At 41.0% G+C, this 72,089-nt stretch overlaps 2 protein-coding genes across 2 annotated transcripts; both read left to right on the top strand.

Annotated features, from left to right (window-relative positions):
• The first annotated feature begins 13,215 nt into the window (after positions 1-13,215).
• On the top strand, positions 13,216-20,149 carry LOC116251411 (mitochondrial import receptor subunit TOM20-like). The gene is made up of 6 exons (XM_031625668.2): positions 13,216-13,434; positions 14,508-14,586; positions 17,232-17,401; positions 18,142-18,189; positions 19,296-19,379; positions 19,753-20,149. The coding sequence occupies exons 1-6, from the start codon at positions 13,333-13,335 to the stop codon at positions 19,891-19,893; spliced, it is 624 nt and encodes a 207-aa protein (XP_031481528.1). The 5' UTR covers positions 13,216-13,332; the 3' UTR covers positions 19,894-20,149.
• Positions 20,150-23,489: 3,340 nt separating this feature from the next.
• Positions 23,490-54,606, top strand: LOC116249702 (mitochondrial import receptor subunit TOM20-like). The gene is made up of 6 exons (XM_031622914.2): positions 23,490-23,742; positions 25,476-25,554; positions 31,940-32,109; positions 33,047-33,094; positions 33,813-33,899; positions 54,206-54,606. The coding sequence occupies exons 1-6, from the start codon at positions 23,641-23,643 to the stop codon at positions 54,344-54,346; spliced, it is 627 nt and encodes a 208-aa protein (XP_031478774.1). The 5' UTR covers positions 23,490-23,640; the 3' UTR covers positions 54,347-54,606.
• The last annotated feature ends 17,483 nt before the right edge of the window (positions 54,607-72,089 follow it).

The following is a 72,089-nucleotide window of genomic DNA, read 5'->3' as shown; positions in this document are numbered from 1 at the left end:
CATGTGGTCTACAATTCGGATATGTGTTATGCTGTCCAGGCAGAAATGAATGTTTCTTGATGATTTTAAGTTTTTAACATTTGAATCATGACCTCTCTTTTGTGTTTTCTGTAGCACCTAAAATCACATAGTCTACTGCCTGGATTCCACCTAATGTGTTTGGCTGTATATAATTTTAACTGGAAGGCTTGTGATCTGTGACACAGTATCTAGTAGCCGTTTGTACACAATGGCCACCTCAGGCTTTACAGTTGCATCAATTTTGATTCATGTATCTGAATATGCATGTTGTTTACTGTGATTTGTATATGTGTTGGTTTCATCACATGCACATATTCCATGCAGTAGGATTTTTATTTATCCTTGCATTATTATAAATGATGTATCTGAATGGAACATCCATGGACGATGGCATGTGATTCTTTAAATCTGCATATTTTCAGGTGATTCATTCTTCTTTTCATTCTAGTTTCAATTTTATAGTTAATGGCCAATGATATTTGGTGTAGGACTATATTCTGAGAGACAAGGCATATGCTGCCAAGTTTGCTCCATTTTGGAATGAGATTGTGAAAACCTTGTGGGAGGAAGACTATATCACTTATTTGTCTGTATCTAGCTATTCTTTTGCTTATGCATATTATCTTCCCATTGTGTGTCAACATTTGGTTTAGGTTTAGGCTAACGATGTACTCCGGATAAGGAGATGGTTTTGTTATTTAATCAAAAGCCTTTTTCATTTAGTTATGTAAATCAAATTATAACGAATCCTTGAGAAGAAATTTGTTTAGAAACATAAGGGAGGAACCAGTTCTTGACTAATTGAGCGAGTGTTAACTTATAGTAAATGTGCAAGGACCGACATTATTTTTATGATTTCCATTATCCCGCGCCCAATTATGAATGGGGACTTGCCAGCATGAAGCTATAATCGCTGGTCAGCCATACAGCGGTGAATTCATTCCCGGGCCCTGTACACCATGTCACATGAGTGCGGGGTGCCGGTGCCGGTGTGGGTGCGGGTGTGGATGCGTGTGCCGGTGCGACGTATCCCAAAAAATTTGGGTGCGAGGGTGCGGCGAGGGTGTATATATATATAGATGTATGTATTCATAATATATATAATTGTAGCTTGTTTCTTAGCTTAATCCATACTTTCTTTTTACTTTTATTACTATACACAAAGAAAGAAAGGGACAGGGAGAAGAAAAAAAAGTGAAAAATATTTTGAACTTGCATAAAAAAGGATGTGGTTGTGGTGCGTGTCGGAGCTGCACCAGCACCAGCGTCGTGTCGACACGGGTGTGGCCCCTTTTTTGAAGAGTCTGTGTGACATAGCTTGTACACACCGCCCTTCACACTGGGAGCTGGCCATGCCTGAAGTCATTACCTTCACCGCATGGAGGGGGATGCCGAAGGCGGGGCTAGTGACTACTTGATACCCTCTTTTGACTATGTACATGGTTACTATTGTGTATAGGGACCAACATAATAGTGTAATATATATACACAGTCATAACCATGGTACGTAGTGCGTGTATACTGGCCTGTCCGAATATACTGGGAACATATACTATTAGATGCATATAACCTAGTAAACAGTTGGCCAGATTACACTATCATAATATATGTATATAGTAGAATAGATTACTCGTACATATAATCTACTCTACTATAATGTACATACTTATCAATACGGTTAGTGTGGTAATAGCCCAATGTATGAGGTAACCATTAGCCCATACATGTTCTATCATATTGTGCACATATACATAATATTATTCTTTATAGCCTATATTGTCCAGCTATATATATAATATATGGCTGTCATTGCCTATAACCATATACACTAGTTGATAATAAATATTGGGACAAGCATATAACCCCCACTATAATGTAAGCTACGTGCAGTACTGTAAGTGGCGTTATTTGCCACTTATAGGGTCTAACTCTACAAGTGGTTGTGTAGTTAATGTAACAAACAAAGAGTATATCACCTCTATAATGTTATTATATAGTTGACCGTATACTTTACAGCCATATATTAGCTGACAAATACATATATAGGTGTGATTACCCTAAACCAGGAAGGATTATATGTAGTACAATGTACAGTACTGCACACAGTACTATGATGTATAATATAGGGGCACATAGACCCCCCTGTTATGGCCAGTACCTCTGTATAAATATACACTATAATAGCTGTATGTGGGTATTGCATAGTGTTATTTGTATATATAACAAAGCATCATAGGTATATTATGTTATAATATAGTACTATATGTTATGGGCATACTCAATGCCTTAATAGTTATAGTATATGTTATAACAAACATATACTATAAGTATACAAGGGCAATGTAAATATTAGCCCGTCAGGTCCCATATAATGTACATGTTGTACATTATAGTTATCACATATATATCCTATAACGTACAACTTATCCTTACCATTTATACCAGATTAGTACTATAATACAAAGGTGAACTCATACATTGTAGTTCATAAATGAGGACCGTATGTTACTGGATTATAACATGCATGTTATAATATGTTATGCCTAGAAGTAGCTCATTGTGCACTAACATGGGTATATATAAAGGTTGTAATTACCTTACCATGCAGTGTACTATTATTATATTACCCTGTGTACATATGTTTTGGTAATAGTAATAACATATTATATACATATAATCTTATGCTTGTTCATACCATATAGTAGGTGTTTAGTAAATATATATAATGGTATATATTTACAGGCGTAGGTCTTAGGCATATACCCTTTGTATGGTGAAGTCCTTATCGTATTATAGTCATCGCTACTATTTATATATTATAATGTAGTACATCAATACTATATACGTGTATCACATGTATATTACATTAGTATGTATATATTGAAGTATGTTACCTTTATTATGCATGTATAATATATGTAACATGTAAATGTACATATATACATATATGTATGCACATGTTATATTATATACGTATATATATGATATATGCGTACTATATATATCTATATGTGTGTGTGTATGTATATTATTGTAGAAATATGTATGTACATTTATATGTACACATTATATAATACATATGTTATATAATGTATTTTTTAAATATTCTCTTACTATGTGTTGTATACATGTACATAATACTATACATGTTATAATGCGTATTACTATACATGTAATATATTATATGTATATAATATAATAATTAGTCTGGAAAAATAAACATTGCAAAGGGTGAAAGCTATAGTTTGTGATCTATCCCCAATGAGGTTGAGAGGTTATGATTAGAGGGTAGTGTAAGCTTATACTGTGTCTATATCCTCAGAGAACCTATTAGTGTAAAGATCATATGAACTATATACATACTATAAGATACTGCTTATTGTCAGTATCCTTGTTAATAATATGATAGAGTACATGTATAGTACGTTTTCTAGTCCATCGGTTACACTACTAAGTATATATATATGTAACCGGTTAGTTATTTATGGCACATACATTCATGAACATTATTGGTGCATATTGTATGGTAGGACCTAAATATAACCATATTATGTTACTGTATAGGGGTTATAAATATATACATATATTGTTTTGAGCAATGTTGTAAAAGGCCAGAAATCGACGCAAGGAGTTGAGCCTCTCATGAGACGAGGCGAGGCGTTAATTGAAGCATAAGCTTCACAGACAAATTTGTGAATTATATAATATTTATAAAATTACAATACTAAGCATATCAATAAAGAACAACACACAACGAATGCAAACCCTTAAATACCACCAATGCTTGGCGACATGTACAGGAAATGGGGCGACGCATACAGGAAAGATAGAGCTGGATTAAAGAAGAAGGAAATACACCCAAGATATGAAGATCGGTACTAATTTGCAAACCACACAAATTCAGATACCATTTTGCAACAAAGCCATAAGGCAGGGGCTGTTTGGTGGAAAACCCATTTTCTTTTCGTTGTAAATTTTCTTCACCGTTTGCACTCAGCAACATATGCCGACAGACGGCATCTCTAGCCGCTAGAGAGTTGAGGGAGCGAGAGGGTGGCCATGGTCAGCGCCAGCCATGGAGAGAAAGAGACTCAAAGAGGAACATATCATCCATGGAGAGAAAGAGATTCAAATAAACTTACAGTTGCAAAGGATTTCTGACGTTGGGCGATGGCACCAAACTTCCACCAGCCGTAGTTCCAGCCTCTAGCCTCTAGCCTCTAGCAATTTCACAGTGTGCAGCAACGATGGTTGAATTTCACAGGTGATTTGGATTGAAAATAGGGGATTTAGGGATACAAACGTGGTTAATTAGGGGCTATGTGTTAAGTTTGACTATATTTATTTAATTTTAATTTTTTTAATTAAAAAAACTAAACTGTCCATGACACATACGCTTCTACCAAATGAGGTGCACAGGGATGCGTGCACCTCAACCCTAAGGTTTCATAATTAAAATATATGTAACATATATTATATTAGTAGCAGTGTTATTAATGTATAGGGGCACTACTGGACCATTATAAATGGCCATATGCACTATACATGTAGTGCATAATAACTATTATATGTACGTATATAATAACAGTATTATATGTACGTCTAATATAACAGTATATCATACAATAATAGTTACCCACTTTAACTATACCTTACCATATGACCTTACCCATTATAAGAGGTTACCTATAACCCTTTGTATGACATGAGTGTTCATATTACCAGTAGTGCCCTTAGCACAAACAATATAGGTTACTACGGCATTTATGCAATATCATCAGCCATTGTTACTTGTATATCATGAGCTTATGGGAAAGTTGTACTATGATACCATAAAGATTAACATGGTACTATAGTGCACATATACATATATGTTTATATGGATTATGTACAGCCATATAATAGTGCTTATCTCTATTGGCATCAACCCAATAGAAATAGGCACCATAGACTATAATATATTACACTAGTTATACATGATATATTACATAGTGCAGGTTATATACGTTATTATGATAAGCTCATAATACAGTTAATGTTATACACTATATATATGGTAACAATAGTGGTATACCATACATATGAGATCATGCATAAGTTTGAAGATCAATTCTTATTCACTCACAGATGTTTCTAGTTTTGCAAAGGACAGGTATTAGGTAATACTTCTTTTTTCTAGTAAGATCTTCTAGGAGCGAAAGGTCAAGAAGGTCTCCAAATGATGAGACTTCGGGACAACATACTATGTCTATCTTGGTTTATAACATACACTCCCCAAGTAATCTCTTATCTTTTGGAGATGTAACTGTGTGAATTTGTGCTGCCAATTTTTCTGAAGTATGTGCAAGTTATTCCCATATATGCGTCATCTGCACACACTTTAAGAATGATGGTCTTAGATATTTACCGTTTCGTTTAATACAAATGTCACCATGCTTCTTCTTTAGTTGGGGTTATATATTTTTCTATTACATAAGAGCCTTTTCATTGTTACTCTTGGGTATTAGGGTTAATGTGTCTTGACTCTTTTGAAGCTTATTGCACTAGTAGTTGTTTGCTATTAAGCTCTATGCACTTGCTCAACTCCTAGACCATCATGCTATCAGCACAATTGTTAGGCTCAAAAGGTGATTGTTCCAATTCGTGCCCCTTTACCTTGTCTTCTTTTATATCCTCTGCTTAGTTCTAAACATAATAATATGGTCTGCAACCTAAGGTTCCGTTTTTCTTTTTCCTGTTCAAAATTTAAGCAAGTTATTTTTTGACATGTGATCTAACTGATTTAGTATTAAATAATAATTGATTTTCCTGTCAATATCTATCTACAATGTTATATTTCTTGTTTCTTCATGTCTGCCCATGTTGCATTTGGTGTCCAATCAAGTGATGGCCAAACAAATAGTAAAATGTCAACGAGTTATTGTTGTTGATAATGTGATATTACTTATTTACTACTCCTAAAAGGATTGCTTTCTGTGCCAATTTAGTTCTTCAATAGATAATACTGGCAGTGACTACAGTGTTCTATTTCTCATTTCTCAATGTCTACTTTTATTGTATGGATATCTAGTCAGATGCCTAATATGTTTTAGCTGAACTTGGGTATAAAATTTAGCCGAAATTGATTTTAAACAAACTAGGCTCAGTTGTGTGTCAAGCTTTTTCAAAAGCCTGAGTTTTATGAAGACATTTTTTGCTTTTGTTACTCACAAACTTCAGATGTCCACTACTTAATGAGCAGCCAAACAAAATCTTTTAATACATATTTTTTAATTTTTCATCTAAATATACATTTTTTGTTTTTTAACATGTTCATCTTTTACATATTTTGCTAAATTAAGTCAAAGTGGAAATGAAATGTATATATTGCGGATATTATTCTCGACCATGCAAACACACCCTCGGAATGTGCATTTACATTCTACAACCCATAGACTGAACCAACTCAGTACTGTTTTTAGTTTTTTTGGTTTCTTATTGCATGTTTTTGTGGTAGTTTTCAGATCTCTAAGCATGCCTTTCAAATTATGTGTGTGTTGTACGTTTTAATATTTTTGAAGTGTTATATAGTCTTCCTGCAGCATTTTCTTTTTTGTGGAGACATGCAGGAGCACATATAAGAGGGGGATGCTCATGAGAAAGTGCACGTCTATGTGCTTGCTATCTTTATGTGTGAGTTTTTTGTGTTGTTGTTTCTTTTTTAATCTGGAAGACTTCACTTTGATGTCGTTGCACCTACTGTTTTATGTTTATTTGTCCTCTGTTGAATCATGTAGTCATAAATTGTCAAATCTAAACTATGATAGCGATAACCATGCAGGAAGGGACTTCAAAATCCAAAGTCCGTTTTCTACAAGACCTACATCTTTGTTCTAATTGCATATGCAAGTGTCCAGCTGGCCTTTAGCCTACTCATGCGCATTCCAGCTTGTCATAGGCTGACAAAATGATGTGATCAATGGCTTGTTAGGAGATTTATCAAGTGGATGCATCAGGTTTGGTTTCTCCATTGTTCTTCCCGTTGTGTTTTCTTATTCATTTATTGTTGTTCCTAACAGCTGTTCTTTTCTGATTTAAGGAAAGACATTATGTTGGACGAGGAATGTATGAGCGAACAACTGACTTTATCAAGTAGTCTGTATTTTCCTGTGGAAATATCTTTGTATTGTGCTCAGACATGGAATATTGTTTTAGTTTGATTTTGTGTATATGAAGGATTTTCTATGTGTTTGGGTGTGCCCATGACTAGGGTGGTTCTCTTGGCGTGTCAGCCAGTACTTTTGAGTTTTGATATCTGAGCTTCTATTTCTAAACCAACATTTATAAACTCAGATTGCATTCTTTAGATGATTGTTTTGGATTCATCCAGGAAATTGCACTGGGATCCAGGGGTTATGGTTAGACTTTGTGAAGTAATGAATACTTATCTTAGGTTTGTATCAGACAGCCACACAGCCAAAAGAGAAAATTTTAGACTGAGGAGGAGAAAGACAAATAAGACACAGTTTGGTCCTCTTTTTGACCTTTTTTTTGTCCTTGGTGTTTCTTTCTTGTTTCTGTTGCATAAATGTTTGGGTTTTGAGAATGCTTCCATTTTGAATCTTGATAGTGATGGCATTTCATTCTTTTGAAGCCCAATTGTGTGCAATTGGAATGTACATTTTCCTTGTACTCTTTTGGTTGTTAGGCACATTGGACTGGATGAACCCTTTTGGCTGTTGTGAATTCTGACTCTTTACTGTGTGAACTGGCACACAGTCCCATGAACTGGGTGCTCATGTTTCATATTGATAAAATGCAATGGCATCTTAAATCTGAATTCAAATCTGAATATGCAAACATTTGATGTATCAAATATGGTTAGACCGAAAGGGGACATCCAATCCAAATCTGGCCCATGGACATCCCTGCTGTGTTTGCACTTCGGAGCCAGATCCGTTTGCATCCCCAGTCATTGGTTGGACCCCAAGAGTAAATGTAACTATTTTTTATTTATTTTTTGAACAGGGATAAAGTTTGGCATTAAAATTCTTGACTGAGTCGAACCACTATGGAAGTCAGATGCCTTTTTCTTTGCATCATTGTGCTGAGGTCGCAGTTGGGGAGAATGCCAACAATCTTTATAGTGCTTAGAAAAAGGGAAAAGATTGCTTGACAATAAAGTTTATGGCCATTTTTTAAAGTGCTTCTTCAAAGTTATCGCCATAAAAAACAAATGCTTTTGAGTTAAGCAAGAATAAACAAAATGTCTCGGTTTTGGCTCATATACATGTGCCAAACCGGTTCAAAGAAATGCCTCGAGATTAGACGCTAAACAAACCGAATCAAACAATAAAACGGTACAAAAGCAAATCAAATCATCCTAAGTGTTCAAATCCGGATTGGGCCAAAGGCCCCACCTCGCCCAGGTCCGCCTGAGCTTTGCCAACTCGATCTGTGAAGTGGGCTCAAGCCCACTGCTCTTGATCCGCACCCGGATCACGTGTGCTTCTCACCATAACGAGCCCACCATCCTCTAGGTCAAACGCGCCTAGGTCTTCCTTTTCCAGACTAGGTGAGTCTTTGCCTTCCTCATCTAGGCTAGGTGTGCCTAGGTCTTCATCACCTAGACTGGGTGGGTCTAGTTCTCCTAGGTCCAGATTCCCTAGTTCTTCTACGAACCTTGCTCCCTTAGCCTCCCTAAGACTTGCAACGCATTCCTCACTTTGCTTATATCCGCTCCATGCCTTATTTGAGGAATCAACCTCACAATGAAAAGATCTGTCATCTCTCAGAAACACCAAGGGGTAACTGGGGAAGTTAACCTCCCTAAGCATTTGACCCGCTTCCGGAGTCACTCCCACTTGTTTCCCGCAAAACTCAAAAGAATAAAAGTTAGCCTCACAATAAGAAAGGGCGCCTTCGGTGGAGGTGCTAACGTGGGAAGTACGAGTTCTAGGAAGGCTCGTATCACGTGGCTACTGCGGATGTATGATTGGGACAGATGGTGGCAATGGATGACGTCCATTCGAACGAGATGCCTTGGAGGGAGCGGGTTTTGCTAGATGGCTGCCGGCCAGGCAGCGCATGGCAATTGCAGGCCGAGGGACGTGTCAAGCAACAACTCTACAAGCACAGGTGGCTCAAGGGTTGAAAGGCCCGTGGCAACGGTTGCTGGACAGGTGGCCGATGGACGGTCGAGGTCCGTCGCCACATTTGAAACTCCGCGAGCTGGCCATGGCGCCTTGTCTTTGAATTCGAAAATAGGCAGGATAGTGTTGCTGCCTAGTGTTTAAAACTCGAATGCTCTGGCCTCGTATTTAAGCCAAGCCGAGCGGTGTACAATGTAGACTATGGTCTGTTTGCTTTGACTCTGTAAAGTGTTGCCTTTAAGAAAAAAGACTAAGTCCTCGAGTTGAGGCAAAGCCTTGTTTGTCCCTTTGTTCCTTGAGTCCTCATACGGGTGGTGATAGGCTGGTAAGTCTGAGGGGAAAGACTTATGCCGTACAAGTGAAAGAACTTTGAAGAATTGTGTCCTGTAACAGTTGGTATTAGAGCCAAAACGTAACCATGACTACTGGCACTGAGACCCGTGAGACGAGAATCTCTCGTCTGGAGGAGTTCGTTGGCTCACTGACGACTCGAGTGACATCTGCTTCGTCAGACTACCATCGGACTGTGGAGCATCTGGATCTGCTGGAGACTCAGATGCAGGAATTTGCCACTTGTTCGGATGAATTGTTTGATGGATTTCGCAACGAGCTTGGGGAAATCAGGGTGGAGTGGCAACAGAAGCTTGCGGTCGTGCATCGTGCCTTGGGTGCAACCACAAGGTAGACTCCACAGATCAAAGTCCCAGTGCCGAAAGCATTTCATGGCGCTTGGTGTTCAAAAGACTTGGAAAACTATCTTTGGGACATGGAACAGTATTTTAAAGCTGTCCATACCAAAGAGGAGGATAAGGTCACTGTTGCAGTGATGTATTTGCAAAGTGACGCCATGTTGTGGTGGCAGACCAAGTTGGAGGAGGATAGTCACGCTGGTAAGGCACCTATCTCCACTTGGGCAAAGATGAAGCAGGAACTTACACATCATTTCCTGTCATCGAACATTGCATGGATTGCGCGGGAGGGTCTGCGACGCCTCAAGCAGACCGGCTTGATTCGGGAGTATGTCAAGGCATTCTCGTCCTTGATGCTTGACATAAAGACCATGGTGGAAGAAGACAAGCTCTTCTATTATATGGGAGGTCTTCAACCGTGAGCTCAGACTGAGATCCGTCGTCAAGAGGTAAAGGACTTACCTTCTGCTTTGGCAATGGCTGATCATCTCTTAGATTTTCGTGCTCAGCCCAGTGGCGAAAATGCTAAGAATCGTCCATAGAAGTAGTACAAATCGTCCAAGCCGAAAGATGGTGGTAAGAAGAAGGAGGGCCACAGAGATGTACCTTCCAAATCTTCAAGTTACTCCGGGTGCTTCATTTGCAAAGGCCCTCGTCGTGCGCGCGATTGCCCACAGAGGAAGGAGATGAATGCTGTTGTTCAGGAACCAGATGAGGAGTCTTAGGCACTCACCATTGCGGCCTTGACACACATGAATCCCCTTCGGCAAGTGAGCACTCAGCGGCAGCCTCCTAAGGACATGACTCTGAGTCCTGGGTTGCTGTACGTTGGGGTCCGGCTGAATGAAGTTCCTACGCATACGCATGCCTTGGTGGATACAGGGGCAACCACAATTTTGTGGCTAGCTGCCTAATGGAGCACTTCGGCCATGTGGTGAAGCCGAATGCAAGCCATGTGAAAGCCATCAATGCAATCCCTTCGGCAACGGACAGTGAAGCGAAAGCTTTCAGGACAGAAGTTGGACCATGGTTGGGTAAGTGTAATTTTACAGTCTGCACACTCGATGATTTCGATGTGATGTTAGGTGTGGAATTCCTTATCCAAGCCCAGGCAACTGTCTGGCTACATCTGAAGTCTTTGGTGATTTCAGATGAAAATATGTCTTGCCTGGTTTCATTGGTAACAGGCAGGGCTGCTGCTAAAGCCATGTCATCCTTGCAACTCAAGGATGGATTGAGGCGAGGGGAGTCGACCTTTCTGGCTATGTTGAAAGAAGTCAGCCCAGACGTCGAACAAGGTAATGTCCCCCCTATTGTGCAGAAATTGCTCGGCAAGTTCTCTGATGTTATGCCCAAGGAGATGCCGAAGGAATTGCCACCGAGACGCGATGTGGACCACGAGATTGAGTTGGTGCCAGGCGTTCCGCCTCCTGCACAAGCCCCGTATCGAATGTCCCCATCAGAGTTGGCGGTGCTACATTGGCAACTTGATGAACTACTGGATGCAGGCTACATCCAGCCGTCCAAGGCCCCTTACGGATGGAAGAAGGACAGGTCGCTGCGGATGTGCATGGACTACAGAGCTTTAAACAAGGTCACGGTGAAGAACGAGTACCCTGTGCCTCGGGTTGAAGACTTGTTCGATCGGCTAGGTAATGCTCAGGTTTTTAGTAAGTTGGATTTGCGGTCTGGGTATTATCAGGTTAGGATAGCGAAGGGGGATGAGCTGAAAACGGCCTGTATTACCCATTATGGGTTATTTAAATACCTTGTAATGCCCTTTGGGCTCTGTAATGCGCCGGCCACATTTTGTAATCTAATGAATAATGTGTTCCGACCCTACATCGATGACTTTATAGTGGTGTATTTGGACGACATTGTCATCTACAGTCCGTCCATTGAGTCACATGTCAAGCACTTAAAGTTAGTGTTCTCTAAGTTGCATGAGAATAGGCTGTGTTTGAAGTCGGAAAAGTGTATGTTTGCCCAGCCAATGGTCCCCTTCTTAGGCCACTTCGTCAGCCATCAGAAGGTGGAGATGGATCCGCAGAAGGTTCAAACCATCCTCGACTGGCCAGCCCCATGCCATACACTTCCTGTAAGACCAATATCCTGGCCACAGGAGTGGTTCCAATTGGTATTTGTATCCAGAGTTTCAATTGTGAATATGGATTCAAATAAAAGAAGTAGGAATCACTGTCGGTGTGGGAAGAAAATGTCTATGAAATACCTATTGATTGAGTATAGCTTTCCCTTATCGGATTCACAAATCAACTAGAATGTATAGAAATATGTGGGATACCAATTGGAAAGGGACCTAGTTTTGAATAATAAACATAATAGTATACTCCAATTGTATGATATATGAAAACTAAGGGAACAACTTACTACAACAATCAGGCGTCACATATAAATGCATTTGCAGGTAAATTTTATATTATAGTCTTGTGAGTTTCAGTTTTGGCCTTTACAATCAAAGTATATGGCGGTAGATTCAAATGCTTAACGAAAACCAGATGCCCAAAGCAACCCTCTTATCTAATAGGAACTCATTTTTATGATCCAAACAAAAACGGTGTTTTAAAATGTGAAACCTGATTCTTATTTTGCCAACCAAACAGAAAAACCAGGTTTTCAAAACTAATTGAAAAACTAGATTTTCACAAAACCTGATTTTCAGAAAACCGATCTTTGTTAGAGCGTCATCCAAATGCTACCTAATATTGTTTACTTCCAACAAATTTTAAAAAGAAAAATTGATGCGCATAAAACAAAACAATAGCATATCCTACCCGTAGTTATCTAACTACGACAAAATATTAATCATGCTCGGAAAACTCCGATAAGCATAAGTAGGGGTGAACACAAGCTGAGTCGAGCTCAAGTTGAGTCAGCACGAGTTCAAGAATAGCTCGATGGAAGTTGGTCAAGCTCGACTCGGTAGTTACTTGTTGAGCTCGAGTTCGACTCGATTACGGCTCGACAAACTTTTTTGAATAAAATTGATATTCATCGTTACGTGTTGAATTTGAGCTCGACTCGATTAAGGCTTGACAAATTCATTTGAATAAAATTGATATTCATTGTTACTTGTTGAGCTCGAACTCGACTAGATTAAGGCTTGACAAACTCGTAAACTTGTTTGAATATATTGACTTGATCAAAGCTCGACAAACTTGATTAAGGCTATTTGAACAAGTCGACTCATGAACTTGAGTTGAAGTCATTAATTAAATGCCTTAGTTCGAACTCGTTGACAGTCAGACTTTGAGTGTAGTGTGAGATCCGCTATTTGTTCACCCCTATACTTCACAAGCGAGTGACCCTTTTTGCAAAAAAAAACAGCCTTCAAATATCTACCAAAAATGTCTGCGTGATATTTTCCCTGCGATAAAAGCCAGCTGCGTCGTCCTTTTTGAAGACCTCTCTCTCCCCCCTCCACTCAACCCATTCCGTCCTCTCTGCTCAGTGCCCTAGAGAGAGAGAGAGAGATGGACACAATTCCGGGCAACGACTTCGATCGCCTCCTCTTCTTCGAAGCCGCGAGGAAGACGGCGGAAGTGAACTATGCCAAGGATCCCCTCGACGCTGATGTAAGCCCCTTTCGTTGCTCCCCTTATTAGTTAATCATCCACCGTGCACAGAGATTTCCGTGAATTATTCTCGTTTTTCTTGACTCTTGCATTGATGGTTCTCAGCAAACTCTTAATATGATGGTTCTGTGGTCGTCTTTTTCCGCCATGTAGATTTTTGGAACTTCATATGCTTCCTTGGTGCTGCAGATATGTCATAGAGATTTATATTTCATTTGTATTGAGATCTGATCTACTGATCTTTCTCTAGTGGGAGCTACCAGGAAAGTGCTAAAGAGTGTTGGTTCGGTTATCAGGAGGCCTGATTGCTAAATAGTAAAGCATTCATTGTGTATCACGAAATTCGTCTTCTCTTGGAATTGACAGTTCTTTTGGATCTTAGTTAAACGAAGAACGTGATTTTGCATTGTGGTGAATTCAGTGGCAATCTGAAATTGGTTTATGATGTATTGTTTATATAGCTTTTACATTTTTGCAAAATCTTAGTGCTCTTAGTGACACCTTTTAGTATTTTCACAAATTGACTGAATTCCACAGAGCATGCTATATTTCAATTTGTGCGGTGGGAAGCGTATGAAGGCCACTTGTTTGTTTTTTTTCCTATTGGTCTCTCTTTCTATATATATTATGGGTTGGAGGTACCCTTTTGTTTTTGCAGGATTTTGCAAATGCTGTGAATATTTTTTCCTTGCATTTTGTTTTTAACTTCGTCCCTTGTTGCATGGTTGTCATTTTTTTAGTCGATGCAATTTGTACATGATTTGTTTCCGTAAGCAGAAAATGATTATGTGAGGTGGATTTATCTTGTGCAGTAGACATCCTTTGGGAAATGAAATCTATTGTTATTGATTAAAACCTAAAGAGCCCATGTTCCTTTCTCCTTTTGTTCTGAATGGGTGTGAGAGATCAAAAGAATTTTTTGACTCATGGTGTTCCGGTTTCATGAAAGGGCTATGATGGTCACAGACTGCGTTTATCTGGTATACATGCTTTTCCTTCATGCCAGAAAGGATACTATTTATTGTTGTTGATGAACTGAATAGGCTTATAATTTTCACTACTCTTGTTAACAGAATTTAACTAGATGGGGAGGTGCACTCTTGGAATTATCACAGTTTCAGCAAGGGCAAGATTGCATCAAGCTGATCAAGGGTACTACTATATTCTTTGTTATTGCCTTTTATAGCCATAATTTCCTTCTGAATCAGAAGGTGTGTGAACCTATGATCTGTAATGTTTATTGGATAACGAGAAGTGTTCTCGTTAAGAAGGACTGGTTGCATGTATGAATGTGTACACACACATACTTACACATACTATATATATATTATAAAACCCGTCGATTTCCCTATAGAAAACAACCTGATGAGGATCATTTTCTTTGGGCTCTCTGATCTTGCGGAGATGAATGGCTCAGAAAATCCAGAATTTGGGAGTTTTTTGGTCGTGTTTGGTGGGGGGAACAAGTACACAATTTATTGTACAGAAGATGCGAGGAACAGGGGCAAGGGGACCCAAATGAGAATTGGGGTTCACACACTGCCTGATGATTCCTCTCTTAGGTGAATCTTCATGTATGGAGGAGCTAAATGTAAATAAATCAAACAAGTCATCTTTTTCATTACTATATTTGATTACCACCTTGTGGTGCTTAAACTTGATGTTAGTGAATGACAGCTTTGTTGCCAATGAAATTGAGCATCCTCAAGTCAGTGGAATCTTCTAGTTGGTGTACAGCTTGCTTAAGAAGTTGAGTAATTGACGGTTGCATGGATCAAGTCCAGCATTCAAATCAATCTTGTAGAAACAATGCCTATGAAAAATATAGGAAAGTTCTTTTCTGCATGAGTTTGACGAGAGTACTGGTATTAGACACCTTATGCGAGCATCAAGAATGATAAAGTTTATAAGGATTGGCACTTGAGCATGCACTCACACGCACACAAACATATTTCATATATGTGGGCACCTATATGTGACCATGCACAGAGATCACATGTATCGTCATGAACTCTAGTTTCAACTAGCTGAAAATTACAAACAAGTACACACATCGTGGGCTTGACCAGGTTAGCAATACTCCTGGGAAGTGAGTAGAAGATACAAGTCTCAAAAAACCTACATCAAATGGACACTAAGCATGAAATGCCCATGTCGAAGAATACCAACAGCACATGGAGACTTTTTATCAATCATGTTTATGTGACAGAAAAAGGATGCTCTCCCTTTTCTGTTATTTTCAAAAAAGGAAAAGGTAGGGGATGTGGTTCTACTACACATTCATTCTTTCTTGGTTAGAGAATAAATAAAGGAAGGAAGAGTAAACACAATATCCTTTCTTTCTAATCTCTTGTCTCATATTTAAGTGTTTGTACATATATAACATATATTATGTCAATTCACCTATACAAGGCTGATAAAAACTATTCATAGATGATAAAAACTATGTACTTGTGGTTATTTATTTGTCTTTAATAGCTCTAACAATTAGCAACACAAGAGTCAATGTCATGCACATATATCTACATGCATACATATGTTAGTGTGTGTACATGTATATGTCTATAACTTTGTGTTGCACATATCGTACAATACGTGTCGTATCATTTAGAAAATACGATACGATACACCTCTTGCATCGTAAACAGGGGGTGCCCTCGTATCGTACGATACGATACACCTCCTGTATTGTAAACAGGGGGTGCCCTCGTATCGTACGATACAGGTTGATTTCGAAAAAGGGAGTTCTGAACCCTTTTTTTTTGTGTTCCCTCTATAAAAACCCGCTCCTTCATTTCTAACCCTAGACATTGTGCTGCATTGGAGGGAAATCATCAATTTTCGCCGTGAAATCTTGATGTTCACCGTGGATTTGTGCGTGAGGAAAGAGGTTTCTTTGATTTTCACAATTTCATTATCATCTTGTGATGTAATACTTAACATTTAAAACTTTTTTTTTGATGTGTTATCTCATAGACTTATGGACCTTATGACTTATGAATCTATGGTTATGAAATTATGATATACGTTATGTTCCTTGTTGTGCTTTCTAGATTGATATTGTTATGAATTTTGATGTTATGAATGATGAACCATAACTTTATAGCAATAATAAGTCTATCATTCAGTAAAACATGTTTTTTATGAAGAACATATTATTCTTGATTTTTACTGATTTTTACTGATTTTTTTTCTATTTTTATAATTATTTTTTTTAAAAGTACGATACAGTTATGATGCGTTACGATATTTTACGATATAGCGTATCTTAAAGCCAGACCGATATGGCTTACGATACGCTTTTTACAACATCGTATGAAAGTGTCCTCCTATATCACGTGCATATTAATAATTTAATATTCATGCTAACCTTTAAGATAGATATGGCATGACCTTCTATGGGAAATTGAAAATTTCACATGTAGGTATGCAAATAGGTACCGGTAATTATGGAGTTTGTAATAATTGCTTATTATTTTCAGAGAATCAAAGGAGTTCCTCAAAATTCTCATAAAATATAAAACAATATCCACCCGAAAACTTTTATATGTCAAAACACCCTAAAATGATTTGCAAACAAGAAAAAGGCTGAATGATATATTTCCTTTGCATTTTCTTCAGACTTAAAAAGAATTTTAGAAAAGTATACCCTTGCACACACTTAAATACTGGTGTGAGATTGTAAATTCTGATATTTTCCAAGAAACAAATTTTTAAATTGCAAGTTCGTTTAAAAACCAAGACATGAAATCTGTGGCTATGCTGCTAACTGTCTTTTTTGTTTTGTTTTGAGCTAGAGGCTATTACTAAACTTGAGCAGGCTTTGGAAGTCAATCCAAGGAAGCATGACACTTTGTGGTGCTTAGGAAATGCACACACTTCTCATGCCTTTCTTACTCCAGAGCATGATGTTGCAATGGGTTATTTCAAGAAAGCAAGCCAATGTTTTCAGCAAGCAGTAGAAGAGGTATGTTCATTGTTGATGGTGATAACTTAATATTGTTTCGCTTCCTTCCATCTTTTTGCAATTATCTGTTCACATGCTAGGCTATTTACTGCTATGTCTTATGAAGCTACATGAAAACCTTATGTATGCTTATTAAATGATTTGTACTTGTTGCAATTGGTTTTTTTGGCTGAAATATTGTTTTCATGTCCTACTTTTGGAGTGGAATTTAATGGTTTTCTGATTGTTCAAATTTGTATTTAGGAAATGACATTGGTTGTCATTGCTTTGTGTTATATTTGCGGTTGATGCTTGATTGAACTTTTTTGCATATAAATGGTCGAATTGCTAAATTTTGTTGTGTTTTTATTGGATCTCGCTGTTCGTCTTTTTTTTTTCTCATCAATTGACAAACACATGTTCTGTCAGTGATCCTTATTACAAGAATCAGGTTTTTCTTCAATTTTTGTTTAAGCATTAGTTTGTACACCATGACAAAAGGGAATCACTTGTCTCATTGGAAGGAAGATGTGGTTTTTGGATGTCAAATAAGTTGTCTGAAATTTGAATGTAAAAAATTCTTCATGTTTTAGGATGGTATGGCTGTCCAAGTCACCATGTTGTGGCATGAAGGTTGAATTTTTCGTAATCTAAATCTCGAACATGATCAATGAGTCATGGACGGGAATTCTTTACTTTTTGTTTTTTGTTTTTTTTTTCAATCTTAGATTATGTGATTACCAACTCAATGGTTTTTGCAGGATCCAGATAATGAAATTTACCTGAAGTCCCTTGAGTTGACTGCCCGGGTATTTCTTCCTGTTCTTTTATGCTTATTCTTTTGTAAGTTCATGTTTCCAATTTACTTGGATTCATCATTAGCAAATTTGAATGCTTATAGGACCTTTTCTGAAGGAGTTGTCTTTCAATACTTTTGCATATAGAAACTATGTTTTTTAGCACATTGTTACTCGTGAATCTAACTTGTAATGTATCTTTGGTATTTGTTACACAATAAAGCACAGATATAGCTAATCCATTTGACTACTTACCTCCGTTCGAGTTTTCTTGAGCATGTCATTGGCCCTTTTTCGTATCTGATCCACTTATGTGATATTGTGTCAGCCTGTTACTGCTCAAACTAACTTCTACATTGTGCCGACACAGACACACCAAAAGAAAAGAAAAAGAAAAAAGAAAACCATGAAAAGAAATAAAAAATTATGTAAATCAAATACGACTATATGCTTTCATCTAATTCAAGTAAGCACATAACAAAAAGTGTTTGCTTTGATGCAAAATTCATCTGCATATAATGAAAGAGATATCCATAAACCACAAATCTGAATTTGTTGAAGGTGATTTAAATTTTGAACATTTGATATGATACATGAGCATAAATCTGCTAAATGATAATTTATTGAGTGTGGTTTAAATCAACATGCATTCACTATGAAGCATTGTGCTTCAGGCAGGTGATAATAACTCAGATATATTTTTAGGATGTATGTTCGTATATGCATTAGTCATCAGTTAAATTGTGCCATGAAGAGTAAAAATATTTTGATCACATGGTGAGAGAGAGAGAAAGAGAGGCTTTGTTTTTACCTTGAACCCCAGAAGCACAAAATTGGGAACAATAAAAGGACACTTTTGACCACCGAGTAGTAGCCTTTTTAGGTCTGCCCTGACTAATGTTCTGGATCAGTCGGCAAACTATCAACAAGGTGATTAATTGGCCGAATATATTTATGTTGATAATGAAGGTTGTTTAAAAAGTTTCCAGTCAAGTATGCGTTCTTGTGAGAATGAACAAAGGTCATGATGTACCATGTGAGGGATTCTTTCTTTTTCTTTTTTCTAGAATTTGCTTCGTTTATTATTCTGTTCTTTCTAAAAAAAATAATTTTAGCAGGCTCCTGAATTGCATCAAGAAGTCCATAAGCAGGTGCAATATCAACAGGCTGCTACAAGTGCTTCTGCATCTTCCAACCTTAAGGTGAAGACATATTAGTCTCCTAATGGTCTGTCTTAGACAAGATCTATGTTTTAATGAGATACAGGAAAGTACTATGGTGTGTGTGGTGGTGGATATAAGCTCAAGCATAGATTGACTGTCCAAGTACAAAATTCATGTGGCTAGTCCTTCCTCAAATGGGCGGAATTGCACACTTCAGTGTTGCTAATGTGGATATGCATTATACATTGGCATAAGTGTGTTTAAGTTGAACATAAATCAGACTCAACGGTCTATGTAGATCCTCGTTATTCAAAGTCGGCTGTTGTGGCAGCAAAGTTCCTCTCTCTCTCTCTCTCTCTCTCTCTCTCTCTCTTCCCTTTCGTCAGCTTTAAATATTTTCTGTTCTTTGCAGGGTGTAAAGAAGAAGAAAAACAATGATCTCAAATATGATATATTTGGGTGGATCATACTTGCAGTTGGCATTGTTGCATGGGTTGGTATGGCAAAATCACATATGCCCCCAGCTCCACCACCGCCACCTCCTCCCAGATAAATGAAGAGCCAATCCATCGGATTTTTTTGGAGATATGTTTGTTACTGTTGGATTCCACCAGGAGGAAGCAATGCTTTTTGATCTTGTTCAATTTCTTTGAGAATTTCAGAGGCGCATAGATGACATGATTTAACACCTCCTGGGGTTCCTTGCCCTGTTCACGTGTCCGCTACTTTAGAGCTCTATGTGTGAAACTCAAAGTTCTTTTCTCTAGCTTTTAATGAATATTATTCATAGAGCATCTTTTTGCAGAAAATCCATTGAGCAGATGTCAACATCATGTCTTTTTTCTGCCTCCTTTTTTTTTTCGCTAGGCTCCACGTGAATTTTCCCTTGTGAAATTGTTCTTGGTCTCACTGGTGGGCGAGGTGCTTGCAATTGGTTTGGCAATTGTCATTGTGGAACTGGTAATTAGCAGGTCAGCCAGGTTGCATGTGTTTCTGTATATGTTTGGTATGTGTTGTGTGATGATTGTTTATATGTCTGTATTTTGGAACTCAGGAGCATCGTTCATGGATGCCTCACATGCAAAAGAGAGAGAGGGAGAGAGAGAGAGGCTGAACTTGCTGAAGCTACAGAGCTTGTGTACAATAGATTTCAGGAAAAAGGTGACCAGAGACTAAAACAGTCCGTATGGTTGAGCGAACTGCTGGAATACGGTCGGTCATGGTTCCATTTCTATGAGCGAAGTTCCTCGGCAAGGCAGGTCAATACATTTTTCAACCTGAACGAAATGCAACTTCAAGTTGAGGTTATTGCTGTTCGAAGAAGGAAGAAGTAAAAAGGAAACGTTATCTTCCGTGAAGAAAAGGAAAAAAACAAAACATGAAAAGTGCAACCCACTGTAAAGGGAGGAAACCTGTTGGTCGTTCCTTACTCCAAGTGTAGGCGCTCCACTGAGCATATTTTGCGTTACATCTTATAATTTTCGAACCGGGTCAATAAAAAGTAAAAAACCGGGCCAGCCAAAAAAACTAGGTCTGGCATCCGAACCTCTTTTTATATTAATTGTTGACAACTTTTCTTTTTTTTTTTTCAAAAGATTTGACACAGGTCTAAAAACCAATTACCTGATGGCTGAAACTGCTGTCTGTTGGCAACTTAAAATAATGTAACCGTATAAAAAGAAAAGTATAAAAAGAAAAGAAAAAGTAAAAGTTCAGATTTATTGTCTTGAATATGGTGCCTTGAACCCTAGAAAACTTGGGGCATTTGGGTTCTTTAGGCAGGAAGGAGGGGTCCTGTGATTGGCCAATGCAGAGGCAGGTGAATCATAAAAAGAGGTGAAAAATTGGGCCAATAGGAAAAGGAGGTTTAAGTCTTCATGCAAGGATATTTTAGCTAAAGAAAGAAGAAAATTGGCAATGTCGTCATTTCTTTTTTCGTAGAACATGTTTTAATTTAAAATGACAATATTGATGAAACATGGAATTTTCACATCTTACGTGTTAATGTTATGATTTAACTAAAGGTCCTAGAAGGCCTAGGCTCTGTTCGGATGGATAGAAAGAAACGGATTTTAAAGGATGAAAAGGAAAAAAAAAGGGAAGAAGGAAGAGATCAATGAAGGAAAAAAAAACTTGTTTGGATAAGGAAGAAATAAAAAAGATATAACTTAATTTATAGTAATGACACCTTAATATTTAATTATAAATATATTTTTTATCATAAAAAACTATTTTCTAAATACGGTAGACCATAAAATAAAATATGAGAAATAACTAGTAAAAATACAACTAACCAAAAAATGATAGTAGCAAAAATAACAAAAAAACGATGTACCAACTAAAAAAAAAAAAAATCATGGGGACTCAATATAGAAAATTCTTGAACCGTAGAGAGCCTAAATTAAATATCTAATACAATATGCAACAATAACAAAAACAATGTCCTAATAAAAAAATGTAAAAAGAAACTTATAGAGACTTGTTATACAAAATTCTTAAAATACTTGGATTAGCCTTGAAAAAAAAAACTTAAAAGAACCCTATAGGGGTCAGAAGGGGTTCCGTTTTGCATGAAGTGTTTGCTTTCCTTCTTAATCTCTCCATCTTTGGAAGGGAAGAATACAGGGAAGACTCTTTTCACATTCCCTCCTATATAAAAAAAAAAAAGTCTTTCCCTCCTATCTTCCTTCCACTTCCCTCTTCCATTTTCGTTCATCCAAACACTCTTTCCCTCTATAATTTCCTTTTCATCCATCCAAACTGGTGGTTTATAAAAACTTCTTTGGGAGGCAAATTAGAGAACAACAACAACAATGTCTCACCTTTTGTTCAACTATTGCAAAGGAGCCCCAGATGAGGGATGAGCGACAGATACAGAAAGAGTGATGAAAAGAGGGAGGTGGCCAGTGTCAGGGAGAATCTAGGGTAGCGGCGGATGGAGGTTCATCACTCGACGGTGTTCCCTTGGAAGCCCTAAAGAGTTCCTGACCTAGGGAATCCGATGGAGTTCCCTCTGTTAGGGTTATTGTAGGCGAATGGGACAAACAAGGAGGGTCAAATCGGCGGGAGAAGGTGACCGAAGCCTGTCGGCGCAGACCCATCGGCAGGAGGACTCGATGTCTAGTGGAAGAGGGCGATGGCGCAGCCCCGTGGTGGAGGTGAGGCCGGATTCATTTCAGGTCCGGCGATGGCACCGGTGGTGGAGGCGTCATCCGTCGGCCACCATCAGGGGAGGGTAGGGTAAGAGAGGAGGAGGGCACCGGTGCAGGGGAGGGAATGGAAGACGGTCGGGAGGAGCGATTGCGAACGAGCGAGCGAGGAGGGAGGAGAGAGAGTGCGGGGGTCATAAAACACAATACCGTCCGATCCCATGATCTCATCCGTCCGAACCCGCGCGATCGGACTGCCGACGTCAAATGGACTCGTCGGGTTCATCTGAATGTTGGCAAATGGCTAGATATTTAAAATTTGCTCTTAAAAACATCATAAACCATCGTTAAAACTACTATAAGTTGTCGCAGCACGATAAATTGTCCTCAGTGCTCTCTCTTCCAAATGTTGACTGATGGCTAAATTTTTGAAGTTCACCGCAAAAAGCTTCATAAACTGTTATTAAAAGGACCCTCAACCGTTGCTACACAATAAGTTATAGTAAATGCTCCTGAGATTAGAGTTTAGTGCCAATTTTTTAATTACTTAGTTATCAGGCAAAAAAGTTAAACAAAATGAAGATCAAGTTCAAAAATCACATTTGAAAGTTTTTGATATGAAGTCAACAGCTATGTTTGTATGTGCAGGTGCACCTTTGCAGTGTTGCAAAGAACTTCCAAAGTATTGAAACCGACATATAAAGGCATGAAGTAAATTTCTGTTAACCTAATGAACAACAGAAACATTAGCTATAACATTTTTCAATATTATTCTATGTTGGGAATTATATTTTTTACTAATTTAGCTAATGTTTTTTGTTTTTGACTTAGCAAAAGTTTACTTTATTTTAGGCTTTTATTTGGAATGAAAAAATAAGTTCTAAAAGATTCTAACAGGTATCACTTTTTGAAATTATAGGTAAAAGGTAGGTTCCAAATGAAAGTTTCTTACTTTTTTCCTCCGTGTCAGTGGGTCTTGACGCGTCCCTGTGACGAAAGCTCTAATTTGGGCGCCGCCGAGAGAGGCCGACCCGCCATTGTTTTCCCTCAGTCGCCTCCTGCTTGGCAGAGAAACCACGAGGCTTCTCCTCCTTCCTTCGACGGTCGAGTTCCTTCTTCTCAGAGAGAGAGAGAGAGAGAGAGAGAGAGAAATGGACGGCATCCCCGCCAACGATTTTGATCGCCTTCTCTTCTTCGAAGCCGCGAGGAAGACGGCCGAGATGAACTACGCCAAGGATCCCCTCGACGCTGACGTGAGCCGCTGTTGCTTTTCCTTCTTTCACTTTTTTCTTTTCCCATTAATAGGGAGATTTCTACGACTGCCTTTCTGGATCATGCTTTTGTCCATTTCCCGCCCATTGATCATCTTCGATGATCAGGAAGGGCCAAAGAGCTTGATCTCTTGCGCCTTTTAGCGGAAAACCACGAATACGGGAAGTCGGGAATCGGTTGAGCATTTCGGTGTTATCATTCTTGTTAATGATGATCCCGAAAGTACTTCAATCATCATGGGGTTTTATGCTCGTCTTCGTGGGTTTAGGGTTTAGACATTTTCATGCTGTTTCTCTGCATCCTTTCCTCTACATTTCCGGTGTTATTTTTCTTGGACCTCCCTGCGAGCTACCGGAGAAGTGTTAAAGTGTCATGAGTCGTGACATGGAGACCTTATTGCCCAAAGGGAAGCTAATATCCCCGTGCTTTATGGATTAATATATAGATTCACATTTTTTCTCGACACACCTCTGCTTGCTACTGTTGAGTTTGTCTCCCAGTGGGAAAATGCGAATGACATGGCATTTAATAAACTTTTGCTAGATTATGGTTTTTTGAAGCCTACGAGTTTGAGGTTATTTTGTCATATATAGTTTATGTATGCCATCAGAAGTCAGAACTTTTACCCGGCTGGGGACATATTTGTCACGTGGATTTTCTCTAGAAATAACAAGACTAAAGAAGAGATAACGGTGCAGCAAAATCGGTAGCAATCTAGAATTCCTTTCTATATTTGTTGATTATACACATCTTGATCATGTAGTGCTGTTTTGGCCCCTTTGGCTTCTTGAAAACCAAACTGAAAGATATTTTTGAAAATAGCACGATAATCTTGGCAAGCAAAAAAAGAAAAAACCCCAAAATACTGCGATATTTAAAAAATTTTGTTGAAAATGGCAAGAAAAATCTCAGCATAAAACTGACGAATGATAATCTGTGACAATGATTAAAATTGGAAAGTTGATTTTGGTAGTTCATATCATTTGCATTAGCACTTAGCAGTGTGCTGAAAGAATTATTGTTGTTACTTTTTCTTTCTTTCTTCTTTGTATTTGCTTCCTTTTGCAGGACAAAAGATTGTATTCTTTCCCTGTAATGTTTTTGGAAGCCAATGAGTGCCACTTGTAGTTCCTTTTTTATTTGTTAGTAATGCTCTCTTGGACTTATGGGATGCTTTTTCTTGTCATTTAGTATAGGCCATAGGGCGTCTATACAGTCTTTTGACTGTGGCATGTACATATTATTCTCAATTAAAATCTAATAGGACAATTTCTTTGTTCTTGTTTGAAATGGGTATTTGTGGTCAGGAGAGCTTTGATTTTTTATAAAGGGGGCCAAACTTGAAAATTGTATAAACTAAACAACATTTCTGAATTTTTTTGACTCGGGCCAATTACATTTTCCAAAATTTTTACAGGGCCCAAATAAGAATTTCTGAGGCTTTTGAAAAATAAAACTTGATTTTTCAACATCATGGTTTGGTGTTGGGGGGGTGGTGCCATGGCCCTGTCAGCCCCTGGTTCTGCCACTGTAATGGCGGTTAAAAGGTGACACAAAGTTCTTGTCTCCTGAGAGTCCAGTTTCATGATCAAGGATGCTGGAGTGCTTTCTATTGCTTTGATTTGGTACATGTGCTTCTCTTTTTTATCAGAAAAAGATAATATGATCATGCAGATGACTTGTTCTTATAATTCATAACAAATCCTGTGGACAGAACTTGACTAGATGGGGAGGTGCACTCTTGGAATTATCACAGTTTCAGCAAGGACAAGAATGCATCAAGATGGTGAAGGGTATACTCTGTTCCCATTATATTATCGAGTCACGTTTTTGGATATATGTGAAAGGAAAATCTTCATTGGAAAGGAACAAACTTGTTTTATACAAGTTTTAGAACCAATTTTTAGTCCAGAAAGAAAATGACATTGATAATAGTCATTATTATCAGTATCACCATTGTTGCCAACTGTTGGCATGACTGTTAAATCATGTTTGGCTACTTGATGCACCATTAGAGAAATCACTCATTGTATTTCTTTGGCTACAGTATTCACCACCTTCCAGCTATTAGATCATAAAACCAGTGTGTGCTAGATACATTAAGGAACTTTCTTGTTTCCTTTTTTGCATTTGCACATCCGATGTGTTTTTTTTATATTATTACTTGCTAACAGAATTTACTGTTAATTTATCTGCCATTTAAAAGTTTTTAGCAACGCTATATTCTTCATAGCATGTTTTCTTTACTTTAAGTTCGGGGCTTGAACCCCATTCTAGCAAAGTACTTGTAGGAATTTCAGTAAATATATTGACAAGATCTCATTAGTTTGAACTGTTTGTGGGTGTTTCTTGTGCTTTTCTCACCCTGTGAAATCTATTGCTTGTTCATGAGATATTCTTGAGGTTTTGTTTCATGGTCCTGAGAATTTTATTGATTGCCTTTGTAGAAACACGAACCACAAGGAGAGAGCAGAGAAAGAACACACGATATACGTGGAAAACCTTTGAAAGAGGTGAAAAACCACGGGGAAGCTCTGACTTAGGGGCAAACCGCAACCCTAGGAGAGAGAAAATAATATTCACTTAACTCAACAATTACACGTAAGTGAAGAATATATAGGAGGGAGAGAAAGAGTGCCGCCTAGGGTACCGAGCCAGCCTCGGTACCCGTGCCCCATAGGACCGGGTCCAGATATGGACCCGGTTCCCCATTACAATATATTTTAACACTCCTCTTCAAGCTTGGCATACATGTCAAACATGCCAAGCTTGCTAACATTTTTCTCAAATTGAGATGTACATAAAGACTTAGTTAAGACATCAGCAACTTGATCTTCAGACTTCATATAGGGCAGAATCAACTCCTTTGAATCTATGCGTTCTCGTATGAAGTGGCGATCGATCTCCACATGTTTGGATCTGTCGTGCATGACCGGATTGTTTGCCAAGTTAATAGCAGACTTGTTGTCACAATACATCCTCATCTTCTCTTCCATTTTAACGCCTATATTTGCTAAAAGAATTTTGAGCCATAACATCTCTGTAACCCCCATAGCAACCGCCCTGTATTCAGCCTCAGCACTGGACCTGGAACAAACTTCTTGTCTTTTACTTCTCCATACCACCAGGTTACCTCCAAGAAAGATGCAGTATCATGTGGTAGACCTTCTAGTATCTGTGCATCCTGCTCAGTCGGCGTCAGAGTATCCTTCAATGCTGAGTTGATCTTGTCGAGTGTAGAACAGTCCTTTCCCTGGGTCATTCTTTAAGTATCCCAATACTCTTTCAGCACTTTTCCAATGACAATCAGTAGGGGCATGCATAAACTGACTTAACACACCCACAACATACGTAATATCCGGGCGAGTAAGAGTGAGATAAATAAGTTTACCAACCAGCCGTTGATACCTCCCTTTTCCTTTCTCATCCAAGATAGTCCCAGTTTTGATACTTATCCTTGTGCCAGACTCCATTGGAGTAGGAAGGGCCTGCATCCCAGTTTACTTGTCTCTTTTAGAAGATCCAAAGTGTATTTTCTTTGGCTCATAACAAGTCCAGTCTCAGATCGCGCAATCTCAATATCCAAAAAGTACCTTAGTTTGCCCAGATCTTTGAGATCGAATTCCGCAGCTAACATTTCTTTCATCTTCTTTTTTTCTTCTTCGTCATCACCTGTGACAATCATATCATCAACATATACAAGTAGAAGGCTCACCAGACCATTTCTTTGCTTGGTGAAGAGGGTGTGATCACCATTTCCCTGTTTATATCCATTAGTCTTCATTACAACCCTTAGTCTTTCAAACCAAGCTTTAGGGGACTGCTTGAGACCATACAACGCTTTCTTGAGATAACAACACTTCCCGTTTTGAGCATATCCAGGCGGCATGCTCATATAGACTTCTTCCTCAAGGTGACCATTCAAGAAGGCGTTCTTGACATCAAGTTGGTCCATGCTCCACTTCTTTTGCACTGCAAGAGCTAAGATGACCCTTACGGTCTTCAGTTTTGCCACGGGAGCAAACGTCTCAAGATAGTCAATCCCATATTTCTGGCTAAACCCTTTAGCAACAAGACGAGCTTTATAGCGTTCTACAGTGCCATAAGGTTTGTACTTCACATTAAACACCCACTTGGAACCAACTAAGTGAGTTCCCTTGGGGATATCAACAACCTCCCACGTATTGTTCTTTTTCAGGGCGTCCATCTCCTCTGTCATGGCCTGTAGCCATTTAGGATCCTCCCTGGCATCTTCCACTGACCTGGGAATAACAGCCATAGATAAAGAAGTAACAAAGCACTTGTAGTCTTTACTGAGTTTTGCATACGAAACAAATCTCTGAATAGGATGAGAAGTACATGACCTGGTGCCCTTGCGCAGGGCTATGGGAAGTTCTTCATTCACTGGACTTGGATCATCCGGGGAGCTCACAAGATTGGGAAGATTGGGATTGGTAACATCAACGTCCTCCATCACATCTTTCTTCTTCCTGTTTTAAACCTGACCAAATAAGTGATCACGGGACTGTTCTTCCACAGGGCCCCCCTCCATCTGACTGTCTCTGTCATCACTGACTGCGTCTTTCACACTTGGAGAACTAACCGTATAATCTAAGAAATCCATGAACTGAATCAACTGATGCGAAGAATACTCTTCCCTTCTGTCACCTAGACACTCCCCCTGAAGAGGATTCGCAGGAAAGTATGCCTCATATTCATGAAAGGTAACATCCCTGGAGACATATACTCTGGAAGTGCTAGGGTCAACACACTTGTATCCCTTCTGGGTGGAGGAATACCCCAAAAAGACTGCTTTGATGGACCGAAGATCAAGTTTCTTGAGAGTGGGACTATGATCATGGACAAAACAAACACACCCAAACACCCGAGGGTTCAAAGGCCAGGGATTCTGAGTAGGCCACAACACAGAATAAAGGGAATGATCATTCAACACACGAGTAGGCATACGGTTAATAAGATGAGCACTAGTGAGAAGTGCGTCCCCCCAGTACCTCTTAGGGACATGACGTTGAAACATAATGGCCCGGGTAACATTTAACAAATGACGGTTTTTTCTTTCAGCCACGCCATTCTGAGGAGGGGTGTAGCTACAGGATGTTTCATGAATAATACCCTTGCTTCGCAAGAAGTCATCAAGGGATTGAGAGACATACTCTCGGGCATTGTCAGTACGGAAGGCTTGAACAGAGGTCTGGAACTGAGTTTCAACAAATGCAACAAAGTTTTTGACAATGCCGGGAACTTCACTACGTTCTTTCAACAAATACACGAACGTACATCGGGAGTAGTCATCAATAAGAGTCATGAAATAATGAAAGCCACGACAAGTGGGTACTCCGGAAGGACCCCAAACATCAGAATGAACCAAAGCAAAAGGACGGTTAGCTTTATTGAACGAAATAGGGTACGAGGCCCTAACATGCTTAGACAACTGACACACTTCACAGGCGAAGGTGTCCTAAGAAACAAAATGAAACATCCTAGGAAACAACTTTTTAAGCAACTGGAATGGAAGGTGACCAAGTCTCTCGTGCCAACGCATAATGGCGGATCTGTCATCCACGCCAGGCAACTGTCCATTAGTGGCTGAAATCAAAGCAGAAGCAACCTGTACGGGCAGTCTGTAGAGGCCATCAATAGCCGAACCAATCCCAATCTTCTGCCCCGTCCCCAAGTCCTGCAGGAAACAACGATCAGCAGAGAAAATTAGATTACAGTTTAGCTCTTTGGTAATACTGCTGACAGATAACAGATTTACGGGAATATTGGGAACATGCAGGGCATTATGAAGACAATATTTGTTCAGTAATGATAAACTCCCTTTTCCAGCCACAGAGATAGAAGAACCATCAGTCATAGACACACGCTGCTGCCCAGAGGTCAACTTGTATTCTTGAAACATCTTAGGGTCCCCTGTCATATGATGAGTAGCCTCAACAATCCAATCACCGAGAGAGGAATTACCTTGATCACTAGTAGCAACAAGGGCCTAGGCTAACTTAGCCCCCTCAGAAGTAGAAGCATCATCCTGGGTAGACAAACGACTAATGTATGCTTGCAACTCTTTGAGTTGATCTAAGGAAAGCTTGGATTTGGCAACATTGGACGACCCCGAACTAGGCTCGGGCACAGAAGGAGCACGGCGATTAGGAGGAGGACGACCCCGGATGAGACGCTTCTCAGGATGAAGATCCCAACAAAAATCAACAGAATGGCCCACTTTGTTGTAATGGCTGCACCGTCGAGTAGGACGCTGCCCTGTCCCTGAAGTATGGCTCACAAAGGCTGCTGGAGAACTCCCCTGACTGGAGTCAATATGCATAATCTGGCGCCGTTGTTCCTCAGACTCAACACGAGCATACACTTCTTCGATCCCATGAATCTCATCACAGTTAAGAATTTGGCTCCGAATGGATTCAAACTCATCACGCAGGCCTCCAAGGAAGATAAAGGTGCGGTCCATCCATTCCTTTTCCCAATACAAGGCATGATCTAAACCACATTTCCAGTCATCATTCACATGATAATCGAGTTCCTCCCATTTAGTCTTCAGGGCGGCATAGAAGGAGGCAACAGATAAATCACCCTGTTTAAGAGCATATATGCTACGTTTGATTTGATATGCACGTAAAACACGCTTCTTACGACCATACATCCGTTCAAGAACAGTCCACATATCATATGCAGTCGATTTACGCAAGATCAAAGGCTGAATATCTGCGGAAACCGAACTAATAATCCATACTTTAACCTGACTATCTTCCAACGCCCAGGTCGGCCATTGCGAATCAGTTTTAGAAGGTGCAGGTTTCTCCCCAGTGATATAGTGCAAGCGACCACGACTGGTTATTCCGATTTCTAGGGCAGCAGACCACGAGAGATAGTTATCCTTGTTCAGCCGGATGGAGGTGACATGAACAGGCAAGTTCTCACTCTTGGTATTGCTGCCCGTGTCCAGGGCATCATCAATCTTGGGGATCACCGCGTCAGCCATCTCAATCACCAAAGAAGGTCACAACCGGCGGCGGAAGAGTCACAACCCACGACGGCGGAAAAATCACAGTCGGCGGCGGCGCTGAAAAAATGCAGGAACGGCGGCGGCGCTGGACGGCGGCAGCGCTGGGAACAGCGACGGCGGCGGCGTACCTGGACGGCGGAAAACACTACTCGCACACCAACGATCTCACACGCGTTGGCTCTGATACCATGTAGAAACACGAACCACAATGAGAGAGCAGAGAAAGAACACACGATATACGTGGAAAACCTCTGAAAGAGGTGAAAAACCACGGGAAAGCTCTGACCTAGGGGCAAACCGCAACCCTAGGAGAGAGAAAATAATATTCACTTAACTCAACAATTACACGTAAGTGAAGAATATATAGGAGGGAGAGAAAGAGTGCCGCCTAGGGTACCGAGCCAGCCTCGGTACCCGTGCCCCATAGGACCGGGTCCAGATATGGACCTGGTTCCCCATTACAATATATTTTAACAGCCTTCTTGAGTATTATTTTGTTCCCCATGATATCTAGCCTGTCTTCACCACTACCACAGCCATCACGTTTTCTTGCCTAGCCAATTGCCCTGCCCGAAGGGTCATCTTGGGTTTGCCGTGAATTGACCTTCCTGAGCTCAAAACAATTCTCCAATTATCTTGAAGCTCAACTCCGTCAATCACTATTTGTACATTAGACTAAGTCACTGAAGGAACATTAGAACTACTTTGCTTCCTCTTTGTTTTGACCACCAAGGGCAGTTTTTGCTTCCTGCTCTGTAGGTTCTCACATTCTCCTATACACTCCTGGATTATAGTTTCCTATTCAGAGAGCTTGGTTTCCCATGGGTTTTGACTAAGAAGAGAAGTTTTTAAGTTCCTGCTCTATAGGTTCTCAGGTTTAGAGAGAGAGAGAGAGAGAGAGAGCAAGTTGTATTCTTGTACTTTTTATATATGATAATTGCTTTATATCTTTTGGTGTTTTGTTGTGTTTGTATTTTCTTCTTAGCTTTTAATCCGGCATTGACCCTTTCCTCAGAGGGAATTTTCTTTTTGAAAAGTTAATTTTCAATTGACTGTCAAATTTTCTTGACTGTCAAAAGCCTGATAATGATATTTGCTCTCATGCTTCTAAGGCTAATGTTTGGTTTTTCTCGGGCTAGATGCTGTTTCTAAACTTGACAAAGCATTGGAAGTCCAGCCAAGGAAGCATGACACTTTGTGGTGCTTAGGAAATGCCCACACTTCCCATGCCTTTCTTACTCCCGAGCATGATGTTGCAAAGGTTTATTTCAAGAAGGCAGCTGAATGTTTCCAACAGGCAGTTGAAGAGGTGTGCTTGATATTGATAATTGTGGGATTGTATTTTTTTCATTTTCGCGATTCTTTTGCAAGTTATGATTCATATGCAAAGTTATTTATATTATTGATCATGAAGCTGAGTAGATTCTTAGTCTGACAGTATACCATTGAAAGTGTTGGCACTTGGCACTACTGTGATTGACTTCATAGCCAGAATGCTGTTTTATATGGTATTCTGTTTCTGATATATGTGAGGTAATAACGAAATTGAATGACTACTTGGAGATCTTGCCCTTGGCAGTCAAAAGATTATTTAGCAAATGAAGGCTCGGGAAGCACAGAGTAGAATATGAAGCACACAGAATCAAGAATGCATGATATGGGCTCAACCATAAGGATCTAATTCATCCCTATTGGAAAAGATTTTGGCACTGATCAGCTAAAGATTGGACATAATGCAAGTCCAAGAAACACAAAGCCCTCATACTCTGTCCAGCCCATCCACAATCTAGTCTTGTGTGCGTTGGAATAAAATCTGGACACCGATCAGCTAAATATTCAGAGACTTGGATTTAGATTGGACATAATACAAGTTCAAGAAAGCCATTCCTTCATACATTGTTCAGTTACCCACAACATGTTTCAAGGTCGGAATAGTGCTCCGTGCCATGGGCAAGGAATAGAACCTCTTCTTTCATGAAAAGAGAGCTATACGTTTAACAGGCTTTGTCGATAAATAAATTGTTACAGATGTATATGACAGAACTTTTTCATGCTTTTTGCACAAATAGATTTCTGTGCACTGTCTGTGTCATGCATGAGTTATAGCAAATGAATTGTTGATTGTATTGATTTAGACTTTTAGTTGCTTAACATGTACTATAGCTCTTACCTTTCATTCTAAAAATCTTTCCTCTTTGTCACCCTTTAATTTTATATTACATGACATGGTTCAATTTCTCTTGCAGGATCCAGAAAACGAGATCTATTTGAAGTCCCTTGAGTTGGCTGATAGGGTATTTGTTCCTGTCATGTCTTAAGCATTTTTGTATGATTAGATTCATAGGAGTATTCTTCAATAGTAATGATATCCCCTTTATAATTTTGTGCCTATTAAACTTAAACTTTTTCTTGCATAATAATTGACCTTGTATCAGGTTGTTGTTACCCATGAAGCTAATTTGTAATGCATCTTTGGCACCTCTAGCATATTAAACTGTTTCTAGACGTGTTTGACTAACTTTCGCATTTTCTTGTCCCCTTTCCTCATTTCATCTGTTAAGGGTAGCTAATCGTTGACGTTTAAACTACTTTTCAACTTTTTCAACACTCACCCATGATTAAGGATGTGAATGTGTCGGATCTTAGACAACTATATGAAGATCTTTTAAAGAACCCTCATACTGGATCAGACCCATTTGCACCTTATCTCTAGTAAAACATACATCACCAATATCGGTGACTCTTTCAGCTATGTATAGAGTAAACTGCTTTTTACAAGCCTACAACCTTTCATGTTGATGGCTATTCTATTTTTTCCTCTGTTTGTAGTGAATAGGCAAAGGAAACAGCCTGCATTTTGTTGTGAAAAATATATATTGCAGTGTATATTCCACTCGTGATTGTGCGGCATATGTTTGGTTCATGATTTACCTTCAAACAAGCTATCTCTTTAGTTATTTTATTTTAAGAGTTGCTTACTTTGTTTATCTGGTTTCCTTTGGATTTTTGTAGGCACCTGAATTGCATCTGGAAATTCATAAGCAGGTGCAATATCAACAAGAGGCTGCTACTAGTGCTTCTGGATCTTCCAATGCTAAGGTAAAGTTCATGTAAAAGTAGAAGTCTTTGCAATTCAAAGTGGTTAATCACCACTACATGTCTTAAAGACTCTAATCACATGAATATGACCACTTGATCACACTCAAGAAATAATAAGAAAAGGCTTTTATTGTATCTCCAAAAGCATTGCCTTTTCTGATGCAAAGCAGAACTCCCAATGTATACACCAAGGTGATTTTGGAATGCGGTTAATAGTTTGGTCTGAGTCTTCCTGCAGATTTTGGTCTTCTGCAGGCTCTCATCCTCTATGCAGTGCTATTCTAGGGTAGAATAGTAGTAGAAAGGATGCCAATGCCACCAATCCCTTAAGCATGTGGAGCTGATGCCTCACAGGCTTCTTAGGGGCAGCGTCCAATGTGAGCTGATCCTTCCTCTTCCCCTGGAAACACATTCTCATTCCCACAAAATCCTGCATCACCTCACCTAGCGGACACAACCACTGGATGCCAAGCACGAGGTCTGCACCTGCCATGGCCAAGGTGTGAAGTTCCACTGGAAATCTTTGGCCCTGTATCACTCCAACACAATGGCAGATTTATTGCAAATAAAAATTATGGGTGGATCCAATGTCCACCAATACACTCACCTGATGACCCTGTAGTCATCCTCTACTCTCATCCAGTGTTGTATGTATCGTACGATATGGGACCGTATCATTTTAAATTCACGATACGATACACCATTTATATCGCAAACAGGTGGTGTATCGTATGTGTATCGCGTGTATCGTGTGATACACAGCTTGTATCGTATGATATAGGGCAATACACCCCGTATCGCATACATGTCTATTTTGAAAAATATGGGGTTAAAACCACCCCTTTTCAAACTAATGTTTAAAACTTGCGTTTCTCTTCATTTCTGAACATATTTAATAGTTGAAGAAGGGGAAAATTGTGGCAATTTTCAAAAGGAATAATCAGTTTCACCATGAAATTGTCAATTTGAGGGCAGATTTATGCATGGATGGTTGATTCTTATTTATATAAAGAGGGTTTATATCTTCTACGAAAGATGAAAATGAGAATGAGATGATAAAGATTATGAATGAAGCTGATGCATGGATGGTTGATTCTTATTTATATAAAGAGGGTTTATATCTTCTACGAAAGATGAAAATGAGAATGAGATGATAAAGATTATGAATGAAGCTGTTCTCATTTGTTATTTGCATTAACATTGAACAATTTTGTCTTGTGATGTGATGTATAGTGTACGTAAAACTTGGTTTTTGATGTGTTATGGATCTTATGACTTATGAGTTATTATGTAAATCATCTTATAAATTCTGTTTTCTTGATGTCTTAGTTCATGTTGTGTTGCTATATGATATTATGACCCACTTATTAATGTTTTTGAAGTAAGTTCATACCTATAATAAGCCTGCCATTATGTGTAACATGTTTTTTTCATTAAAAAAATATATGTTTTATTTTTCTTGATTTATCTGATTTTTTTCTTTTTTTTTTTAATTTTTTTTTGAATTTAAAAATATCTTTGTGATACACATACGATACTTTAAGATACAGCGTATTTATTAGCTTGACTGATACGACTTATGATACTCTTTTTACAACATTGCTCTCGTCAACTATGGCACCTCATTGCCGGTAGTGCATGAACAGAAGTTTCTGGTGGTAGCTGCTGTCCTGGCATCACCATTTCCTCTGCTCCTGATAGTTCATCATTCTCGTTTGGAGGTGCATCCTCTTCCTCAGCAAGATACATGTGTAGCTATTGCAATTGTGGCTTGACACCCATGGACGATCATAGTGGAAGCAAACGCCCTGCCGGCATTTCTTTTCAATTTTGCTTTGACGTAAGATGTCGCATGACTTGTCTAGGCACGACAGTGGTCTTGGTTCCTGTCGTAGGCGCCGTTGGGGCCTCTATTTTGGCTATCCCTCACAGAAATCCCCTGTTCTCCTTGAAGTTTTGTTGGACAAATGAAGGCATGTGAATTTCTCCTCTACTATCTAGGCCATTTCAAAGCATTCTGACAAGCTTCGAGGTCTCATCACTTGCACTTTGATAATCAACTTCTCCTTCAACCCACTGATGAAAGCCCCAATGAAGGCTTCTTGGGGCCAACTTCGCACCACGTTATTTAGTCTCTCAAACTGTTCTTGATACTTCATGACTGTGCCTCCACGAGGGTATCCCAACTATAAGTTTCCTTGATGTGCCAGTAGCCAATGGTACTAGGCTACTAGCTAATGTCTGGACCTTCAAAATGAATGGCGGCATGGGTCACCCTCTATTCGCCAGTAATCCTTTGGCAATCAAAATATTGTTCTGATAGGAACACCCAACTTAGGGGAACCCTCCCAGGTGAACTTTCCGATGCAAAGCCTGCCGAGGTTAGCCCCCAAAATTTTATTCATAAAAAAATGGCCCACCTAACTTAATAAGGCATGATGTCCCATGTAGATTTGACCCCATAGGGCTACAAGGGTTGCCAGAAGAAATGCAAGCAAAATTCCTGCAGCAGATGAATAAAGAGTTGTAAATGTCAGCTTTATGGGGGTTAGAAAGTAATCATTTGGTATGAGATCTTCAATGTTTGGGCCCAACCATGACCTGAACTTCACTTGAGACATTTAAGAGCCACAAGGTGATCTCTTCCAAAGCATTCAGGTAAGCTCTTATATTGAATTGTTTCAGGGTGATCAGACCAGCAAGTGCCGTCTGCCTGTTTGGGTCAAAAATACCATACGCCATTTTGAACACGTCCTGGTTGTGAAGGATCGGGAGGTGGGCATGGAACGGTGAAGGGGGAACCAATCTGCCATCTTCCGCTTCAACGCCTGTTGCAAACCAGTTCATATTCTGTTCGTGCAAGCTGTTTTTGGACAACAGCTTATCCCAAATAAGTTGGGCATCCTGCCAAATGGCCTTCGATATCTTGCCTGGAAGGGGAATAGCCTCACCATAACTCACCTGGTTCCTGATTTTCGAGATGTTTCCTATTACCATTGGCAAAATAGCGTTCCACACATCAGTTTTGCATCCTATTTTGTAGCTACTTTCCTTCCACTTAGTAATAGTTTCAATCACATCGTCCCCTAGCGGCAATCCTCTTCCAAATTTTGTTCCAACCCATTTCCAGATCATCTTGGTTCATATTCAAAAAAAGGAACAAATGAGGAGCAGACTCTTCATCCTTCTGACATAGCACACATTGGTTCGCAAGAGCCAATTTAAGTTTCTTGCATCTATCAAGTGTGGTCAGCCTGTTGTGGGCTGCGAGATATTCTAAACCAAATCACACTGGAAGGACCTTACAATACCAGAGGTATCACTTCCAGTCTGTTTGGGCTCTTCACTTCCTAATATGGTAGTAAATTCTTTACAAGAAAGAGAAGAAGCATTTGAATCCCCCCACCAAAGAGTATCTGGCCATTGTTTAGCTGGACAGAATCCATCCATCACATGAACAAGCCATGGCAGATTCATATCAGCCTTGAAGTGATCTTCTTCAACCTTAATTTGGGCCACTGATTTGTCTAGATGCCTTTTAGCTGCCCCAAAATCAGATCCAAGAAGCCATCTGTGAATGATACCCCATCCCTATGAGTCGAACCAGAAGTTGGTACTCTTCCCATCTCCAAGCTTCCATTGAATAAGATGTCCAATATCAGTCCAAGACCAAAGGATGGATTTCCACATAGTCGAAAAATTGGCTGCCCTCTTGGGGAACGAAAGACTATTCCGTGTAAGGTGCTTTTTCTTGACCAAATCACACCACAAAGAGTCACCACAGTAGGCTTTAAAAGCCCATTGAATCAACATCGCTTGTCCAGGTAATGCAGGTTTTCAATGTTGATACCACCCTCCTCCCAAGGGTTGCAAAGGGCCTTCCAACTAATGTTATGTGGGTGATGTTGGTCAACCGAGTCAGCCCAAGATGAAATTAGCCAAGAGTTTATCCAATCTTTGAGTGGTACTTGCAGGAAGCTTTAGCGCTCTAGCCCAATATAGAATAATATGTGAGAGAACACTTTTACCCAAACAAATTCTACCCACATAAGACAACATGTTCATTTTCCATCCATATAACTTCCTTTCCATTTGTAGAAACACGAACAAGAAGAGGAAGAGAAACAACGATCACGATGTAACGTGGAAAAACCCTCAACAAGAGGAAAAAAACCACGAATGAGGAGGAGCCGGTGCCCACTAGCCGCCAGACTCTCTCTCTCCTTTGTCTTTCATTCACACCATAAGGATTAGGGTTACACAACTTAAATAATGCCCAACAAGGGCTACAAGTTGGATCGGATACGGATCCGGACCCGGTCCCGAGACCCATCTAACATACTTCAACACTCCCCCTCAAGTTGGGCATACATATCAAACATGCCCAACTTGGATACATTTCTCTCAAATGAGGTTGAAGATAAAGCCTTCGTCAGAACATCAGCCGTTTGGTCTTCAGATCTCATGTAAGGAAGTATAAGTTCTTTAGCATCAATTCTCTCTCGAATGAAATGTCGGTCAATCTCAACATGCTTTGTTCTGTCATGAAGCACAGGGTTGTTGGCCAAGTTAATTGCAGACTTGTTATCGCAATACATCTTCATTGGTTCTTCAACTTTTATACCAATGTCAGTCAACAATACTTTCAGCCACAAAAGCTCAGAAACTCCCATAGCAACAGCTCTGTATTCTGCTTCAGCACTGGAACGCGAACAAACATCTTGCCTTTTACTTCTCCACACTATGAGATTCCCTCCCAAATAAATACAATAGCCAGAGGTGGACCTCCTAGTGTCAATACAGCCTGCCCAGTCTGCATCTGAATAACCTTCAATCCCAAGAGTGTCTTGCTTGACATATAAGAGACCTTTGCCAGGATTCCTCTTCAAGTAGCACAAGATCCTGTCAACAGCCTTCAAGTGGGCATCCGTGGGAGCATGCATGAACTGGCTCATCACATTCACAGCAAAGGTAATATCAGGTCTAGTGAGAGTAAGATAAATTAACTTCCCTACAAGACATTGATATCTTCTTTTTGCCTCTTCACAGAGTGGCTCCCCGTCTCTCAGACTTAGCTTATGGCCAGCATCTAGAGGAGTAGAAGCTGGTCTACACCCTAGTTTCCCAGTCTCCTTTAACAAATCTAGAGTGTACTTCCGTTGATTTAGCACAAGGCTAGTCCCAGACCTAGCAATTTCTATGCCAAGGAAGTATTTCAACTTACCAAGGTCCTTAAGATCAAACTCGATCGCCAACAGTTTCTTTAACTTCATTATTTCATCTTCATCATCACCTGTGACAATCATATCATCAACATATACCAACAGAATAGTAACCTTTTGCTTATTTCTCTTTACAAAAAGTGTATGATCTCCATTCCCTTGATGGTATCCACATTGTCTCATGACAAGTCTGAGTCGTTCAAACCATGCTCGAGGAGATTGCTTGAGCCCATATAAAGCTTTCCTTAGCTTGCAACATTTTCCAGGTTCCTCATATCCTGGAGGCATACACATATATACTTCCTCTTCAAGGTCTCCATTGAGAAATGCGTTCTTGACATCAAGTTGGTACATCTTCCACTCCTTCATCACAGCTAAAGAGATAATGACTCTGACCGTCTTCATCTTCGCAACAGGAGCAAAGGTCTCTAAATAATCAATCCCATATTTCTGACTAAACCCCTTGGCCACAAGACGAGCTTTGTATCTTTCAACACTCCCATCTGGTTTGTACTTGATGGTGTAGACCCACTTAGATCCAACCAAGTGAGCCGCCTCAGAAATCTTTACAACTTCCCATGTCATGTTTCTTCGCAAGGCTTCCATCTCTTCTTGCATAGCATAGGTCCACTTAGGATCACTCTGAGCCTCAGCAACATTCCTGGGAATCATAGTCAAAGAAAGAGAAGATACAAAGCATTTGTAGTCCTTGCTCAGTCTAGAATATGAAACAAAGTTACCAATAGGATGTTGAGTACATGACCTGACACCCTTTCGCAGGGCGATGGGAAGCTCTTCACTAGCAGCAACAGTCTGAATCTCTTCTTCAACAGGTTGCTTCTGCGCACGACTTGGGTCATCCAAGGAAGGACTAATTGGATTGGGAGTAGAATTCTCACCACCTGTCATCTCATCTGTACAAACTCTTCGCCTAGAGTAAACTTGCCCAAATAAACGATTGCACTTCTCTTCTGCCTCAGTGGAACACTCTCCATTTTTCTCCTGTTCATGCACCTCACTAGATGGACCATTTTTCTCTTGTTCATGCACATCACTAGATGGACCAACAGAGTCACGCCTGTAGTTCAAAAAATCTGTAAACTGAATTTCCTGACTCGGAGAATACTCTTCCCGTGACATAGAGTACTCCCCCTGAAGAGGATTCTCACCAAAATAGGAAACATGTTCAAGGAAAGTGACATCTTTGGTAACATAGGCCCGACCAGTGGAAGGGTCTCGACACTTGTACCCTTTTTGAGTGGGAGAATACCCTAAAAAAATGCCCTTAATAGATCTTGGATCAAGCTTTTTAATGTGAGGACTATGGTTGTGAATAAAACAAACACAACCAAAAACTCTGAGTGGAAGAGAGAAAGGTTCACGAGTCCCCGGTAACAGAGAGTGAGGCGTCTTCCCATTCAACACGTGACTAGGCAACCGGTTTATAAGATACGCACTGGTCAACACAGCATCCCCCCAATACTTTTTTGGAACATGACGTTGAAAAAGAAGAGCCCGAGTCATATTCAATAACTGACGATTTTTTCGTTCAGCAACTCCATTTTGAGGAGGGGTATAACTACAGGAAGTCTCATGAACAATTCCCTTTTTTCGAAAGAAGCTATCAACAGACTGGCACATATACTCTCGAGCATTGTCAGATCGAAATGTCTTAACAGATGCTCCATATTGAGTTTCCACATAGGCAATGAAAGTCTCTATGACAGTAGGAACTTCACTACGGTCTTTCAGCAAGTAGACAATAGTGTTACGAGAATAATCATCTATAAAGGTGATAAAATATTGAAAACCATGACAAGAAGGAATCCCTGCAGGCCCCCACACATCAGAATGAATCATGGCAAATACCTCATTAGACCGATGGCTAGACAATGGGTACGAAGCCCTAACATGTTTGGCCAGGTGACAGACATCACAAGACACCATAGTCATATCTAACCTGGAACATATATCAGGAAACAACTGTCTAAGAAGGCCAAAAGGCAAGTGTCCAAGGCGCTCATGCCACCGTAGAAGCAACTGAAGGGAGTCCTCTCTATTCTTCGTGGCTTGGCTGACTGCCGTCATGAGAGCCTGAGCAGCACGCATAGGTAAACGATAGAGCCCGTCAGAAGCTAGGCCAATCCCAATCCTCTTCCCTGTCACCAAGTCCTGCATAACACAGCGATCAGCGGAAAATATAAGTTCGCAATTTAACTCCTTCGTGATCTTGCTAACCGACAAGAGATTCAAGGGAATATGAGGAACATGTAGAGCATTGTGGACTAAGAACTTGTTCAAAAGTGGGAGACTCCCTTTTCCAGCCACAGAGATAGATGAACCATCGGCAAGGGAAACACGATCCTTTCCTGATGAAAGCTTATACCCATGAAAGACCTTAGGATCGCCGGTCATGTGGTGAGTAGCGCCACTATCAATGATCCACTCTCCCATACGGCAATCCGCCATAACGTCTATAGATGAAGAAGCTGCCATAATCACAGATAGTCCAACAGGAGGCAACAAGAGATGCACCGATGACAACAGAGAGCACCAACGGGCAGTAATATCCGGATTCCCAATCAGCCCCAAGAGTGAACAGAATGTCGATTGGGGGAAACGATCGTCGATGTCGCTCGACGGAAGCGGTGCCTTCTCTCTCTCGGGCTGCAATCTCCCACGGGTAGAGGTTTCGCCACACGTTCTCCTTGCTGGAAACAAGATCCAAGAGGCAAAACCCAACAAGTATCAAGGTATAGAAGTGAATAGGAAATCAACTTCGAGACGAGGAAAGCCTTCACCCGTAAGACCAATTTAACCCCGGTCTTTTGTAAGGAAAGGGGGATGCGATCGCCGGAGCGCTGGCAAACGTTGAGGCAATCCTCAAGTTACGCTCCTCTCCTCCTTTACGTCCTCTACCAAGTCACGGACCAGCCACCTCTTCTTGCACGGTGGGCGCCAAACAAAAACAAGAAGATGGAATCAAAGATCAACCAAGCAATATATTGCAGGTAAGAGGCGGATGCACTTCACCGGATTTGCAAAAGACCCCTAGGAAGTGACATGAATAGGGGGAGGCAAGCTTAGGAAGCGCCTAAGCACGCATATCTTCTTTCTTCTTCGGGAAGCAAGACTACGGCGCAAAAGGCAGTGGCGCAAGGGACAACGGTGACGGCGACGGTCAACAACACAAGAGCGACGGCGCAAGAGCGACGCCGCAAGAGTGGCTGCGATGGCGCAAAGAGTGACACCGGCGGCGGCGGAAACAGCGACAGTGGTATTGGGTACACCGGCGGCGGTGGCTGCTGCAGCAACGGCGGCGGCAGCGGCGGTAGTGGCAGCGGCAGCGGCGGCGGTGACTGCAGTGGTGGCGATGGTAGCGGTGAGAGATATTAGGGTTGGAACTTCACAAACCCTAAAAATTTCCCAAACTCGTCGGCTCTGATACCATGTAGAAACACGAACAAGAAGAGGAAGAGAAACAACGATCACGATGTAACGTGGAAAAACCCTCAACAAGAGGAAAAAAACCACGAATGAGGAGGAGCCGGTGCCCACTAGCCGCCAGACTCTCTCTCTCCTTTGTCTTTCATTCACACCATAAGGATTAGGGTTACACAACTTAAATAATGCCCAACAAGGGCTACAAGTTGGATCGGATACGGATCCGGACCCGGTCCCGAGACCCATCTAACATACTTCAACACCATTCATTCAATGAGCGGTGTACACATAGAAACTGTGAGCTTACCATAGAAGAGGGAGAGGCCCAGGTACGTGCTAGGGAGTTCTATAATGGCCCATCCTAGATTAGCCGTGCAAGCTGTAGTTGTTCGGGGGTTGACATTGAAGGGACTAACGGTGGGTTTATTTGGGTTGCACATCAACCCCACTGTGCATTCAAAATTCCAAAAAACTTGTTTAAGACAGTTGGTGACTTAGGATTTGATAGAAATGTAGCACCAATATCTGTAACCCGAAAACAGCACTCACGCAGGAAGATAGAGAGAGAGAGAGAGAGAGAGAATGAAAACAAGAAGAAACTGAGGAGAAGAAGCCGTAGCCAAAATGGTTTGCACGGCCTCTATTTATAATCTCATTTTCAGAATTCTAAGAGTCTCCAATCGTAGAATCCTAGGAGATTTCACAAGCTCCAAGGACACTAATTACATCATAGAAACCTAAGAGACTTCACATATTACAAGGATATTAACTACAACATAGAATCCTAGGAGACTTCCCATATAACAAGGATATTAACTATAACATAGAATCCTAGGAGACTCTTCACATGTTACAAGGACATTAAATATTTTAACACATTCTACAAGGAGGTGGAATCCTAAGAGACTCCTCTTCAACGTGCTGGTGAAGGATTTATATTTTAACACCCTCCCTCAAGTTGTGCATGGTTTTGCACCATGTACAACTTGCCTTTTAGAAACCAGAATCGTTCCTTTGTTAATCCTTTTGTAAATAAGTCTGCAACTTGTTCATCTGTACGAACATAAATAGGCTGAATTTCCTTGTCTTCCACCTTTTGTCTAACAAAGTGTTGATCAATCTCAATGTGCTTTGTTCGACCATGTTGTACGGGATTAAAGGCAATGTTAATAGCGTTTTGATTATCGCACATTAACATTGATGTTTTAATCTTTTCTCCAATGTCTTCTAGCAAATGTCTAACCCATGTAACTTCAGCAGTACCTGCAGCCATGCATCTGTATTCAGCTTCAGTGCTGGATCTTGCTACTGCCTTTTGCTTTCGACAACTCCAAGACACAAGATTACGTCCAATGAAAATACAAAAACCAGAAATGGACTTTCTTTGATCGGGATCTCCAGCCCAATCTGCATCTGTGAATGTCATAAGTTGATGTCCAGTAGTTTTATTTTCACTCTTACCATAAACTAAGCCATCTCCTGCTGTCCCTTTAAGATATCTTAATATTCTTTTGACAGCATCCATGTGAGTATCTCTAGGTGCATGCATAAATTGGGATACTTGATTCACAGCATATATAATATCTGGTCTAGTAAATGTAAGATATTGAAGTGCCCCAACAATACTTCGATATTGCGTAGGATCTTCATATAACTCCCCATCTTGAGCACTTAGTCTTTGATTTAGAACACTAGGAGTTCCAACAGGCTTACAATCAGACATACCTGACTTTTTCAACAAATCCAACGTGTATTTCTGTTGTGTCAATGTGAGGCGATTATTGTGCCTATCAATCTCCACTCCAAGAAAGAATCGTAAATCACCAAGCTCTTTCATTTTGAAGTTTTGCATCATCAAAACTTTAGCTTCTTCTATGTGTTTTTCTGAATTGCCTGTGATAACAATATCATCAACATATATAAGAAGTAAAGTAAATATGTTTTCCTTTCGATAAATGAAAAGAGAGTGATCTAGAGGACATCTCTGAAAACCACATTCTTGAATCTTGCAAGAGAAACTGTCAAACCACGAACGTGAGGCCTGTTTAAGTCCATAAATAGATTTTCTTAGTTTGCAAACCCATGCATGAGAGTCTCCTTTCGTGTATCCTGGAGGTTGTTCCATATATACTTCCTCCCTTAAATCACCATGAAGAAAAGCATTCTTCACGTCCATTTGATGTAGTCTCCATCCATATTCAACTGCCAATGATATAATCACGCGAATTGTTCCCATTTTGATCACAGGGCTGAATGTCTCATCATAATCTTCTCCATATTGTTGTGTAAACCCTTTTGCTACTAACCTTGCTTTGTGTCTTTCTATGCTGCCGTCAGGTTTGTATTTAATTTTGTATACCCATTTGGAGCCCACTACGTTCTTTTCGTGTGGCCTCGGAACGATCTCCCATGTTCCACATTCATGCAAGGCATCCATTTCTTCTTTCATAGCTTTTCTCCAATGATGTGATTTTGATGCTTGATCAAATGAAGTAGGTTCTTCCTCCTTGCCAACTTTTGCCATGAATAACTGAAAATCAAGTGATAAAGAATCATAGCTAACCCACCTGTGAATGGGATGACGAATGCGTTGGGATCTTCTAAGGTGGGGCATGTCGTCTTCTTCACTGTGAGCATCTCTGTCCCTTAGTCGTCGACTGTAGATAAGACCCGAATACCGATGTGCATCGTTGCTCTGTTCATTATTGTTTTCGTGATGACTTGATGACTGTGTTGGATCTTCTTGATTTTCACTTTGAGCCATATCCGACGGTTGTATTGCTCTCTCTGAATCTTCACTTTGAGGCACATCATTTTCTATAACAGGATCTGCATTGAATAACTGTGTACTGGTCCAGGGATCATAAGATTCAATGGTCATAGGCATTTCATTTGTATTATCAAAACTATGTTCATCAAAAATGACATTTCTTGAAGTTTTGATACGTTTAGTTGTTGGATCATAGCATCGAAAACCTTTATATTCATCAGCATATCCAACGAATCGACATTGAATAGCTTTGTCTTGAAACTTGTTCCTCAAGGCAGCATCAACGTGAACATAGCATACACAACCAAAAACCTTCAAGTTCTTGTAATCAGGTTGTTTGCCTAAGAGTGTAAAATATGGCGATTTAGACATCAAGAGTGTCATAGGCAAACAATTTATTATGTATACAGCAGTATGGAAGGCTTCAGTCCACAAGGAAATGGGCACATTAGTATCATGCATCATGCTCATGGCGCTTTCAACTATATGTCGATGTTTCCGCTCAACTACACCATTTTGTTGTGGTGTGTAAGGGCAGGAAATTTGTCTAGTTATCCCTTTTTCACGTAGAAATTCAATAAAATCAAGCGATGAATATTCTCCCCCTCCATCACATTGAAAATGCACCACATTGGATGAAAATTTAGTTTGAATCATGGCATAGAAGTTTCGAAATATGTGAGGTACTTCTGATTTGTGTTTCATGAAGTAAATCCAGGTGAAACGTGAGTAAGAGTCAATGAATAAGACATAATATCTTGACCCAGACATGGAATCAATAGGGGCTGGCCCCCATACATCAGAAAAAATAGTTTCAAAAGGTTTGGAAGCCCTTTGATTTATATTATGGAAAGGTAAAACATGACTCTTACAAAGTCCACAACTTGAACATTTTTTGACACTTGAAGTAAGAGGTAAACTTGATCTTGGAATGAGACTATCTGTGACAAGTTTTTCAATGAAATGTCGACCACAGTGTCCTAGCCGACTATGCCACAAATCAGACTCCAAAAATTGGTTAGGGCCCCTTACTTTTGATTGAAAATGGCAAGAACTTGGCACTGATGACGCATTATGAGAAAGAGAAAATGTCTTCAATCCTATATCAAAAGTGGATGAATCCTTGGGTAGACATTCCTTGAGGACGTACATATTCCCTTGACGCTCCCCTCTAGCGAACATTTTCTTCGTTTGGAGGTTCTTGACATAGACAGAAGAAGGTGTGAATTCAACAGAAGAGCTTGTATCATCAATGAGTTTAGAAATGGATATGATGTTCTTTTTGATATTGGGAGCAAGAACAACATTAGACAATGATAGAGACGAGGATGACAATGGAATATGTGCATTTCCAATATGTGTAATAGGATGAGATTTTCCATCACCTGTTATAATGCAACTTCTACCGTAATGAGGGGATAAGTTAGTCAATTTACCTGCATTTCCTGTCACATGGGTAGCTGCACCTGAATCCAAGAACCATTCTCCCTGCTCATTTTGCTTTATAGTCATCTTTGAGAATGCGGCCATCAATAGCTGTTGCATATCTTCAGCGGTGGATTTAGAACTTTGTCCTCCTTGTTTATAATCATGTCTTACCCCTTTGTTTTTATTTTGAGGATTAAACCAACATTGTGCCTTCATGTGTCCTTTCTTGTTACACTGAAAACAAATTGGTATTTTTCTTGAAGTATCCAAAGGAGACATACCTTGGTTATGTGGTGTTGGTAGAATGCCACGACCACCATGGTTGGAGTTCCCATGGCTCTTACCAAACTTTACATTCATAGCCAACACATTTTGGGAGTTCCCTTGATTAGTCCTTTCAATGACTCTTTTCATATTCATTTCATGTTGGAGAAGTTTACCTTGTAGTTCGTTGAAGGAAGGTAGAACAGGAAGGACCTCAAGAGCTGTAATAAAAGCATGATAATCATGCCCAAGTCCATTCAAGGTTTGCTGCACCTTTTCCTTATCAGAAATGTTATTCCCTGAGGCAGCAAGTTGGTCTGCGACGGCCTTAATACGCCCCAAATAATCCATGATAGACGTTGAACCTTTGCTCAAATTCTGAAATTCTTTCTTTAAGTACATAATTCGAGCTTCTGATATTTGGGAAAAGGTATCAACAAGGGTTTCCCATAATTCTTCTGCAGTACAATCATCAGAAACTGAAAGTAACACTTGTTGAGATAAAGTGGACAAAATATACGCAACCAGACTTTGATCACGTCTCATCCACATAGCATGTTCAGGATTGTTGTCTTCATGAACAACAATAACTTCTCTTGCCTCATTTTTTATTTCCTGTAAGACGGATATTGGTGGAGCCTTTGTTGAACCATCGAGATGTCCAAAGAGGCCTTGACTTCTTATGAAAGGCATAATTTGCCTTTTCCAGATCAGATAATTCTCATGGTTGAGTTTTTCGGTAATAAGGTGAGGAAGAAAACTTGAGGACATGCCAGAATGTGAAAGGTTTTCCATGACAGCAGAAAGGAATGGTATATAGGTAGAAGATGAGAGGGAAAGAAGACACGATATAACAAGATGTGTCCTTGGTAAGCAAGAAGAAAAAGGAACAAGAATTGCGCAAGAGAAAAGTAAATTCAGGATAGAGACAAGATGAGAAAAGAGTTCTAACCAGATCAGACCTGTTTGGGCATTTCGTTTGGTAGAGATAACGTAACCTGGCGCTTTGATACCATGATAAAAATGTAGCACCAATATCTGTAACCCGAAAACAGCACTCATGCAGGAAGATAGAGAGAGAGAGAGAGAGAGAGAGAGAGAGAGAGAATGAAAACAAGAAGAAACTGAGGAGAAGAAGCCGTAGCCAAAATGGTTTGCACGGCCTCTATTTATAATCTCATTTTCAGAATTCTAAGAGTCTCCAATCGTAGAATCCTAGGAGATTTCACAAGCTCCAAGGACATTAATTACATCATAGAAACCTAAGAGACTTCACATATTACAAGGATATTAACTACAACATAGAATCCTAGGAGACTTCCCATATAACAAGGATATTAACTATAACATAGAATCCTAGGAGACTCTTCACATGTTACAAGGACATTAAATATTTTAACACATTCTACAAGGAGGTGGAATCCTAAGAGACTCCTCTTCAACGTGCTGGTGAAGGATTTATATTTTAACAGGATTTGTCTCTACAGAACAAGAGTAGATCATCTGCCAAAGCTAACGCTGTAGGAATAGATAGAGCCCCTTCGGCTAGGGAATCTCAAGCTGGCCATTACCTTGTTTGAATTTAAGCTTACAGATGGACATCTTCATAACTATCAAAAAGAGGTAGGGAGAGAGGGGATCTCCCTGCCTCAAACCTCTCTTTCCGTCAAAAAAGGGTCCTTCCCTTCCATTTAGAATTATTGCATAGGCTACACTATCAATATATGCAATGATTTTGTGAATCCAGTTTGAAGGGAAACGAAGACTATGCAAAACACGTTCAAGGAATTCATAGTTAACCCAGTCATAAGCTGTAGATAAATCAAGCTTGAGGAGGAGAGGCGCACCATTGTGCTGGTCAAGGCTGTTTACCAGCTCATGCGCCATGGGAATATGCTCGTGGATTTGTCTATTTGGAAGAAAATGCTCCTTGCCCAAAATTCTGCCCAAAATCCCTCTCATCCGGTTTACCATTATCTTGGTAATAAACTTGTAGGTAGAATTGCATAGAGCTGTCGGGCAGAAACCCTTGGTGTTCAGTGCACCTTGGAATTTAGGGATAAGGACAAAATTAGATATGTTAACCTTTCTGACTAGCTGACCAGTGCTAAAAAAAATGCTTAATAGCAACTCTGACATTTGAACCCACAATCTCCCAATAAGTTTTGAAAAACCCTGCTGTGAACCCATCAAGCCCTGAGGCCTTGTCGCTGTTTGAATCGAAAACAGCCTTCTTTATTCCCAATCCTCAATGGGCTTTTGCCAACATCTCGGCTTCCCTAGCAGAGACACAAGAACCTCTTTCACAGCCATCCATCATCTGAGCATTCGAGGAATCCCTGTTATAACAGTCCGCAAAGTAGTCAGTGCGAAGATTATGAATGTGATCGGGGTTTGTGGCTATAGCCGATCTGCCCGTGATAGTGGATATTGGATTCCTTTTGAATCTGAACTTAGCCTGAGCTTGGAAAAATATTGTATTTTTGTCCCCATCAGATAGCCCCATGATCCTTGCTTTTGCTTCTAGAAAAAATATTCTTCATCTAGGGACTAATGCAATTCTTTCCTAAGAAGGCATTCCCGCTGCCCATCAATATCTCCAGCACTTTCAGGATGGGCCTCAATGAGATCTAGATCTTTTCTTAGGATGGCAGTACGGTACCCCACGCGACCGCAGGAAGCAGCATTCCATTGAGAAAGAGCTCTATGGACTTATGGATAAGACAGATCATTCTGCAATCCCGGGTTTCAATAGCACAAGCCTCTGCGATCACCTACTCACAGCCAACTTGTAAAGTCCAGCTATTGAAAAACTTAAATAAACCCTTACCACTCAATCTTTTGTGAGGCTTAAGGATAGTGAGCTGTAATGGGTTGTGATCGGATGTGGTACGTGGGAGCATCTTGAGCCTAGCTGGTCGGCATGGTACATTGTCCCAATCCTGGTTCACCGATGCCCAGTCCGGGCGACAATGAATGTGACGGTTACCAAGGCGGTTATTACTCCAACACCCAGACCAAACCTACACATAAAAGAATGAAAATAATCGTAGCTTTGACGATTTGGGGGCTGACCTGTCTTGTCCTTTTCATTTCTCATTGCGTTGAAATCTCCTATGATACCAATAGGGCCTTGCAAAATGGAAAGAAAAGCACTGAGATGGTCAAAATCCAGGCTGTGGAGCAGCTGGTTGGGGTGAAGGTATACTCAGATAAGAATGAGTGCCCTGTGCTATGGCATCAGCATTCAACAGCAATCCAAGGCTGATCCACATGAAGGAGGCGAACACAGATGGTGGCAAGGTTCCAACAGAGAATAATCCTAGCCACATTATTACACAAGTCTGAATTAGATATAAAAGCGTGGTGTGGGAAAACTCTTTTCCAACCTCGAATTTATAAGAAGATAACAACGACTCAACAAAAACGCATATATCCGGAGAGAAATCATGTATAATTGAGTTAAGATCTCTTCTAGCCGCTGCTCGGCCCAACCCACGTACATTCCAAAATAAGATACGCACGAGATAAGAGTGGGGGAAGGTGAAAAGAACAGGGACACCCTAGCAACTAGCAGTGCTTATCTAGCACCAACTCCTCTTCTGGGGATGGCGATTTCAAAATCAGTTCAATGGTCGGGTCTCCCAGTAACTGACCTGAGTACTGTTGCCCACGTTCTGCACCCTTCGTCGAGGCGTTTGCCTGATCCAAGAGCATATGCTATGGAGTTTTGGGTATTTCATAAGACTTCAAGGCATTGAAGGTTTGATCTGGCAGACGATTCATGCACCGATCTTGGTCCTCAATCTCCACTCCCGTGGTGCCTGCGTTGGCTAACAGATTTAAGTCGATGCTTTGTTTTTGTTGCATCCCCTCATGCTGATCGGTCCGCTGCACAAGGAGAAAGTTACTCAGCTCCTCCAAGGGTTTTCTTGCACGCTTGTGCTTCCCTTGGTCCATTTGATCACTTTCGCTGTTCTGGGATGTTTTGGGTCCTCTGTCCCTCAGCCTTGCAAGTCCACCGAAATTTGACTCCATTTGTTAGTGTGTGGGTTCCGTTCCATCTGGAGTGATTTGAAGAGGGCGGGGTGCTCACAGCTACAGACCCTGCATTAAAGCTGTGCTGTAGGGGCCTGAGCAGGTTGCTAGTGGAGGAATTTGGCGAAGCAGCCTCACTAATCGCCTTGGGTGATGTCGCTTGTGTAGGTCTCTAGGAATCTATCTCCTTAGGTGGGGGAATAATCAGCCCTTGAAGAGAGGATGTGTTCCCCTTGTCATCCGCCCAAGTGCCCAATGGCTGGCCCTGGCCTGCGATTTGTTCAGTTGATTGACCGACCTCCTTGCTGGAGCTTATCCAACACTTCAAAGTGGTTGGAGGAATCCATTTGGGTTTTCGGATCAGAGGTCCTGTTTGTCTTTGAGGACTTTTTGGGAAGAGATTGCCTGAGGATCTTTACCTCAGTCCAACTAGAGGAGATGGGGGGAGGAGAACTGATTTCACAAGATTTGGCATCTAGGATTGTGCAGTTGTCAGTGAAGTGATAATTCGTTTTGCAAGGCATATAGATTTTAAAACATTCTTCATAGACGATTTCTTGCACAACGGCTTTTCTCCTGCCATGTAGAGCTCGATGGCAGTCTTAGGGATGAAGTTTAAGGGAATAGAGATCCTTAGACATGCGAAATCTTCTCTCACCAGAGTACGGGAGAAAGGGTCGACTTCCATAAGAACTCACCTGAGGGATGCGGCGATACCCTGAAACACCCTAGGATTCCACAAGTAGGTTTTAAGATAAGGTAATCGAAACCAAATAGGAATTATAACCGGGTCTTGAACATTACGAGACATGCCTGGTGTCCAGCGGCTAGGAACTAGGGTTTTCCTACCCAATCTTTAGGCTCCCGTGCGAAGAATCATTGCAAATTCATGCTGACTATCAACTCTAACAAGGAAAGCACCTTTGCTTAGGAATAAGAAGCGAGGGTTACTGACCTCAGACCAGAGACAATGAAGTCCAGCGATAATGAAAGAGTATTCCATTCCACGTTTCGAGTTGCCTCCTATGAAGCAGCAGACCAGCGAAAAAGGCATTTCATTCATTCCAAATCTTCCCATGTGATATACACTTTCGAGCAGGTATCATATGTCTCCACTTCGAGTGGCTCTCCATGCTCGTCCTCTTCCATGGATACTCTCACAAGGCGCTCCGCCCAGGTTTTCAGTGAAGGTCTACGCCGGTCTTCCTCTTTCGTTTGGCCCGTGCCTAGAATAGATGTGCCCGATTGATCTCTTCCTGCTTGGGGCTGTAATGGCCACTCAGCAGACCTCATCGCAGACAACGTATCCATGAGAGAACAATGGCTCTCCGGCGGAGCACCCTTGGCTGCTGGAGGTCTGGCGGCCATGGCTGCGGAAAGGTGAATCAAAAGCCCCAAGGGGTACAACCCTAACCCTAATAGACGTTCTCTCTCTAGTTAGGGTGTTTAATTTCTTTTCCCTGGGTGAACTTTGAGAACTCCATTTTTGTCGGCTTCCATCGAGCTCCTCCTACTTCATTCGATGCTCCCCTATGGTTTCTTCGCTTCGATTTCAGTATGTTTAGAATTGGGGAGTGGTGATTACCTTGATGGAGGACTTCATGTGGCAGGTTCACCAATGCCTATTGCTTTGTAAACATCGCATGGATCTGAGTGTTGACTCCATCAAAGTGCTGCTCCATCACCTACATCCTACCATCGAGGCCTTCCAGTGTGGTGTCTACCTATGCTTGATGATGCTACACTGCTGCCAAGGCCTAGTGAGCCATGATTCTTCCCGTGGGATCTGGTATCCTATTAGCTACTGCCATATCATTCTCATTCCCACTCCTCAAACTAAGAAGCCTAACTTCTCAAATGGGATTTCATTCAGCATTAGGGTTTGCTCCCTCATGTATGCTTATATATCTCATTTGCAATGGGTGTGGGTGGGCTTTATTACAAGATCTAAGTAATTACCTTATCCGACTATACCGATCTCATTTAGACTGTAAATATGCAACTATGGAAAACGAGAAAACAAAGGAAATAAGATGACCACATAAAAAGAAAACAAGTGGACCTGATAAGGGGTCAGTGTCTAACAGACGGATACCTTAAATTGGGCTAGTTGCCCATGTTAACATAGTGCGACATGGGTACGGGTATGCCTCTGGACGTAGGTGAGACCGTGTAGGATGCAGTGAGTGCACCTGTGGCCACATTTTACATTTTTCAACTTGGTCAAAGTTGATCGAGTTCGTTTTTGTCTGTTAATTAGTTTTTTTTTTAAAGACCATCATGTATATATGATGAAAAAGAAGAGCCCTTCATAGAAACCGAAGGGCTGTTCCAGTTCTCTATATCCCCAACAAGAGTTTCCGGTGACATTTTTGGCAACCACCAATTTCTCTAGTGAAGCAGTGTCTTGTGCCTTGCTTCAACTTTTTCACTTTTTAGTGTTGATGCATATTTTTTTGCTTTGTATGATCTATGAACCCTGCTTCAACGCGTTTTCCTTGTTGATACATGTAACTTTTTTCATATGAAATTATCAGTCCTGTACTGCTGTTCACTATTCCTGCTGGCTCGATTTTTTTTCTTTTTATGTAGAACAGTTTGTTTTCTGCAGCTTTGTAGTCTGCATTTTCTACCAGTGCTTTGTTTTGCTTGTATTTTCTTTAATCTGTTTGTTAACTTTATTTCTTTAATCTGTCCTGTTAAAAGCTTAAAAACTTAAAAAATGCTAGAAGCCTAAAATATTGTGTATGCCTAGTTTGAAGCTTCATATCAGATTTCCTAGATAACATTATAAGTCTATAAAATGGTTCAGCATACATGACTGCAGTAGTGCTGAACTTCCTACGTTCAGTTATTTGGTGTGTTTGTTACTTTTGTACTTTGTTCATTGGTTCTTTCAGTTCTATGGTAGTGTGTGATCAGGACCATTACTGTTGTGACTACCTTTTATCTTGTCCTGTTGTGTAGTGTACACTCATGCATATGCATATGTGCACATGTATAAATGTATATGTGCATGTGTGGATCAGGTTCCAGTGTGGAGAAATATACAATTTGTTCTTGCTCAAATTAGGTGTCTTTTGTAGGCAAACCTGTGCCCCCTTCCCTCTCTCTAATATTGATTTGATTTTCTATTACAGAAAATGAAGAAGAAAAATAAAAGCAGTGACCTCAAATATGATATATTTGGGTGGATCATCCTTGCAGTTGGTATTGTTGCATGGGTTGGTATGGCAAAATCACATATGCCCCCTGCTCCACCACCGCCACCTCCTAGATAAGAGCCAAGAGATTGGCTAAATAATTTTCTCTGCAGGTAATCTTGTTCCTGTTACATTCCACGAGGAGGAGGTGATGCTTTTTTTTTTGGGATCCTTTTTTTGTTGAAATGTTTTGGGAAGTTTTGGGGCCACAAAGATGAGATGAATTGTCACGGTGTGTGGTTTATTGTCCTGCTCTTGACAAAAACAAACTACTTTAGATATCTCTATATTATGTTAATGGTTCTCCATTTATTTTCAAGAATAATTTCTTTGTCTTATTTCTTGGATTGCATCGTTGATTTTGAGACGAGCTTAATACTTTTGTTGGCTACACGAGATGTTTTTCTTCATCTTAAAGTGGTGCAGTTTCATGTGGCCGGTACTTGGGAAGGAGACCCTCCCACCCACGGGGGTGCATCATTTTTTTTTGGGGTACTGACTGGTACTTGTGGCTAATGAACCCTTCTAGTGAAAGTTGGTTTGCTGGTGGTTATCTGTAAAGAGAAGCTTATACATGTGAACGAGCCACGTTTGCTTGCATGTATTTTTGAATTAGTGTGTAAACTTGGAAACATTGTGAGCTGACTTGAGTTAAACTTATTGCAAATTTGCAAAAGAGGTGAAAGAAAAGGATGTGCACTTAAGTTTAGCTGTTGCTTTTTCTCTCATGCCATGCAACTGTTTCAGCTCTTTGCCTCTCTCTACCAATGTGAGGTTAACAAAATGTGTTAGAATTAAAGCAAGATTAATTTTCCTTTATTAAACAGTGCAACTTTTCCATTATATGGTTGGTAGCCCATCACATCTGCTGTGATGATCTTGCTCTTATTTTTTGCCATTGTTAACTTTATAGACTCATTTGCATCTTACGATGCTATTTTTTTCTGGTATTGGGACATTAGACCATGTTTATTTCACTGTTGCATCTGTCCACTTTTAATTTGAATCTCTGAGTTCTCAATTTTTCTATTATTATCAAAGGTCTGAAAGCCATGACTTTTTGTAACATATGAAGGTATTTTCTTTAGGGAAATTCTTCTTTTGTCACTCTTTTCCTCCGTGTTGTATGAATGAGTCAGACTGGCTTTCCTTGTTTGGTCCACGATGAATTGGAGAGATTTTATGCAAATTTGACCAGCCATAACCACCAAGTGCCTCTTGCTGGTCGCCCAGAGAATTGATGGCTGCAACCTTCAGCGTTTCCTGTTGTTCTATGACTGTCATTTTTTCCACAAGTTTGCGTTGTTCAATGAGTGTTGGTGAGCTTATCTCTACATTGTGATGACCTAAAATGCACCAAACGTATTATCTCTATTGACTGTATGAACAAGATGATGGCTGCTTGATTTGGAGACATGAGATCTACTAAGCAGCCAAAATGAGTATTATTTATCTATGGAAGCTATATAGCCTAGGTGCAGGCATTTAACTGCATAGGTGACCCAACACAAAAACAATGCCAAGTTTCTTTCTGCCAGACAATACAGGTCTTATATGCTAGTCTTTTAGGAAAACAGGTTGAGAAAGAACATACACAAATATGGTTTGTGTGGAGGCTTGGAAGGATCATGAGGTTGGATTCCGCTAGCAAGTCATATATTTGTCGTAGAGGAAGTACAGTATTGTTTTCCCTAAGTGCTGTTCTCCGACATAAATTAGAGTTGACCATAGCACTCCAATTATGGTTATCTTAGCTATTAAGAGCAACTAGCTGAGATATCTTCTCTAGTAAATTAGCCAATTCATCAAGACAAACCCATTTTCCATAGGTTAGGAGTTGGTCATAGTAGTAACTAGTAAGATCTTTAATATTGCATGGAATGAGGATGGCAAGTGGAATCAGCTAGGAATCATGACATTCATCGAGGTGATCACAGTAGGAAATCCTTATTCTTAGGATACTGAAATTTAATTTCAAGTCATGTGAATCCCAATTTTGTGAAATGTAATCATGAGAAGTACAGAAGATCTGATTGTCTTGGCAACTTCAGCTTTTGAGAACCGTAAGTTTGCAATGTCATATATCATTAGCTAAAAATGCTCCATGCTACCGGTTTTTTTGAAGCCTTCAGAAAATGGAGCCGTCTTCTCAACCTTGATACCGTTGTTGTTTCCCTAATTCTTGTTTCTGCTTGAACAAGGGCTTAGGAAACTTTTGCCTTCTTCAGACGTGATTGAAATTGGACAACTGTTACCACTTACCAGTTCCATCTCTGTGATCTACCAATCTAGAGTGTCTGATATAGGAAGGACTCCTTTTGAGGTGATGTAACTAGTCACTCTGTTAGTGGCAATCTGACGTTTAGTTGGAGGCTGACGTGAGACCGACTAAGGTACTTAGCTTGGTAGAAGAGGCATCAGTTGTGGGTAAGATTATAGTATAAAGCCAAGACTCCTGGTCCTGCATGTGTTAATTTTTTTTTTCCCAGTTTGTTTACTTTTTTGCATCTCTACTTTTTCTTCATGATTCGAAAAAATGCATCTCAGTGTTAATTTGGTTTAAGTGTGCTTTCTAGCAAAATGTATTTTGAAGTAGTTTGTGGAGTCCTTGTGAAGGAAAGTTTCCTTTATCTGATTCACAAATATAGTGAATCAGCAATAATCCATCCACACATTTCTCTTTCAGGATTTTTGTTGTGTGTGTGTGTATATATATAATTATGAATGTTGATGGTAAAAATTGAGGTTGACCTCCTTAGTGTGGCTCTTACTATATTTTGTTTGTGAACTGGAGGTCTGTTACCGTGCATGTAGCAGTGGAGGATTTTGCTTTTGATGCTGTACATGTACAATCCAAAGCATGTTAATCACAGATATAGTTAGTCACTCTAAGGTGATTCTGTTCAATTGATATGAAACTTCATGACACTTGCAAGCCATGGACTGCCACATGTACTAAGCTTGACTTTGGGGTGAGATGCGGATCGGGCCCATGTGTTCATGTTGAATTTTGTTTGCCTCAATAACCATTTCATGTCTGCAATATAACCTCTTGCCTTGTGGGGCATATGTTTTGGTGCTTCTACATTTTGTTATGGGTATTCTCAGTTGATTCTGATGAACTGATATGAAGCTCGACTACACTGGCAGACCATATTGCCACATGGTACTAAGCCTTATCTTTGACTGAGACGATGACAGATTGGGGCCATATATTTAAATTGAATTTAGGGTTAGTCTGCAATGTAACTTCCTGCCTCTATGATTTTCTGTCATCTGAGGAAATACCAAGCTCTCTAGTAGGTCAAACCATAGTTGTAATTTGTAAATAAATTACTGGATTCTAAACGGCGAGCTTTTTGTCAGTTATTTTTCGAGAAAGATGAAAATCTTGAGAAATTTTCGTAAAAAATTGGACAATTTTTTGGAAAAGAAAAAAAACTAAAAATTAGGTAAAAGTAAAATAAATGAAAAACTAACAAGAAAACATGAAAAATAACTTGATCAAATGATAAAAATGATGTTCTAGTAATGATAAAAATAACGTAAAAATAATGAGAAAAAAACACAAAAAATTCATTTAGCAGTTATTTTTTTTTAAAGAAAAACGGTTATTTTTTATTTCATTGTTTTCAACTTTTTTATCGGTTTTTTTTTTTGGAAAATTTTTTTTTATGTGACTGTAGTCACTCTACTATGTATGCACAGTCACTTGGGTACTTCAGTAAGGTCCACGTACCCGTGTCGCCGTACCCGTACCCAAAATGGGTACTTTGACACTTGGTACCTATAGATCCAAACTGCTTAATTTTACTTTGATTTAATTCTTTCCACCTTACTTTTTATTATATTCTTTGTATGTGAAAATTCGATTGATGTTCATATTTGACTAGGGGGTTGCTTGGTTGTCCATGTTAGAATATGTTGTTGGGGGAACCGGGTCCATATCTGGACCCGGTTCTATGGGGTGCGGGTATCGAGGCGGGCTCGGTACCCTAGGCGGCTTCTCCTATCTCCCTCTATATATTGTCACTTATGTGTAAGTGTTGAATTAAGTGAATATAATTTTCTCTCTCCTAGGGTTGTGGTTTGCCCCTAGGTCAGAGCCTCCCCGTGGTTTTTCACCTCTTTCTGAGGTTTTCCATGTATATTGTGTGTTCTTTCTCTGCTCCCTTCTTGTGGTTCGTGTTTCTACATGGTATCAGAGCCACCGCGTGTGAGATCGTTGGTGTGCAAGTAGTGTTTTTTCCGCCGTTCTCGTGCCGCCTCCGTTGCCGTTTCCAGCGCCGCCGCTATGCTGGTTTCAGTGCTGACGCCGTCCAGGACCGCCGCCGCCGTCCATCGTTCCCAGCGCCGCCGTCGTTTTTTTTTCCGCCGCCCAGGAACGTCGCCGCCTGCCTTCCGTCGCCGCTGTCTCACTCCCGTCGCCGTTGCCTCGTTCTCGCCACTGTGCCTCTTGTTGCTGTGATCAGGAACGCCGCCGCCGTTGTTCCCAGCGCTGCCCTGCCGTCGCCGTTGTTCCCAGCGCTGCCCTGCCGTCGCCGTTGTTCCCAGCGCTGCCCTGCCGTCGCCGCCTGCCTTCCGTCGCCGCTGCCTCATTCCCGTCGCCTCTGCCTCGTTCTCGCCGCTGTGCCTCTTGTTGCTATGTGCGTGTTTGTGATGGCAGACGCGATGGGGACTCAAAAAGATGCCGTTCTTGACGCGGGCAGCGCTTCCAAGACTGAGAACGTGCCGATCCAGGTTACCTCCATCCGTCTGACCAAGGACAATTACCTATCTTGGTCTGCCGCTCTCGAGATTGGGATTACTAGCCGTGGGCGTCTCTCTTACATCACTGGCGACAAACCTGCGCCCATCAAATCTGATCCTCATTGGGCAACGTGGGCGTTGGAGGACAGCCAAGTGAAGGTATGGATTATCAGCTCCGTGTCCTCCGATATCCAGCCCCTCATTCTGCGGAAGCCGACCTCTTTTGATATGTGGACTGTGCTTGCGAAGATGTATGGTCGCAAGAAGAGACATCTGCGCACCTATCAGATTAAACGCAGTATTTACTCCCTGACATAGGGTGATTTGTCTGTTGCTGCCTTCTATGCTGCCCTGAAGACCAAATGGGAGGAGCTAGATTATCATGTGACTGATGAGTGGAAGTGCGGTTCAGATCATTCCCTCTACTGGGAAAAGGAATGGATGGACCGTACGTTTTTGTTTCTGGGAGGCCTGCGGGATGAATTTGAGTCTATTCGTAGCCAGATTCTTAATGGTGATGAGATTCCGGGGATAGAGGAAGTATATGCTCGAGTTGAGTCTGAAGAACGTCGCCAGGTGATGCATCTTGACACCGGTCATGGCCCTTCTGCCTTTGTCAGCCGTGCCTCTGGGACTGGGCAGCGTCCTGCCCGGCATTGCACTCATTGCAACAAGTTGGGGCATTCGGTGGATTTCTGTTGGGATCTTCATCCCGAGAAGAGACTGGTCAGAGGTCGTCCTCCCTCTGGCAAGCGTAGCCCTTCTGTGTCTGATTCCAATCAGAGCAATTCTTCTTGTGGTGCAAAGTCCAAGCTGTCCCCTGCTCAACTCAAGGAGCTACAGGCGTACATCAGCCGCCTATCTACTACCCCTGAGGAGTCCTCCACGTTTGAAGGGGCTCAGCTAGCCCAAGCCCTCGTTGCCTCGACTGATCAAGGTAACCCTTCTCTTGGTGATTGGATTGTTGATAGTGGAGCCACTCACCACATGACAGGGGACTCTAAACTCTTTCAAGAATATCAACTTTCCTCTGGCAAGCAACGCGTGTCTATGGCAGATGGGTCTTCCATCTCTGTGGCTGGGAAAGGGAGCTTGTCCCTGTTGAACAAATACCGTCTCCACAATGCCCTGCATGTTCCAAATATTCCTGTGAACTTACTCTCTGTCGGCAGTATTACTAAAGAATTAAACTGTAATCTGATTTTCTCTGCTGATCACTGTTCCCTGCAGGACTTGGTGACGGGGAAGAAGATTGGGATTGGTTCGGTTACTGATGGGCTCTACAGATTGCCGGTGCAAGTTGCTTCAGCATTGATTTCTGCCACGAGTGGTCACTTGTCTGGGGTGAATGATAGATCTACTGTTCTGCGATGGCACGAGCGTCTTGGACATCTCCCATTCCAGTTAATAAAGAAGTTGTTTCCTCATTTGTTTGCTTCTGTCTCCATTGACTCCTTCGCTTGTGAAGTGTGTCAATTGGCTAAACACGTCAGGGCTTCGTACCCTATCTCATTGAATAAAACCACTCATCCGTTTGCCTTAGTTCATTCCGATGTTTGGGGTCCTTCTGGAGTACCCACGTGTGGTGGTTGTCATTATTTTTTGACGCTTATTGATGATTACTCTAGATGTACGTTCGTGTACTTGTTGCGAGAACGTAGTCAGGTTCCAGCAGTTGTGAAAAACTTTGTTGCCTTTGTTGAGACTCAATTCCATACAACTGTTCAAGCTTTCCGTACGGATAATGCTAGGGAATATGTCTCTCAATCCCTTGATGATTTCTTGAAAGGCAAGGGTATTGTTCATGAAACCTCTTGTAGTTATACCCCTCCTCAAAATGGTATAGCTGAACGTAAAAATCGTCATCTTTTGAATGTTACCCGGGCCATCATGTTCCAACGCCATGTCCCGAAGCGGTATTGGGGTGATGCACTTCTCACTAGTGCACACCTCATTAACCGTATGCCTACTAGGGTGTTGGATGGTCAGTCTCCTTATTCTACCCTGTAGCCCACTCAGAATCCGTGGCCTCTTACTCCTCGTGTCTTTGGGTGCAGTTGTTTTGTGCATAATCATAGCCCTACTCTCAAAAAACTTGATCCCCGGTCTATTAAGGGAGTTTTCTTGGGGTACTCTTCCACTCAGAAGGGGTACAAATGTGTGGATCCCACTACTTCCAAAGTGTATGTTTCGAGGGATGTCACATTTCATGAACATGAGTCGTATTTTCCGGTGAATCCTCTTCAGGGGGAGTGTCTTGGGAACAAAGGGGAAGAGTATTCCTCTAATCAGCTGATTCAGTTTATGGAGTTTTTGGACTACAAGGTTAGTCCCAGTGTGATTGACACGGTCACGGTCAGTAATGAGAAGGGCAGTCATATGGAAGCCCACTGTTGCCAGGGATCACTTGTTTGGCCAGGTTTATGTCAGAAAGGAGAAAGCTACAGTGGAAGATGTTGGTGATGAGGATAGAACCAATCCCAATCCTGTGATCTCCCTGGATGACCCAAGTCCATCGAATGAAGAGCTCCCCATTGCTTTGCGCAAAGGCACCAGGTCATGTACTTCTCACCCTATTCAGAGATTTGTTTCTTATGCTAAGCTCAGTACAAATTACAAATGTTTTATCACAACCTTATCCCAAGTTGTTATTCCCAGGTCGGTGGATGATGCTAAGGATGACCCCAAGTGGTTACATGCTATGACGGAGGAGATGGGTGCGTTAGCTAAGAACAAAACATGGGAAGTTGTTGATATCCCTAAAGGGACACACTTAGTTGGCTCTAAGTGGGTGTACAACGTGAAGTATAAACCTGATGGCACTGTAGATCGATATAAAGCTCGTCTGGTTGCAAAGGGGTTCAGCCAGAAGTATGGGATCGACTATCTTGAGACCTTTGCCCCTGTTGCAAAGTTGAAGACCGTGAGGGTTATTCTTGCTCTTGCTGTGCACAGGAAGTGGCGCATGGACCAGCTTGATGTTAAAAATGCATTCTTGAACGGCCATCTGGAGGAAGAAGTCTATATGAGCATGCCTCCCGGGTATGTTCAAGAGGGAAAATGTTGTCACCTCAAGAAAGCTTTGTATGGCTTGAAGCAGTCGCCTAGAGCTTGGTTTGAGAGACTAAGGATCGTTATGAAGTCTACTGGGTACAAGCAAGGAAATGGAGATCATACCCTATTCATAAAGCAGAGAGATGGTCTGGTGAGTCTTCTCCTTGTCTACGTTGGTGATATGATTGTCACTGGCAGTGATGAGGAAGAAAACAGGAAGATGAAGGTGAGATTAGCTAAAGAATTCGACCTCAAGGATCTGGGTAAGCTGAGATACTTTCTGGGGATAGAGATTGCTCGATCAGAGACAGGGCTGGTTATGAATCAAAGGAAGTACACTCTTGACTTACTAAAGGAGACAGGTAAACTTGGTTGTAGGCCCTATCTTACTCCTATGGAATCGGGGACTAAGATAAGTATCAAGACAGGCACTATTCTGGATGAGGAAGGAAAATGGCGATATCAGAGGCTAGTAGGTAAGCTTATCTATCTTACTCTAACTCGCCCTGATATCACGTATGCGGTAAATGTGCTAAGTCAATTTATGCATGCTCCCACGGATTGTCACTGGAAGAGTGCAGAAAGAGTGTTGGGATATCTAAAGAATGACCCAGGAAAAGACTGCTGTATACTCGACAAGACAAACTTACTATTGAGGGCTACTCAGATGCAGATTGGGCAGGTTGCACTGAAACAAGAAGGTCCACTACAGGGTATTGTGTCTTTCTTGGAGGTAACCTAGTTGTTTGGAGAAGTAAGAGGCAAGAAGTTTGTTCGAGGTCTAGTGCTGAGGCTGAGTACAGGGCTGTTGCAATGGGAGTTACAGAGATGCTGTGGCTGAAGATCCTTTTGACTGATATTGGTGTGGAACTGGAAGATAAAATGAAGATGTACTGTGACAACAAGTCTGCGATTAATCTTGCCAATAATCCAGTTCTACATGACAGGACCAAACATGTGGAGATTGACCGTCACATTATCCGGGAACGCATTGACTCAAAGGAGCTGATTCTGCCATATATGAAGTCTGAAGATCAAGTTGCAGACGTCCTAACTAAAGGGCTTTGTACTTCTTCATTCGAAAAGAATGTTAGCAAGCTTGGCATGTTTGACATGTATGCCAAGCTTGAGGGGGAGTGTTAGAATATGTTGTTGTGGGAACCGGGTCCATATCTGGACCCGGTTCTATGGGGCGCGGGTACCGAGGCGGGCTCGGTACCCTAGGCGGGCTCGGTACCCTAGGCGGCTTCTCCTCTCTCCCTCTATATATTGTCACTTATGTGTAAGTGTTGAATTAAGTGAATATAATTTTCTCTCTCCTAGGGTTGCGGTTTGCCCTTAGGTCAGAGCCTCCCCGTGGTTTTTCACCTCTTTCTGAAGTTTTCCACGTATATTGTGTGTTCTTTCTCTGCTATGTTTAAAGTTTTTCATAGGTTTCTTAAACACACTGCTGCAAGAGCCGTTGATATATATTTTCTATGTTATTTATTTGTTTATGTTGATGTATATTCTTTATTTTGATACATATTTATATTTTTTAAGTATTTCTTATTGTTTATATATCTATACGGCCGTATCCCCACACCCAAGTTTTTTAAAAATAGTCAGTACCGGTACCCGCACCGGCACCCGTACTTATGTGACATTATGTATGCATGTGTGTTTATGTAGCACACATAGACATAGGCACTATCCAATTCCAATCTTTCTGATTGGATGGTTCACAAGTCACAGTCACAGCCTGTGACATAGGCACTTTTGATGTGACAGTTACCTCTTACGAAAATGCATTTCTTTCTGATAAAACGCGAAAAATTAACGAGCCGTTTAAAACAAAAAAATGCATTTTTTAAAAAAAACGTTAAAAACAAAAAAAAACGTTAAAAACGAAAAAACGCGTTAAAAAACACTTTTTTTAGTGTTTTTTCAGTTTTTTCATTTTTTCAGTTTTTTTAATGTCAAACAGCTTCGTTTTTACTTTTTATTTTTTATTTGTTGCAAATTTACTTATTTTTGATGTTTGTGTTATTAGTTTCTCACTTATTTTATTTTTCCTCCATTTTTTATTTTTAAAATTGTTAAAGTTATTTTTAGAGTCAATTTGAGGCTTTCTGTAATATTAGAAAGTGGACTAGGGACTAGTTATTGTTTTCTAATATTTTAGTGGACTGAAATTGTAAATATGTAGTCTTTACCCTAATCTCTTTCAACCTGAGATTAGGGTTACGGGATCAATAAGAAAAATGACTCTCTCTCTCTGATTACGACATGGTATCAGAGCCTCCACCGCCGGTGACGACCAAGTAAGTTTTCCGGCTACTCCTCCTTCTCCGGCAACTTCTTCCTCCGGCGGCTTCTTTCTCTTTCCTCTTCTCGTCGCCCATCTTTATTTCTTCTTACCCACCAAGAGGGAGGCGGTAAAGAAATAAAGTTTGGTGTGTGCTGCATGGAGAAGGACTGATCACGCCTATGTGGAAGGCGTGATCAGATCCTTAAGTGGATCTCGTGGCTGCTGTTTGATATGAGGAAAAACAGATCGTGTGGGGCAGATCTGTTTTTTTATGATGTTTGAGGCGTGATGAATGTGGATTTTTTTTAAGTGGATGATGTTCTGCTGATGGTATGTGAGGAGACTGAAAACAACAACAGTTTCAGTTTTCTGAAGGTGTAAACAGTCGGTAGAAAGCAGAATTTGCGTTGACGGTGTGTGAGGAAACTGAAAACAGCAGCTGTTTCAGTTTCTGAAAGTGTAAACAGTTGACAGATAGCAGCAGAAACTGGAAATCAATGGCAGTCGACCAAGAATAACAAAAAAAATTTTTCTGTAATCTATCTTCTACTCTCTGTTATGCTGTTCAGACGTAGGCAGTTCCTATGTTTACAGATTTGTTTGCTATCCATCATGCTACTCTTTGTTATGCTGTTTAGATGTGGGCAGTTCCTGTGATTACAGATTTGTTTGGCTATCTATCATGTGATGCCTGTATGATCTTTGAGGATAGTAGAAATATATTTCTCTTCGGTATTTGACTGTTGCATACTTGCATCTTACTATCGTGTGTCAGTTTTTTTTCTGTTTCCTACTAAGGCTGACGGTAGTAGGTCAGAAAGTTCTAATGAATATAAGATGATTGGTAACTCCTTTTCATATGGAACCACAATCAAACTTGATGGTTCGAATTATGAAATCTGGTCCAGGGTATTATGATGTCTGTGCTGGTCATAGAAAGAAATATATTATTGAAGAAGATGAACCCTTGAGAAAAAAGGGAAATATGCTGCGTGGGATGAAGATAATAACATTGTAATGGCATGAATTATGAACAGTGTCGAGTCTCGTATAGCTCCAACAATTGCATACTACACCAAAGCTAAAGATATGTGGTCTTTCTTGAAGACGTATTCTCATGCTACTAATGTTATTAAAATTTTACAATTGGAAGAGGAGCTTTGTAACATACGGCGAGGAGATCAAGATATGCCACAGTATTTTGCTACATTGACGGTTGCATATGAACGGTTAAAGGCTCTTCGCCCACCTTGCAAGCGCTGTTATGCATCACATTTTGAAACTGGTATGGTAGCAAAGTTTCTTTTTGGGTTGTCTTTGGAGTATTCTGTGGCGAAGTCTCAAATTCTCACAAGCAGTGACCTCCTAGACTTAGTAGATACTTATAATAGGTTGAGTCGGCTTGCAGTCACTCTAACCCTGCCTATGCATGACACCCCAGTCTCTGCACTTGTGATGTCAGGAGGACGTAGCCATAGTTCTTTTGTTGGAATTAGGGGACGTGGTGCAGGACGTGGGAGATTTCAATGCTCTTATTGTGGTAAATTAGGGCATCTAGAGAACCGATGTTGGGACAAGCATCCTCATCTCCCTTCTGTTGGTCCACCAAGACGTGGTGGAGGGAGAATGAGTACAGGAAAAGGGTCTTCTTCTTCTACTGCAATTGCAATTCCCTCACAGGCTACAACTTTTATGGTTGAGTCTCCTACATGTTCTTCATCGTATTCACTCAACTTAAGCAAGAAAGAATATGAGTTGGTTCTAGCTCAGAGGTCTACCCCAGCTTCGACCAACACAGCTGCAATAGACTCGACTTTCTCTGTTGGTGCCCCTACCAGTGACCCAGGTATGATATGGATGATTGACTCAGGAGCATCCAGACATTGTTGTAATCAGCCATAGATGTTTTTATCGTTCACCAGGTGCACTACACCACAACACGTCAGGTTGGCTGATGGCAAGTTGTCCCCTATCTTGGGCAGCAGTGATATCTACCTCACACCTTTTGGCACCATTACACATGTGCTATATGCTCTTTGATTTCCTGTTAACCTACTATCTGTTAAGCAATTGGCTTGAGATTTACAGTGTAGAGTCATTTTTTATCCTGGTTCATGTTCTTTTCAGGACTTACAAACTAGGAAGATGATTGGTGGCGGCCATGAACGCGAGGGGCTCTATTTCCTTTCTGTCCCTGTAGATGTTGCTGCATCCTCTTTCACATCAAAGCCTTCTCCTTTGCAGTAGCATCTCTGTCACACCCCGACCTTTTGACACTCAAACATTTTTTTTTTTCTAACATCCTACTTCGAGGTGTGACTACACAATAGTTCAGAAAGGAATGAGCCAAGCAATTCAAAACAATGGGGCAAGCTTTCCATTATATAGCATTTCAATTCAACTGTACATTTGACAAAAATGCCCCAAAATCACAACATCGATGCCTAATAAAAAACAAGGCATCAGTAAAACCAAAACCTGACGCGCCGGCACTACAAAAAAAAAACAAAACCCAAAACCTCCCCAGTAGGACGTGAGTGTAGCCATCTGCTCAGCCTGCTGCCCGGGTCCATCAAAACCTGAAAAAAAGAAACAACTGAAGGCTTAGCCTTCGCTGGCAACAAGCCAGGAAAAGTCCAAGCCCTCTTAGGTCGGGCTCAGCACACAAGCAAACATCAGAACAATCTATCATTATGTCGTGTCAAGACACGACATGCAGAGGCCACTCAATGGCTACAATAACATAATTTCAATCATATGCAAGGCATCCTCAACATGTCACTTGCATTCATAAGCACAACAGTCACATGCACAACAATCCTATACGTTTCAGTTTCATTACTATCAGTGAATTTACAGTTCCTGTGGGTGCAAACACAGGCACGTGCACACCGCGGGCGGCCCACAGCCGAGAGACAACCCCCGTGGTGGCCCAGAACAGTATGGATCCATCTATCCGCTGCAGCGGTAGAGCACTCATCCATGAATGTGTGAATTCCAAGGAGAGATACTCAGCCTTCCCTAGGACACCCAGGTTGGGAAGGCGGGAGCCTACGCTCCAAGCACATCACACAACAGTACCCTGGGGCCTTGCACCGCCTGCGCTCCGAACAGGCGAGACCAGTGGCGAAAGCGGGACAACTCCCATACACATAGTCACATCCCACTGGCCTCTCATCTCTTATTCTTTCATTCTTATACTTGCACAAACACAATTAACTGGCTAGCTCATGAGGTTGGTTCACTTCACGAGTGAACCCACACCTCCAATTGCCTCCACACGAGGGTTACACATAACCCCAACAGTTTTGGCTAGCTGTCATAACAATATGGGTACAACTACCCACTGTGCAAACATTTGCATCATTGCCCGCGGCAATGGGTATTCAATAAACATAACATTCACATTCATCATCATAACAATCACATCTTTGAAAACTTAGCCAAACCACAGAGAGTAGTCTCAATCTGTGGTGGGCTCGTAGCTGTCCTATGCAGTTATCATTCTAGGATGCTTTCTAATGCACAATTGGGGTCGAGGAGACACTCGACTCGATACCCCGCCTCATCTGTCCTAAACAGTTATCAATTCTAGCATGCACATGCAAATGCGTAACATTATCAAAACAATTACAATAAGCCTTTCAAAACAATTCATATCATATATCAATTTATGTACATGCATACACACATTCATTCACGGAACACTCAATCAATTCACATCACAAATCCTAAGATCCCATGATCCTAGGAACACACATTCATTCACTTGCCCAGGCAGGGATTTGCCTGGAATGTCGCCATACCTGTGGCGCGTTCACAAGAATCTTCAAAATGCCTCGAGCTTCGACTCCGGTAGCTCAAGGTCGACGGGACGTACCCGGTGTACTTGCAAACACAAACACAAGATAAGATTCCTACTACATACAATCAATTCCACCTCCGTCGCCGCCGCTGCCGCTGCCCCCTTCCGTCACCTTCGCCGCTGCTCCACCCACCGCCCTCGAGCTTCACCAAGCTACAGTCGTAGCAGACGAAGAGGGGAAAGACGGAGAAGAAGGAAAGACGAGGGAGGGGAGGCGGAGTCGGAGTCGGGCTCGCTCACACGTGAGGGCTCAGGTCCGGGTCTGGACCCTGACCCGACCCGTCCTGCCAAACAACGAGCGTTACATCCTACCTTCCTAAAAAAAAAATTTTGTCCTCGAAATTTAGGTCATACCTGAATGCAAGAACAAGTGTGGATATTGCTTCCGCATGTCCTCCTCATGCTCCCATGTACCCTCCTTCAACCCATGGTACTGCCATTTCACCTTCACTAAAGGAATTCTCTTCGTGTGAAGCACTTGCTCTCGATGATCCACAATTCTAATGGGCTGTTCTTCCATTGTCAAATCATCTTGTACTAGAATACCTTGAAAATCAATCACATGTGTCGGATCTGGTACGTATTTTCGAAGCATGGAAACATGGAAGACGTCATGAACGTGACTCAAATCTGGTGGTAACGCCAATCTGTATGCCACCTCTCCAATCTTCTCTAATATCTCAAAAGGTCCTACGAACCTCGGGCTCAATTTTCCTTTCGCACCAAAGCGAAAAACACCTTTAGTAGGAGAAATCTTTAAAAACACATGATCACCCACCTCAAAAGCCAATTCTCTACGACGAATGTCAGCATAACTTTTTTGTCTACTCTGAGCAGTTAACAACTTCTTTCTTATCAATTTCACTTGGTCGGTGTAGTGTTGCAATACTAAAGGGTTTTCGATCTTGCCATCACATAATCGGTCCAACAAGTTGGAGATCTGCACGGCCTTCCATACAAAGCCTCAAATAGTGCCATCCCAATACTAGAGTGGTAACTGTTATTATAAGCAAATTCTGTCACTTTCATATGTTTGTCCCATTCTCCTTTCCACTCTAAGACACATGCACACAACATGTCTTCTAAGGTCTGAATAGTCCTCTCTGATTGCCCATCAGTTTGGGGATGGAATGCTGTGCTTAAGCTTGGTACCCAAAGCCCTCTGTAATTGCCCCCAAAACCTAGAGGTAAAACGCGGATCTCGATCCGAAATGATAGACTTTGGCACTCCATGCAATCTTACTATCTCGCCAATATACAACTCTGCGAGACTTTCCAATGATTGACTGGTTTTGATTGGCAGAAAGTGAGCGGACTTCGTCAGTCGATCAACAATCACCCATATGGCATTCTGTTGTCTTTTGGTACGAGACAACCCAACGACAAAATCCATCGTAATGTCTTCCCATTTCCACACTGGAATATCGATTCTTTGCAACAAGCCTCCTGGCCGCTGATGCTCTGATTTTACCTGTTGGTAAACTAAGCACTTTGCCACATATTTTGCAATTTCACGCTTCATTCCAGGGCACCAAAAATTTCTTCTCATATCTTGAAACATCTTTGTACTGCCAGGATGAATAGAAAACTTAGATTTGTGAGCTTCATCAAGCAACAGACGCTTCACCCCTTCATCTCTAGGAACTCTTAATCTCTGCCGAAACCGCAAATCTTGATGCCAAAGAGAATCTGTCTTCTTGCTTTCTTCCATGTTCTTAGCAAACTCTAGATCTTCCTTTTGTTTCATTACAAGTTCTTCCATCAAAGGTTGCCGAATCAAGGCCGTCATCGTTGCCTTGTTCTCATCACAAATGTAAGGCTGCCGAGCTATCACATCTTGTAATAATGTCCAAGAACGAGTCAACATACTGCACAATGTCGCCTTGGCATGCCTGCTCAACGCATCTGCCACCACATTCGCCTTGCCTGGATGATACAATATGGTGAAATCATAATCCTTTAAATATTCGATCCATCTTCTTTGCCTCAAGTTGAGATCCCTTTGCGAGGATATATACTTCAAGGACTTGTGATCTGTAAACACCTCGAATGTTGCACTATAAAGATAGTGTCTCCACATCTTCAATGCGAACACAACTGCTCCCAACTCCAAATCATGAGTGAGATAGTGTTGCTCATGGGCCTTCAACTGCCTTGATGCATAAGCCACTACACGGCCATGCTGCATCAACACACAACCATATCCGATCCCCGAAGCATCAGTGTACACCACCAAACCAGAATGACCTGATGGAAGCGTCAAAATAGGGGCAGTAGTAAGCTTGACCTTCAGAGTTTGAAAACTCTTCTCACACTTTTCATTCCACACAAACTTCACTCCTTTTCTCAATAGCTTAGTCATGGGCGTAGCTATTTTTGAAAAGTCTTGTATGAACCTGCGATAGTATCCTGCCAATCCCAAAAAGCTTCTAACCTCAGTTACACTGCAAGGTGTCCTCCAATCCTGAACAGCTGACACCTTAGCCGGATCGACGGATACTCCATCCTTCGAGATCACATGACCCAGAAAGTTTACCTTCTCTAGCCAAAATTCACATTTTGAGTATTTGGCTTAAAGCTTATGCTTGCGCAAAAGACTCAGCACACTTCTCAAGTGGTCTCTGTGCTCTGCCTCACTCTCCGAGTACACCAAAATATCATCAACAAACACAATAACAAAACGATCCAAGAACTCTTGGAAAACCCGATTCCTGAGGTCCATGCACGCTGCAGGAGCATTAGTCAACCCAAAAGGCATGACCCTGAATTCATAATGCCCATACCTGGTTCGAAAAGCAGTCTTAGAAACATCTTCCTCCCGTATCAAGAGTTGATGGTAGCCTGTCCTCAGATCGATCTTAGAGAAAACCTTTGCATTCTTAAGCTGATCAAACAAGTCTTCAATTCTTGGAAGCGGATACTTATTCTTGATGGTGACTTGATTCAACATACGATAATCTATGCACAAGCGCATAGTCCCATCTTTCTTTTTCACAAACAATACAGGTGCTCCCCAAGGAGACACACTAGGTCGGATGAAGCCCTTATCTAAGAGCTCCTGCAGTTGCTTCTTCAACTCTTTTAACTCTACTGGTGCCATACGGTAGGGTGCCTTAGAAATAGGAGTTGTCCCTGGTAACAACTCTATCTTGAACTCCACTTCTCGAGTTGGAGGCAAACTCGACAATTACTCAGGAAACACATCAGGATACTCACTCACCATGGCAACATCCTGCAATTTCATCCGTTCAGCCTCATTGAAGAAAGCAACGCTTCTACTTTCTATCCATCGCTTAGCCTTCAATGCAGACACCAATATCTTATTAGTTCGACTGGCCCTACGAGCATGAAATTCCACAGGCTACATTTCATTAGTCAACATATGTATCTGCTTCTTCCTGCAATCTATCATGGCATAATGCGCATACAACCAATCCATAGCCAAAATCACATCAAACTCACTGAGACCTAGGATCACCAACTGTGCGGGTAGGTGAAGTTGATGGATTTCCACGTCCACATCAGGAAGATACTCACGACACAACTCTTGAGCATGCATCGGGCTAACAACTTTTAAAACATACGGCATTCTTCTAGCCGACACTCTAGTGAGGTAGCAAATCAACTAGATATAAAAGAATGCGTCGCTCCTGCATCAAATAACACTCTAGCAATATGAGAGCTGACAAGTAAAGTACCTTCAACGAGGTCGTGTGCCTGAAGCTCCTCCACAGTAGTAGCGTAGACACGCCCAGACGTCTGTCATGCGCTAGAAGAACAGACTTCAAGCTTCTTCAATTCTCTTTCTTTCTTCAACGGGCAATCCTTGATAAAGCGTCACATACCTCCGCAGTGTAAACAAG

The sequence above is a fragment of the Nymphaea colorata genome, chromosome 3, assembly GCF_008831285.2.
Source record: "Nymphaea colorata isolate Beijing-Zhang1983 chromosome 3, ASM883128v2, whole genome shotgun sequence".
Lineage (NCBI taxonomy): Eukaryota > Viridiplantae > Streptophyta > Magnoliopsida > Nymphaeales > Nymphaeaceae > Nymphaea > Nymphaea colorata.
Note: the sequence above shows the minus strand (reverse complement) of the source record. Positions and strands in the feature narration are given on the sequence as shown.

Bases quoted from the DNA above. Each gene is read 5' to 3' on its own strand.
- LOC116251411 (XM_031625668.2), top strand. From the start codon at position 13,333: ATGGACACAATTCCGGGCAACGACTTCGATCGCCTCCTCTTCTTCGAA. The intron at 13,435-14,507 runs GTAAGCCCCTTT...TCTTGTTAACAG, and splicing joins AGGATCCCCTCGACGCTGAT to AATTTAACTAGATGGGGAGG. The intron at 19,380-19,752 runs GTGAAGACATAT...TGTTCTTTGCAG, and splicing joins CTGCATCTTCCAACCTTAAG to GGTGTAAAGAAGAAGAAAAA.
- LOC116249702 (XM_031622914.2), top strand. From the start codon at position 23,641: ATGGACGGCATCCCCGCCAACGATTTTGATCGCCTTCTCTTCTTCGAA. The intron at 25,555-31,939 runs GTATACTCTGTT...TTCTCGGGCTAG, and splicing joins ATGCATCAAGATGGTGAAGG to ATGCTGTTTCTAAACTTGAC. The intron at 32,110-33,046 runs GTGTGCTTGATA...TTTCTCTTGCAG, and splicing joins TCCAACAGGCAGTTGAAGAG to GATCCAGAAAACGAGATCTA.